The sequence below is a fragment of the Anomalospiza imberbis genome, chromosome 1 (genome assembly GCF_031753505.1).
Source record: "Anomalospiza imberbis isolate Cuckoo-Finch-1a 21T00152 chromosome 1, ASM3175350v1, whole genome shotgun sequence".
Taxonomy (NCBI): domain Eukaryota; kingdom Metazoa; phylum Chordata; class Aves; order Passeriformes; family Viduidae; genus Anomalospiza; species Anomalospiza imberbis.
Window position 1 is genome coordinate 120,087,810 of NC_089681.1, and position 71,760 is coordinate 120,159,569.

At 40.0% G+C, this 71,760-nt stretch overlaps 3 protein-coding genes across 8 annotated transcripts; 2 read left to right on the plus strand and 1 right to left on the minus strand.

Annotated features, from left to right (window-relative positions):
- Positions 1–6,365: 6,365 nt before the first annotated feature.
- On the minus strand, positions 6,366–21,923 carry CCDC126 (coiled-coil domain containing 126). Of its 2 annotated transcripts, none has more exons than XM_068208788.1 (4): positions 21,842–21,923; positions 11,246–11,383; positions 10,226–10,628; positions 6,366–7,965 (listed from the first exon to the last, which is right to left on the minus strand). In XM_068208788.1, exons 3-4 carry the CDS (start codon positions 10,461–10,463, stop codon positions 7,784–7,786), a joined length of 420 nt encoding a protein of 139 aa, XP_068064889.1. In that variant the 5' UTR covers positions 10,464–10,628; positions 11,246–11,383; positions 21,842–21,923; the 3' UTR covers positions 6,366–7,783. The 2 variants fall into 2 exon arrangements, with proteins under 2 accessions (XP_068064889.1, XP_068064881.1); XM_068208780.1 differs by lacking the exon at positions 21,842–21,923 and adding an exon at positions 21,218–21,387.
- LOC137472552 (atherin-like) lies at positions 20,839–22,071 on the plus strand. The gene is made up of 2 exons (XM_068187827.1): positions 20,839–20,857; positions 21,314–22,071. Exons 1-2 carry the CDS (start codon positions 20,839–20,841, stop codon positions 22,069–22,071), a joined length of 777 nt encoding a protein of 258 aa, XP_068043928.1.
- A 4,427-nt stretch (positions 22,072–26,498) lies between these two features.
- TRA2A (transformer 2 alpha homolog) lies at positions 26,499–50,708 on the plus strand. 5 transcript variants are annotated; one of them, XM_068208802.1, is made up of 8 exons: positions 26,499–26,762; positions 35,593–35,726; positions 37,242–37,407; positions 39,833–40,021; positions 48,106–48,221; positions 48,683–48,790; positions 49,492–49,559; positions 49,733–50,708. In XM_068208802.1, exons 1-8 carry the CDS (start codon positions 26,727–26,729, stop codon positions 49,741–49,743), a joined length of 828 nt encoding a protein of 275 aa, XP_068064903.1. In that variant the 5' UTR covers positions 26,499–26,726; the 3' UTR covers positions 49,744–50,708. The 5 variants fall into 5 exon arrangements, with proteins under 5 accessions (XP_068064903.1, XP_068064912.1, XP_068064919.1 ...); XM_068208811.1 differs by having other exon boundaries at positions 48,686–48,790; XM_068208818.1 differs by having other exon boundaries at positions 37,248–37,407.
- The last annotated feature ends 21,052 nt before the right edge of the window (positions 50,709–71,760 follow it).

A 71,760-nucleotide genomic window follows, 5' to 3' on the forward strand; every position in this document is an offset into this window, starting at 1 on the left:
GGGTCTGTTTTGAGTAGGTGGTCATGATCGCCCACAGCTGGAATTCCCTTTCCTAACTTACTGCTTAGTTCTGCTGGCTCCACTCCTTGTGGCTCTCATCCAGACAGTCCATTCATCTTAGAATTGTCTTCTCTTTTCCTTAAAACAAAAAATTAGCCAAGCATACAACGTTCACAATGCAATTGCTCAACCATAACTGTACAGCTATGGCTACTGATCAACAACTAAAAAAATTGCAAAGTTTGATCCAAATCTTGAGGGGCTCGATATCAAGGCCAGGACATACGTGGTGTACACACACTCTCTGGGAAGGCAGTCTGTGCCCCCTGGGATAGGCACTGAGCAGCAGTGCCAGGGCACAGCCACACACACCCACAAGTGCATTGCCTCACAAGGGCACCCACAGTCTTGGGTGCCACCAGCCACACAGCACAGCACCCAAGCCCTCCCAGTGCCTGCCTTGCACCCGCATTGACCTGAGCTGCTGCTGCTGTTTAGACCACCACTTTTCTGGTGGGTAGGTGAGGGGTACTTTTGGTTTGTCACCGATTCCTCTTCTTTACAAAATAAAATGTATGTTCCATTAGAAAATATGTTTTGCTCGTAATTCAAGACTACAGGAGGCCAACTTTGGGAGACATTCTTAACCAAAGATGGTTCTTAGACTGGCAACCTGCAAGTCCCGATTCTTCTCCATATGCCACAATCAATATAACCATATTGGAACAACTCCTCCAATGTGTTTTTAGTGAATCCACCACAGACTGCTATTTCTGACACTCCACTAACTGTGTAAATTGACTGCTTCCCCTTGATACAAACAGACTGGCCACAAAGTGATCAAATATGTGATGAAAAAGTATAGTACGTTTTCCTTATCTGAGCTTTAGGAAATTGGTATTTAAATTGTGCTCTGCCTGCTAGCATAAGCTATGAGCCTTCAGATTGTCAAATTGAGATCCAAGAGGAAAGGCTTTTTTCATGCCTTACAATAATACTTCCCTGGCCAAAAAAAAAAAAAAAAAAAAAAAATCAGAGAAATCTTCACATAGTTTTGAATTGGGCAAGCCACCAGCAATGCAGCAGAAGGTGGTGAAGAGGAAAGTCATAATGTCACAAGGACCATGGCAATGTTCAATGTTTTGCCAAAACATCCCCCAGAAGGAGATCCAAATAAGGTAATAGGGCATATGGTCTGGGCATTTGTCCTATGGCTATGCCACATGTATAAGAAATTTCAGCACTGCAACACAACACACACGTTCTGTCACACTGAGACCTGAACACAAACAGGTCACCTTCAAAGGCAAGAAGATGAGGGAGCAAGTCTCCACTGCAGTCAATACATCTTCAAGTAAGCTAGTGGAAGAAAATAAAATCACACCAAAAAAAACAACAGGATTGTCAGGGAAGAGGAAATTCCTCCTGTGACCAAAACTTAAAAAAGAAACAGATGGGGGGAAGTGGACCTTGAAAGCAGGACTAGAAGCTCTGCAGACAGAATTTGAACATACTGAGGAACACACTGCTCCACAGGAGCTGCACAAAACTGAAGATCTCTGAGATACATTATCTGTATGCACATTTCGCTGGTGCCAGAGATCCCAGTACTGCTAATAAAGGGGGAGGTGTGGGGGTGGGGGGAAGAACTCTGACAAGCCTGGTTCACACAGAATGAGCAGAGCCCCTGTGTCACTGGTTGATGTGTCTCATCTGTGCTTTTTAGAAACAGTCCCCTGAAACACAGCTTGGCTTCAGACAGAAGAGCCAGGTTTCTTAATAATACAGCTTTCAGTGAGGGGTACAAACATTAGCCTCTATGTCACTCATGTCAGTGTTTATGCATGAACAGCCAGTGACAACTTACTGAGAGTAGGAAATCAAGTAATTTTTTTGTGAGGCATTTGTCCTATGAACTATTTCCCATCAAAAAAATTGAGGATTCTTTTCCTGGATTTGATCACAGCAAGTGTTTCACAATACAGACAGAGTTCAGTTTATTAGCACCCAGTGCTATTAAGATCTGCTTGGATCCAAATCTGGATCAATAGACATACTTGGGAACAGATGTAAAAGGTACTTTGTGGCTGAGAAATAGAGTTCTTAGCTAATAAAGATATTTCAAACACTCTCTTTTTACTGTCATAGCATGAGTATTGGAATACATTTTGAATTTAAAAAACACATTCCTGTCTCTCATCCCTTCTAGGAGATTGTTAATAGACATCCAAAATAAAATTCATTAAAGACTGCTCAAAACAGATTTTTTTTTTTTTTTTTTTTTTTTTTTTGGTAAACTACCAAATAATTTTGAATAGCACAGAAAAAAAAATAAGGCTTTCTGCTACTGTGAAGAAGCCATGATACAAGGTAAGTAAAAGGAACAGGAATCCAGATGGCATGTTTTACCTCCTGTAGCTGTGATGTAGCATACGGATACTGCTGGCCCAAGATCTCTGAACACATCAAAGTGGGTTGAACATATGGACACATACTTACAGTACAGCTCTGTGAGACCTAAGGTGCTTCCTACACATCAAAGGCAACAGCTTATTGCTTCACAGGGTGTTGACAGTCTCTCTCAACACCCTCTGTTAACAATAAAATGTGTGACCCTTTAAATTTTTTTAAACCTTTACAAGTTTGGCAAGTGTTTAAAATTATTCTCAGTGAAACATCTATAAATTGAAGATAGCCACTTCACTAATACAAAAATAATTAATTTAGGAAAAACTTGTTTTAATATTTTAAACCTCAAGTCATCATTTTGAAGCTGTAGTCAGCCATTCTATTTCTATGGATCAGGTCAATGACTATCTGATTAGCTCTCCTGAAAACAAGAATTTAAGAGGCATAAAGCATAACAGAAACAGTTTCTGTCAAATTGTTTCCTCACTCCACGTTATCAATATCACAATATACTTAAAAGTAAAAGCAAGCGGTACTCACTTTATAAACTTCTAACCATGACCATACACTATGCTACAATAAAAAATAGTTTGTGTATTATTAAACCTAGTTTACAGTATTTGAAAATGTCAACATGTCTTTCTTCAGTTTTGCTTGTAGAAAAACAGAACCTGATTAGACACCAACTGACAAAGTAAGCTGATGAATGCCAAAGGGAATATGGAACCTAACCTCATGTGCAAGCAAGGATCAATTAATAATGAAAGATTTTTGCTGAAGGTACTGACAAACACAGTTAGGAAACTTGTAGTAATTAAGATCACTTAGAGATAACTCAGCAGCATGTGATGCCATTGGTGCTTAAAAGATGTGATTCCATCAATGTATGCAATGTGATTTTTTTTTAATTGGGCTTCATTTTAATAACTTAAAGGATATTTTCAAATGCCTATGAGCGTCATTCCTAACAAACTGAGATTAGTGAAATACCCATTCAATACCAGCCTTTTCCACATGAAAAACATAGCAAAAGTCTAATTCACTTTTTTGGCTGCTACAAAGGGAAGTCTCCCATTTTGCTCTTGCCTTTGAAGTTGGCATGCTATCAGATACACTAAATTGAACCTCAAGGTAGCAGAGTTTTTATTTTGTAAAATACAAAATGAGGAAAAAGCACAATTGTTAGGTAAAGAGGTTCATATTTGGATTTATTAATTGGCATTCTATATCACCTTTAAAAATACCACACCAATATTACATAAGAATGTTTTAGACATTCAGCTCATTCAATTAGTCAGTGTATTTTCAGAAATTAAAAGATTTTTCAAGAAAACATAATAAACTGGGATGTTACATTTTAGGCAATCATTTTTCTAAATAATGTTGATAGAGGTTCCTAAATTTACTCTGCTTCTGCATTCCCACGAACAAAGGCTGTGCCAGCAGCAAATACTCCCGGAACCTGTACCTGCACAAGAGGTGCTTGGTTGCTAAAGCAACTTGCACACATCGCAAACATGATGCAGTTTGGAAACCTCTGAATTAGCAAGTATTTTTAATTAGAATTCAGATCTATCTAGTCAGCTTCTTTAAATGATTGTGTTATTAAAAAACAAGGATTTAGCAGTCACTTGGAAAACCAGAGAACTGTGCAATATGTGATGCATAATACTGGGTGCCAAGGATACTGATGTTTCACCACACTAAGCACAAGAACCTCTATATCCTGGGCCATGATTCTGTATTTTAAAAATTATTTCATTTAAAACAGATCAGCAAACTTCTGTGATCTTAACAGTGCATAGGCAGCTTGTTAAGAGCTGTATCAGTGTGTTTGAGAGGAGTGTCTGTCCATCTGTCCCTCCATTCATCTCAAAAGTTCTTTAATGTGGAACCCCTCAGCACTTCTTCTTCATGTACAATTGTGAGAAAATATTTGGATATCTTCATTATGTTCAGATTACTATGCAGAGATTCAAAACTATTTATTTAAATGAGAAAAGCAACAGAAAGGATGAGCGAATAAAGACAACTTCCCCAAGATTTTTGCCTGCCAGGTATTTAGTTGTAGAACTCAAGGGCTGTATTGAGACCTGTGCTGTTTCTGTCTATTTAGACAGCAATCAATATATGCTCTTCTCTTTCCATTTTTCTTCATTAGAACTTTTGTTTGGAAGTGGATCTTGAACATTTTTTTGCTAACTACATTAAGCAAGCACTCATAGGCACAGAAGTACTGCCAATTACCTAGTGAAATCAGCTGATAAACACTCATGAGGCAAACTGCAGCTGGGAAAATTCAAGTCCCCAAATTTACCAAAAGATTTTAAGAACAAAACCAAAACACTCCCCTGCTGCTGTGCCTACTCTGAAGCCCCCTGGCTTCGTCTGCCCGAAGAGGCACGGTCAGCAGTGGGGGACACTCCCCTGTTTCTCTAGGAAAGTTGGGGAGCGGCTAAGACAGAGCACTGAGCTGTCTGCCTTGTATGGAGAGACAGCGTCTGAGGAGGTAATGAGGGAGTCGACTCAAGGCCAGGGAAAAGGTCTCAAGTTTAATGCAAGCTCCGAGGAGCTCCGAATGCCGTTGTCCCAACAGGCGAAAATGCTCTAGCGGCTTTCGCAATCATCTTAAATACGGGGGCAGTAACCAAGGGGAAGGGACGCCCACCACCCAGTGGGGGGATTCGGGAGAGTGGAAGGAGGAGGGATGGACAGACACACAAACCAATGGGGGAAGTTCAAGGGAGGGACACCTGGCCCTCGTCCACTCACTCGATGCCCAAGGTGGAAGATTCTGGGAGAGTGGGATGGGGAGCCGAGTGATGGACAGGGTACCAGGGAGGGGACAGGGGAGTGACTGAGCATTTTCAGGGAGACTGGCATTGAGGGAAAGGCAGAAAAGCTCGGGGTGGAACCACTGGGAGAAAATGGGGGGTGAAGGGGCAAACCATTACAGAACTGTTACAGAGATATAAAAACACAATACAAAACTCCCCCATCCCCCATATCAGCAGTTCTTTATATAAGACAACTTACATGTCCTCCTGCCTTCCAAAGAACAGGAGAAGAAAGAAAAGGAAATAATACCGCAAACCCCATCCAGCCTAAGAACCAACAAACCATAAGGAGATTCCATACACACAAAACTTGAATGAGGTCACTTAGGGAGGCTTTGCGATGTCATCTAAAATGGGAAATACACAGCTGCATCATAAAAACTGCAGCACAGCAGAAATACTACTTAAATATTGCTCATAAAGAAAAAATATGCTTGGCAACACAACCAAATGCTGTGTGATACTATCAAGTATTTTGGACCTGGGGAGGGTTGTAGGCTTTCTGTAGGCTTTCCTCACAAGCCCTTGGGTTCTTTACACAACTTCCTACCTCTTCAGGGCTGCCACACCTCTCACATGTCCTACCTAGAAGGCTGCAGGCTAGAACATGCAGATGTTTTCTTACTACTGTTGTTAATAGCAAAGTCAGCTGAGACCCTCCCATTCTTACCTTTTTTTACCTTAGTCTGCACACCTTTAGTTTTGCCACTCTGAAAAAAACTATGTGTTTATAGCACAAAGGCTTTGGTTTGTAACAACCAAATATCTAGGAAATAAACCAGACAGATGGATATAAAAATCTATCTATCTTCACATTGTCAATCTGCAGGTTCAAAAGAAGTTCTGCACAGATCTTCTTTACTCTTAGAAGTCTTTGCCATTAAAGATCTAAATCAATTATTTTATTTTCAATTCTTTCTACCCCCACCACTAACCTGAGGAAAGTTTCAGGGCATTAGAATTTCAAGAGCAGAAGAACTCAGTGACTAAGAAGGAAGGATACCAGAAAGAGTACTAAAACTCAGAGATGTACAATTTTCCAATCCAGAAACTGACAGAGAACATGTAGCAAGAATGACAAGACCATTTAATTACAAAAAATAAACAAACACAGGAGCATTTACAAGTACAATTAAAAATTTATTTTCTCTTTCGGCATTGAAGTGAGTACATGTTTACACACAATGTGACAAAAAAATCACCTGATTACTAACTAAGTACTAATTAAGATTGCAATTGTATTTTCCTTTATAACCATTGAGAATAGAAGCAGGGAAACAGAAGAAATGAAAAAAAACACATAACTTTGCCTGGTATATCACCCAGTGCCTCTGGTTTTACTCATCAACAAAACCTCACGTACATGACACTTTTGGCAAAAGTCCCTGAACATTCTGTCCCCCCCAGACATTCAGTACAGTTTAAAAAACAGGTTCAGTGGCACTTCAATATTATTTCAGTAACATTTGAGATACAGTGCACCCAACACTGCATGCAATTCACTTTGCTGTAAGGCTGACTTAGACATAAGGCAAACATTACCTTAGCTCTCAAATATTCCATGATTAGACACCCTTAGTACACATACTGCTGTTAAATGCAGAGATGCCTTGATTCCCTTCATTGCTTTTCCTTCTGATCAAGAAAGCAATTCAGGGAGATGGTATGCTATACTAAACACAAACTGCAAGGCATTAAAATATTAAAACAAACAGCAATGGATAAAAATAAACTATATTCACATATTCAAAACTTATTTCCATCACTTAAATAATTTTATCTGCAATTACAAAATACATACACTTAAATATTTTTTTAAGAAATAATAATCTAAGATATCACAGATTATGATTTGCTTTTGATAATCTAACTGCCCCATCTCTAGCATAAAGATAAACCTGGACAGTGTTACTACCTAGAATGTTTCCCTATTATAATAAATTTTCTTAAATATACAGTAAATTCTCTTTAACTATTCTGACAGATAGTGCAAATAAAGACATTCTTTGGGTCACAATTTTAAAATATTACCACCAATGCTATCCTCAATTTAATATTGTTTTAGTAAGTAAGAAAATATTTTAAATGTACACATCTTCTAACATCTGTTTAGCAACACATTTTCCTCAGTTACCTTTGCTTAATGCAGTTCACCAAAAAATGAATAAACTAAAATACTGCTCACCTATCCAAAAGATATGTTATATTCATACTTAAATAAGTATATTCAGAAACCTACCTATAAGTTTCCCATTGCTTTCCACGTATTGTTATTATCCACTGGCCTACTACATCAAATCATATCAAAATATCTTTAGAGACAACAAAGATCACTTCAGAAGCACTGCTCAAAGGCAATGAAATAATGCTTTGAGAACCTAAGCACATGTTAGGCCTACATAGATCCAAGCAAGTTGTAGAATACAATAGTTTACGCTTGTTTTGGAGTCATCTACTGCTTTGCCCTAGCTAGAGACAAAAAGCTTATCTTAAATATTATCCATCAATGATGTAGCAACACAAAGCGGGCCTGTTTGCTATCTAATGTTGCTTGCTGGCTTTACACGTTTGTTTGAAGTCACTGGCACCTGATGGTTAGTTCCATTCGTGGTGTTTGTTGCTGAGCCATTCACAACGATGTAATCAACCTTGTTTTCCAGTTTCACCAGGCGTTGTAAGATGTCATCCAGAAGAACAGCAATTGTTCTCTTAAGATCAGCTGAAGATAATGGAAAAAACAAATTACAGTCTGTTATTTACTCTGTGTGGAAAAGAACTGCCATTTCAACATATTCACATCTTAAGACCTGCTATCCTCCCTCCCTACCATACTTTTTGGAAAGGAGTGCCGAATGGTCTAGAAGTACAAAATTAAACAGCTGCTTCAATTTTCTTTAATAACATTCCTTTGTTATTTTAGGGAAGGGAGATACCACCATAACAGGGAACTGTGAAGGCAGCTAATTAAATATTACAGTATAAGAACAAAAACACTAGTTGGAAAATTAGAAGTGGCTATCCAAAGGTATTATTTCAAATTTCATCCAGACAACAGCACTGGAATACTCAGCTATGTCATCTTTTAGCCTTGGATGTAAGAGAATATATCTAAATACTTTCTAAATACTTTTCAGCATAAAAAAGTAGTTAATAGCTTTCTCCTAAATGACAGATTTAGCCCATAGAAAAGCTATTATTAAAAGGTATCACATTGTTTCTTATATAAGCTATAAAGCAAGGGTAAAAAAATCTATTTACCTATTTATTGACTGAAAAACAAGAGAAAAGATGGTAAAAAAATTCTCATGATCTGGAACACAAAACCAGTAATATCTTCCAACAAAAAACTATTTATGCTGTTGCCAATCACCATCTTCTTTCAGATTTGAAAAACATTAACAAACTTACCAGGTTTTACAAGGTGTTAAAATTCCCCTTACATATGAAGACATCTACAAACTGTCTCTACCCCCTGCCCACTAATCAATTAACTAAGCAGAAAGACTAGGGAGAAAGATCAAAGGCATCAAAGTGAAAAAATAGGAGTAGAACAGAAAAAATTAAAAATTACTAGTACATTACATTTCAAAAAAATAAGTACCTCCCTCTAAAATTAACTAGCTCTTGTTTAGTAATGTAAACTTTTAAAAAAAATTGCTAAACAATTCAAGCCAGAGTAGGGTCTGCTGTCAATTACAGAGGGTGGGTCATGTACTCTGTAGTATCATTTTGTGCTAAACAGCCTGATGGAGGAAATTGTCAAGTTTTAATTCTGATGATCAGCAGGTAGATCAAGAGATGACTTAAGTTTATATTAAACTGCAGACAAAACCACAGAAGACAAGTCTTATTCAGAAATATGCTGTGAGATGTATAGAGCAGGAGAAAACTGCAGTACGCAAGGATTTTTGCGTTTTTTTTTTAAATTACAGAAAAACTTAATTACACAGTAAAGGCAGGAAGTCCTTGATGACAAAAAAAAAAAGGTGGGAGAAAACAGGGAAGAAAAGAGAAAGCAGTCTCTTACTGTAATAAGAATTAATTTTAAGAATGCAAGGATTGAAGGTTTAAACTTTTTACTCTCCTATTCCTCTTGGGTTGTTCCTGCATATCTTGTCATCACAGACTTGCTTCCTTCTTCCTTAGCAGCAGCAAAAAGACTTCAGACACATTTTTGCTGCTTGCATTCTCATCGAAGGCCTACAAAGCGCAACCTACAACAGGCAGAGCCCTTTAAGGAAATCTTAAGGGGATCAAATTTCATTACTATACATCTTTTGAGATACTATTTTTAAAAATAAAACAATTTTAGTTACCTTTTCAATATTTCAGAAGATTGTAAATACTTGCAACCTATTTATCAAGTTAGGTACATATTCACAAGACAGGCAAATCACAGATATGATGCACCAAGTATTATAGCTCACAAGACAAGGGACGTTGTCTCTTATGGCTATTTCTAAAACAAGGAGAGATTCTGCAAAAATCGTAATTGCCTTGCAGTCTCCAGATTGCAAACTCAACTAGTATCTTGCTTTTTCATTGCTTTTTTAAGGAGAAGAAAATTCAAGAAATAAAAGCAGGAAGTTAGAAATGAGGTACTAGAAGTATCCGGAATGTTGAAGTGACTTTATATAAAACTTTGTCCCTATACCAAGCACGTGCTTATTCTTCAATAGGTGAAGATTCAGAAAAAGACAAATGTGCTGCTACTTCTGTAAGTATAAGTAACTGTATTCATGTACCTGAAGAGATCTAAAAAAAATCCTGGAAAGCAAAAATGTCATGCATGAAGCTTGATTTTGCAACTCATCTTAGTCCTCAACTTCATTGAATAAACTAAAATCAAATCAGTTAATACAGAAAAGTTTTTTTCTGCTGAAGAGCATATACTACTTTAAAAAAAAGAAAATGTATAACTTTACAGTTTTCAGAAAAAGAATATATTCAAGTAACTAGTATGGCTTTTTTCCTCTTACCATATCCTGACATAGAGGCTCCACCGCCACCATTCATCAGGTTTTTGTTTTCTTCTGCCAGTGCTTTGACATATCTTTTACTGAGATCTAATATCTGTCCACGCAACTCAGCACTGCTTTGGCGTCTTGGATACTGAAAAGTGTAGCGTAGCAACATCAAACCCCAAATGATTCCAAAGACTAGTAAAAACATACTCAGTTTCTGGGACATATTTTTTCTTGAAAATGTTAGAAACATTTCTGATGAAGGCCACAGGCACGTTCTAATTTCGAGAAAGGTAACTGAATTTGGCTTTTTCTAATTATATTACATATTAAACAAAAATAATATTTATGTGAAGTGAAAATCTTCTGGCTGGATCATCTTGAAAATATCTTCTCATGTTTTAGCTGGTCTTGATTCCTGAAATTTGTAAAGTACCACTTGGTTATTCAAAACTGCTACAGTTGTTGAGATCAAGAACAAATATCAGTTTCCAAATACGGTATTATTGCATCATCTAGCAAACAAGTTTTTTTATCTGCTTAGAGGTTCAATTATATTTCCTTCTGACTTGTTATTTACAGAGTTTCCTCTTCCTATTTTTACTGATTTTTATTTTCCAAAAATCAAAATTTCTGTGCTTCCACAAAGCATCACAAGTATTTTAAATACTGGAATTTAAACTGACATTAAACTCAAATGCATTTGAAAGAAGATGCAGTATCTACGAGAGCTGTATAACATTTCTGTACAACATTGTGATGAGTTATACACATATATCTAGACACAAGATCTTGTGAAATGATTCAAATGATTCTTATTCTTCACTTTGAAGAATAAGCACAAGTGTGAACAGACAACACATGGAAAGATGTTCCTTGGTTGGTTAGCTAGTTCAAAGCTTCCTCTCCCGACTTTGTACACCATTAAGGTTTTTTATTTGCTGTGGTGTCTTATTATTGAATAAAGAAATAAAACCAAAGTAAATTGGCACATTGCACTTCAGAATTTTATTTTAACTTTAAAAAATGTCTTACCATAGTACCTAATTCTGATCCTTCAATAGATGAAGGCTTCAGGAGGAAAGCAAATGGTAGGAAAGCTTCATCAGTTAAATAACAAATGTTCAGACAGTTGGAAGCAGTTTGAGCCACACATCTTCAGGAATGTCTGTACTGGAAAAAAAATATTTAAACAAAAAGTGAAGATATCTTCATTTACTTGTGGAGTAGTTACAGTTGAAGGCTTCAAGGTTACATGCTTTTAAATCAGAACTACATTTTCAAACCTAACTTCAAGCAATTGTTAGGGAAGAACATAGAATTACTCTCCATTTTATTATAAATGCATGCATTTGAATGCCCAGTAACTGACTTCAACATACTTTTAAAAGAAAGCTTGGTAAGAATCTCACTCAGCATCTCCTTCTTCTTGTGCTATAAAACAGTGACAACAGATGTTCTGGATTCATCATATATGTACATGCACATATATTTACATAGGCATCATTCTCTTACTAATTTTTACCCCTCAAACAGCTCTCACATTTTTAGACTCTTTCCATGTGCATACCTTGTATTTCTCATTTTTCATCCATGTCTGACGCTACTCCAATTATTCACTACTTCCTTAAAAGAGAACTTCTATTATTTAATATTGTCCAGATAAAGGATTTTACACAATAGTAACATTCTTCCTCACTATTTCCCGTTCTTCCCCACATACTACCTGCCACAAGCACTTTTTAGACTGAAATTACGCATGTAATAGAGTTCCTCACCAGAATTTCTGTAGTGGCATTTACACCTCGGTTTGTATCAGAATATTGAGACCGAGTTTCTCGTGCTGCTGAGCTCTCATCTAAACCTAACTCTGCCTCCATGGCACTTTTCATCCCCTCCACTGACCAGTTCCATCGGCCTTATGCAGACACCCCGCTGTCTGCTGCCAACACAAGTGTCACTGCCAGCAGGGTGCCGAGCTCTTCTTGTGCTTACCCTTCACTCTTCAGATAATCCTCTCAACAGGCGAGCCAGCATGCCTGATTCAAGTGGCAAATTTTTGAAGTGCTCTAAAATCAACATGCATATCTAAATTATTCTGAAAATTATTAACCCAAGGCAGGAGCAACATCAGGAGTTGGACACTAAAGTTGCCATTAAGTAACAAGCAGTTGTGTGTAAAATGCCATATGGCAGCCACTGCCAGCACATAAACTCTGACTGCTGGGCGCACTATTGCAAGTGGCAATCCCAAGTCACTGAATGAAGAACAGCTCATCATCCACCGTGGGGGATGACTGTGCACAAGGACAGACAGCCAACATGCAGTAATTTGAACTCCCACTGTAAATGCAGTGGGATATACTTTGTTCAAGGAATGTGCTTAATCCCCCTAAAACTGTTTTAAGGTACTAATTTGTCTTAAGTACATAAAATAAGCAGGAAAATAATAAAAACATACATTCCACAGCATGAATATCTGGAATTGTGTGGCTTAAGATTTCCTGAAACAGATCTTCCCCAAACATGCACTAACCAAAACCTCTTTTCCCTAGCTCTTTGCCAAATCCACAGCTCTGCACTCAGACTTTAATAAATAAACTGCACCCACATCATTATGTATCTACAAAATCTCTGAACAGTACCAAAAATTATGGAAAACATTATGAGGTCCAGGAGAACAGTATTCATGTGATGGCTCAGAAGACCACACAGTATCTCAAGAAGACACCATAAGTTTTAAACCTCATTCCAAACAGTCTCTACTTCTTCTATTAAAAAAAAAAAAAAGACTGAAAAGAACAGATAGCTCTTGAATTCACCTCTCCACAGAACTCCAGCCATATCTCATCCTGAAGCATTTAGACAATATCACTGCAGTCCGTTGGAGTAGAAATAACTCTGCCATCACACTGTAAATAAGACTACAAGCCAGGATAAGAGGTCTAGCCAAGAGGAACAGATTGAAAAAACTCCTGCCAAGCAGCAGCAGGAATTACAGACTGGGCCATCGCCATGTATATCTAATTCACAGTGCACACGCTGACTACTGAAACTAATGGAAATCAAGGATTTAACCTGCTGGGAAATTGCATAACACCCATATATTAACATGAGGTAAAGGAACTCAGAGCAAGGTTTACCAAAATGAAGGGAACTATTTGTACTTGCCACTTTTCCTACAAATTTTTAAAGGCCGTTCCCTCTTCATGAATTCCAGTGTAATTTCAAAGTTCTGGAGATTTGGTCTCTTCTTTCCCCCTGAATTAATGCACTTCTAGTGACTCATAAGACACTCCCTGCAATATCCTTGGGGTAAAAATAAAATAAAATAAATTAAAAAAAAAAAAGTAAGATTACGCCCAAATGATTTGGAAGTAGGAAAAAAAAAAAAAAAGAGTATTGGAGCAGCAGGCTCACATATTAGGAAGGAAATAGCACAGTAAGATGGATGGACTGGAATTTTCTTGTACCTCTTTTTGCCCTGAAGGGTCAGCACTTCTCTACAAGAACATTACAGTTTCAACAAAACTTGGGCTCAGAATGGACCTTTGTTTTCAGTAATTTAGAGGTAGTATCCCATAAGATAACAGCACACATGAAAGAAAGTAAGTGTACTTTGTGATCTTTATTCTCCCTCATTCTCTCAAAGTACACAATATGCTGAGTTGGAAAATCCTTCCTGAGCAGGAAAAAAAAGGAAGCTGAGAGTTCCTTCTTCACCCTGATTTATCCTGGTTAGAAATGCTGGCACTCTTCCAACCGCAGCTGAGGGACTTTTGTAGCAAAGGCAAAGCACTGCAGAGAGCAACAGGAAAAAGGATGCATCAGAGCTACAACCTTGCTGCAATTCCTACCATCTCTAATCACAGAGACTGAGACAAAAGGCAGACAGCCATGAAGATGAAGCAGTACAACCAGAACAAAATTTGAAAATCTGAGGAGGGAAAGAAAAGAAACAAAATCCCAAAACAAACCCAAATCAAACAAAACCCCTGAGTTGACTGCAGGCAAAACGACAATCCAAGAATCCATGAAGAAAATAATGTCTTCCAGATAATTGTTTCAATTAGAAGCCTAAAGTAACCAATTCAAGTGCCAGTTTCCCAAAGTACTTTAAATCAGGATAGCACTTTAAATCAGCATGCATATTTAAATCATTCTGAAAGTTACAAACCCAAGCCAGGAGCAACATTAGAATTTGGAGCTACAACCAATTCCTGAATGAGGATCTGACATTAGGTTTGCCTTTCACAGACTTATAAACAGCTTGGTTTTCTTCACTGTTGATTGTCTAAGAAAAGTACTGCCAAAACCTACCAATGTGGATACAACTTTGTCCAGTGGTACCACAACACTGACATCCATCTGGCAAAAAACCAATGAACTAAGACACTCATCCACTCCAAAAAAAACCCATGTCTCTATCCCGTATACCTGTATTACAAAATCAGTCATATATAAATTATATTATTGACTACATGAAACAAAAAGAGCAAAGATAAAAGAAAGAGCTACAGAAAATGCATTATATGTTCCATAATATAGCAAAGTTTAACTACTACTTAACTAGCATCAGACTTCAGTTTGAATACTGACCCTTCTCCATGGAAATTAGCCCATACCCACAAAACATCCTTCTTGAATTTTGTTGCAGTCTTCCTTTTTACTCATTCCCAGAAAAAACAGGAGATTATATTAACATATAACACAAAAATTAAATGGTCTATAATACAAAGAAATGCCTCCTACATGCTCTGAAACAACCTCAGGTTATCAGGAAAACAAGGCACACCTAAATCCTTAAAAGCTTATTTCACTTTACAGTACCGCCACTTCTGCCAGTCAATCGGCCCATGAAAGACAGGCACATACTCATAATCATTTTTCTAGCCTGCCCAAGAGACTCCAGCCTTCCTAAACCACTAGAAACGGTTGCAGGGCAAATTTAAACCTGTCCTGCAGAGATGATTTGTGTATCTTCTAGTTTTGAAAAATGTACAGGACAGACGATGGTAATTATTTGTAAGAGAAAAGGAAAGCAGCAGGTCCATCAGGTATTTTTGGTAGTTATTAATAAGCAGTTTGCAGACGCAAAGAACAAAGAAAACCAAAGCTTGACAGAAACCTCTTTGATTCAAAGATCAAAAATACTTTTAAGAATAAAGCCAAGAAAAACGCAATTAAAAGAATATTGTTAACTTACAGTCCAATAAAGTCACCTCTTTGGTCATATATTTTGAAAGACAGAATCTCAAATACTAAGGCAGTAGTTCATCAGCGATACTCTAGAGACCGAGTCTCCCATTAGGAAAGCAGGCCTGATAAGTGGGAATTTTACTCCATCTATTACTTACTACCACAATATTTATCTGTTCCTTACTTTCAAATTATGATCAACAACAACATGATACTGTGCATTCAAGAGCAGGTCTGGCTTTGCAACCAGATATTGACTGCATAAAAAGAAGTGATTTATCAAGACAGAGCTTAAAAAAAAGCCATATACAGTCCTTGAAGCATGCATCCAATTAAAGAGGAAGTGGAAAAAAAAAAACTTGTAATAGAACAGACAGCAGACAGAAATCAGGACAAATAAAAGCTGACATTAATAATTACTATAAAATAATTGTACAGTACAAAATTGGAATTTATTACCATCTCAGTGGGAGCACAAAAAGTTTATAAAGTTATTAACAATTAAAAATTACCATACTAAAATTACATCTGTACAAGAAATTACTTTTAAATTCATGGCAGTACAAACATCCTGCAGTACAGAGAGGGTACTGTATCAGTAAACAAAAAAATGCCTCTAAATATGCAGAGTGATACTTCATTGCAAGAGCCAACAAACATTTCAGGAAGACAAGAATCACTGGGCATTACAGAATACCAGGAAAAAAATTTCCACAGTAGCATCAAGCTCCATTCTATTATTTTCCCCTTTTTTGCATCTATTTACAGAGTGCACCCTCTGGCCCATTTACCTCTGTGACCTCCAAAGTATTTTGTTTTCTAATTTTCCAACAGAAAATTTTGAGCATCACTCAGCTGACAGGAATCAATCGTGCTGACCATTTTGAGAGCAGACAGGCTGGTTTTATGTTATTTGGAAAACCTTCAGTCATTTCTGTGAAGCAATGAAAATGGGAAGTCTAAAGAATGGCTGATAGACACCAAAACAGCACACAACATATTCATTAAACAATTAATTTTAGAAGACTGAGACAATGAAATAAGCACCTAGAAGCCCAGGAGCTCACATGCTGAGACTTTTTGGAATGCCAAAAATGATACTTGTATTCTGGTAATTTGCAGTCTTAGATGGTTGTTGGTTTGGCAGTAGGTGAAAAATCTACATGAGGTGCAGCTGGCAAATAGGTGCCCTAAGAAGTGAAGTGTTTACACATAGCCCTGATTAAAACTGGTGTGTAAGGAAGAACCACATTCCCCAACTTTTTATGAGTAAACTAGTTCTTGAGAAGATGCCAATGAGACTACTGTACTGTACTGGCACATCCATACTGGTGACTGTCCTTTGGTTTCCAGGTTCATTAATCAGGTTCACTCAGACAGCTGCACAGTGCTATAAAGAGCAGGATACTCCACTTGGAACCAACCATTAACAGCAATGCCAGTTCCCAGACAAGTGAAAACACATTTAGCTGTCTTTTGATAAAATTTACTCTCAGCACTTCAAGTATTCCTATTATTGCTGCCGTAAAATTTGGTCAACAGAAAAATATCACAGCAGAAAGGGAAAAGAGGATCTATACTGACAAAACACCAGCAGTGCCTGACATAAAACAGCCCACCAAAATGTGCTGACGAAACTCAAGGGTCTTTCCAAACTGCATTACAGATAAGAAGACAGAAGACTCCGTTTATATTAATAGCTGCTAGACTCATGTGAAAATATCAATACTATAAAACGTGCTGCTATCTTAAGAACAGGTAAGAAGGCACACTTCTGGGCAAAAAAGGCTGCCTTATCACTACAAAGGCTGCTGGCCTGTAGGTTTTAGCAGTTCTGTACCACTTTCAGAGCATGCTGCCAAAGGAGTCTGCCTTTGTGTCTTTTCCAGGACATCTATCTTTGTATCTTCTTCTACAGCATGTGTTCCTTCATTCCCTGCTTCTACATGCCCAAAGACTTGCAATTACCTTGGCACACTGAAAATAAAATATTATTTTGCCTTATTGCTAGCTGCCTTTTAGGCAACACCTTTAATGGATATTCCAAGTGAAAGAAACATGAAGTTTGAGGGAACAGCAAAACTGGGTAGCTACCAAAAATACCTACTCTTCTACAAAAAAAAAAGAAAATCTTATGTTCTCCCAACAGTTTCTGTCTCTCAACGCAGCCAAAGGATATACGGGCCAACAAAAGTCACAGCTCATCAAGCAGACACAGTGTTGCTGCTGACGAGCTGCTGGGACTACCTCAAACCTATGTTAAACCAGGAACGGTTTTACCTCCTACAGGCTTCTAAGAACAGCACCAATTTGTCTTGTAGATGAACTTCAAGTTGAGAGCACAAACATATTGCTTTCGACTTGAAAACCCACACAGCAAGCTTACAGTGGCTCTGGTATAAAATTATCTGAGAGCCCAAACACTAGACTACCTTTTGTCAGTATTTCAGAAATACTGGAAAGCTGTTTCTATTTAAATGTATGCATTCCTATTTTAATTGCTTTTGTTTTACACTTTCTACCAATAATTATTTTCATTTTGCATTGTGTCTAAGAAGTCTTCTCAAGTACCTTAGAGTATCTTTTTTTTTTCCAACACCTTCCCCCTTTATTTTTGCCTACTACTGCCAATGAATGCCTTTAAAATAAACCAATCATTTGAAAACAGAAATTCCTTGTTCCTTGCCTGTGGGCAGTCAGCCAAGATTCAAGATTTTGAGAGGGGAAATGGCTTGGCAAGGCTTGTGAAGAAAATGAAAGCAAGCAGATATCAATAGGGACAGTATATCAATTGAGACAGTTTGCTACACTTGCTGAACTTGCCCTCCTCCCACTGGGCCCATCTGCGCCCCATAATATTTCTACATCTCTGTATCAGATTCTTAAAAATAATAATAGTGAAAAAAATATTTTTTAAAAAAATCTCAGCTTAATTTTCCCTGGGACACTTTTCTCTATTTTCTCTTCATGCTTTATTTGCCACCATTTAGGTCACTGTAGGACCCTTGCTCCTTGATAAGAGTCACTTATGACAGAGCACAAGGCACTTTCTTGGCTTCTCATTTCCCAGTAACACTGCCACGATTTATTAATTGCAGGCTACAACAAGTACCCCATAGTGCTCCCTTGTGAAATTTCACAGCTGTCTTTGTATCACTCTTTCCAAAGCCCCTGAGACTCCAAAACTTCCTCCTGAGATGGTAATGTTTAGCTAATTTTGACTAGTTTTACAGAGAGCCAAGCCTACAAGATGATGCATGTACATTACTGGTAAGAGAGGGACTTTCACTGAACGTTTTAAAGAGACCTAAAAGGAAGGCAGGTGTCACTAAAGAGAATAAAGAGGGAAGGGGGGAGACAACTAACAAAGTGACAGCTGCAGCGGGGGAGAGATTGCCACTGCTCACACATGTACACACAGCGCACCACACAAACACTATTCCTGTAGAACTGCAAGAAAAAAAGCATTTGTTCCACTGGGGAGAGAGGAAGAATTTAACTTGTGTGTTTTCTTCCAACAAATCTGTACAATGCAAAATGCATATGAATTTGTCCACCAAAATTATGTTTCTATGGCAAAACTGCAATACAGATGAGGCTTTGGATTCATGCTCCTTCGCAGCAGGCTGACCCAGGTGAATAGTTCAGAAAAATAACACTGGAGGAAATATTAAAGATAAGTGATTTCTTCTACATCTTTTCTTCTACAGTCTTACTTCTAGATTGACTTGTCAGCTCTCAACGTAGCCTAGTAATGGATTATGACAAACATTAGTTAACTGTAACACCTCAGTGGTATGCACTGCAAAATACTTTAATACTAACATTAAGGAAAAGCTGCCCAGAAATTTAACTAGACTATTTATAACCTGGTAGCCTCCTATTTCTTTAGTATTACTGAAGAAACCAATTTCATTGGAATAAGTTTTACATTCCCTAGTCTATGCCTCTAGTTCAGGCCCTATTTTACATGGGCAAAGTACCCATTCAATTCTTAGCAATCCAAAATTCATCTTCTAAATTACATACGCAAACGCCAATATACCTATTTTTTGTAAAGTTTGTAAATTTTTTTAGTAAACCATATTAGAAAATATAGGAGGCTGTTATTGATAATGCTCAGTTGAGAAAACCCATAAAATGGCACAAATTATAAATCACAGGTGAAAGAGGTTGTTAAAAAACAAACAGCATACAAAGTACATTTTATCAGTAAACTTGTACCAGGAAAATCAGATTCATTTGAGTGACTGAGCCTCACAGATTTTTGACAGCTACTGGAAAATGGCTATTTTTGACACTTACTAGTTTTCAGATATGTTGACTACACAGCTGACAATTTTAGCTGACAGCATGCATTTTTATCCTACTAACAGTTTAGGCAAGATGCAAGAACTAGTCCCCTTTACTGTTCTTGGAAAAGGTACAAGTGATCATGAACTTCAGCAGCTAAATGACATCCAATCCCCAAGATCCATCACAATTTGTGATTAGCTGATACCAATGCCTCCCTCAAGGAGATAACAGCCAAAAGGAGTCTCTAAAAGCAGATACTACAAAAGCTTTAAAAAGAAAAAGCTGGGGGGGTGGGGGAAGAGGGAAGAAAGGAAGTACCTTTGTTTCCAACCCTAAAAAACTTTAGGAAAAGGACCAAAGGAATTCCAGCGTAATTGCTTAATTCCCTAGAGCTCTCCAGTACCTATTAAACACCTACAGATTTAAACACCTAAAATAACAGAAAGAGGCCAGAATAGCTTAGGCTTTATACACACGGGTGTCTGCAGTAAAAACAGGAACAAAAATAACAATAAATTTCTACATTTGGTCTAAAACTGCAATCATACTGCTTGTGACACTACCAGCAGATGCTATTCAATATCGAATATTACCTTCATATTGTCTCCTTTCTCTGATAGTCTCATGAGAGTAAAACAGCAATTCATGACATTTGTTCCAAAATTAACACTACGTTACAGTTAGGACAAATCACAAGCACACTAGGATGTACATCATGTTCACATTCTCAGGGTTCTCTTAAAATAAAAAGTTGCAATTCCTACAAAGATCACTTTTAACAGTGAAAAAAACACATCCATCTGCCCCTAGTTCACCCTCTGGGGGGGGGGGGGTAAAACAACAACAAAAAAAAAAAAACCCAAAACAGCAATGAAAAAGAACTAATTAACCCAATCGGAACTGTTCTAATGAAACTCCACATCATGTCATAGTGTAGAACAAAAATTATCTATGCTTATTTCGTGGCACACAAACTACACTGCACTCTACTTTTATCTTTTAGATGACAAGAGACATTAAAGAAAATTTACAGGATGCCAACATGTTAGGTTAGGGAACCGAAAAGAGAGTTTATTAATAATGAATAATGAACAGAGCTACCAAAATAAGGTAGAGATAATAGTACGTTATACATGTTTACCAAAATCGAAGGTAAGTGCAGTCAAAGCATCATCAGATATTACAAATAAAAGCAATTCTATTATATTGTAAGAAGGAAGCGCTGTTCTGCAACCCTTGCCGTGAAAAAATTCCATATATTACAATCTCCTGAAACTGAATGTTTCAAATCTTGCAGACTTCATTCAGTATACTTTTTCCTGTTTCTTCAATAGTACCAACGAGACCAATTTCAGTGAAATATTTACCCGTTTGTTTTGGGGCTTTTTATGCAGACTTGCTAGTGCCGGAAGATCACTTAACCTGACATTGTTAAGGATCCTGCCTTTGCCTGAATATTATTCTTTCTTTCCTTCCTGTGAGTTCCATCACATCACTCTAACCATGCTTTACCTCTTTGGAAGTTATGTCCTTACAGCAGAAGGCATCGATCTTGCAGAGTCACTGCAGTCACAGCTTAACACTGGAAGCCCACTGCTAACGGCGAAGGAAACCAGAAAACGCTCGTCTGCTCCACCGCGTCCTCCCCGCCCAAGGACACTGCATCACAGCCCTGGCGTACGGATCGCGGCCGAAGGAGCCCCGAGCCCAGCACAACTCACCTCCCCGCGCCGCGCCCCTCGGCGGGGCCCGCAGTGACGCCGCCGCAGCCGCGCGAGAGCCGCGCAGGTACCGGGACCCGCCGGGCAGGAAGCCCGGAGGAACACGAGCCCGTCCCGCAGCTCCCGAAGGAGGGGCGGACCAACGCGGGCGCTCAGGCGCGGCGCGCACCCGCGCGTGCGGGAGAGCCGCAGCCACCCTGCGCCATCCCGGTCCCGCCCGAGCGTGCAGCCACCCCCAGCCCTTCCCCCGCGAAAACACACAGGGACGGGCGGGCCCCCCACACACTCCCGCCGCCCCGGCCCAGGGCGCGGCTCTGGGGCTCGGCCTGGGCCGGGGCCGGGGCCGGGGCCGGGGCCGGGGCGCTCCCCTCGCGCCGCCCCCGCGCAGCGCCCCCCGCCGGCCGCCGCGCGCTACCTGCACCCGCCGCCTCCGCCGCCTCCTCCCGGCCCGCGCCCGCGCCCGCGCGCCGCTTCCGCCCGCGCCGCGCGCCCGAAGCCCCGCCCCCGCCGCAGCACGCGCCCCCCGCCCGCCCGGCGCCGCGACCGCCCCCCAGCGGCGGGAGGAGGCAGGCGCTGCGCCCCGCGGCCCCGCGGGCCGTGTGTCCGCAGCCGGGCGCAGGAACGCGCTGGGCGTGTTTAGTCTAGAAAAAGCTCAGAGGGGCTCTCGTCACTGCGTTCAGATATCGCGAAGGCGAGTCCCAAGAGGATGGGGCCGGTTTTTGGTGGTGCCCCGCGACAGGACGGCGAGCAAAGGCCGTGAACTAGAACACAAGTTCTGCCTCAACATGAGGAAGAAATTCTTTGCGTTGAGGGTGGTAGAGCACTAGAACAGGTTGCCCAGGGAGGTCGTGGAGTCTCCCCCTCTGCAGACATTCAAAACCCACCTGGACACGTTCCTGTGTCACCTGCTCTAGGTGACCCTGCCCATGGCAGGCGGTTGGACTAGGGAATCTCCAGAGGTCCCTTCCAATCCTAAGGATTCTCTGATTGTTCTCTGTTGAGGGGTGGTATATAGACCTCCCCCCACCACCCTCACCGTGATAATCACCTAAATAAAACTCATTGTGAGTGCAGGACTGTGCTAGAGAGTCACACCCCAGGCTCCTCCTGCAAGGTGGTGTTCAAAGGAAGCTGGTATCAGTTAAGGAAAAGTGAACATAAGGGTAAAGGAAAGAACACCTTCAACAGCTGCACAATTGATAGCATTCAGAAGTACCTGTTGGTCACCTTACCTAGATCCCTTCAACGTGTGTCTCCCTTCCAGCGTGCGTCACAGGCCACATGGCTTCTCCGTGCTTTTCAACCTGCATATTCCGCACGGGTTAGACACAGGAAAAATCAGCACTCAAATGCGATGCTGTTCTAGAAAAAAGGATATTGATACATCAGAGGGGTTAGTGGCCTAACTCAGATATAAGTATACAGACAAAAGTCTTGGCAGGTGCTATGTCAGCTGATGTATCTGAGATGTGTGTTAAAAACTATATGACAAAACAGTATCAAGCACGGTGCTTCTTTTCAGTGACATATGAAAACCAAACCTTAGAAGTATTTATATAGTCCTTATATTTCTGGATAATAATACTCTTGGTGTCATTTCAAGGGGTAGATAAAAGCCCAGGATTGCAGGTATGTTGTAGTATTCTGTATTATTCGTCAAAATAATAATAAATTTTAAAACCCCACCAGAATTAGATTGCTGCTGCCATGTTATTTCATTCCTCTCCTGCCAATCATTATCTGTAGACGGTCCTTTCGAATTTAATTTGCATAGATATTGCTCTGTCCTTTTCAAATATGTATTAAGAATTTCCTCTCCTATTATGTTTAAACTGCTAAATGGTAATGGCTAGAGAACAGCACACTAATCAATATGCTCTGAGATTACCATAGCTTCTGCCTCCTTGCTTAGCCAGTTAATCCTATAATCTGTATATGGAGATAAGAACACATGCAACTTTATACTTGCTTTACTGCCACTCCTATTTTTCCCTCTTCCTGACCCCTTACCAGTTTTTTATACCCTTTCCCTTTAGGGAATGGGCCTGATCTGGGCCTATCTTTCCCCCCAAAGTGTATTTTTTTTCCAAAATCATGAATACTCTATACTTACTACTGCATTAAAACTAATGCTATATTAAACCAGTGTCTTAATATTTCTTGAAAATCCTTTATAAGGCATGCTTGAAGAACATGTCGTGTTAGTGTATCCTTTAGGCCATCTCCAGATGTTTTCTGTGTTCAAACCATCTTCCATTTAGGAGAGACACTCCCAAAGACCCAGACCAACCATGGAGTCTTACTAATAAATAGTGAAAGCTGAAATATAATATTAAATAATAATTGTCATTATGGTCCAGGAAACTACAGGTGAAGTCATTGTAGAGTGAAGTCATTGTAGAGTACAATGAAGGCAGATAAGTTACAGGAAAAAATGGTGAAGGCAGCTTGTAGTTTTCAATTCAAAATGTAAAATTGATTAGACTTTTGAAAAATAGGTATTTGTATAAGCAACTGCCATTTTTATTTTAGGTTTAATTGCCAGAACATTTTAGGATAACAGGAATGAAAAAAATCTGCTAGAATAATGCAAATGTCTTGAATGTGTGCATCAGGTCAAGTCTAACCCTCAGGAACTGAAATCACAATGTGGACTGTAGCTAGATCTCATACATGTACATGTTAACAAAAAATTGTATTCCTGTCCTCTGTTTTCCTGGCCTTTCTTTTCCTCCCCCGCTTGGTTTTGTGGAGGTTTTTTTTAGGGTTTTTTTTTGTTTTGTTTTGTTTTGTTTTGTTTTTAGTGTAGCCATTATATATTTTCAGTGGGTCTTTCATATTCCATTTTTTTTCTGTGATCCATTGTGTGGTAGAAGACCGATTAGTATTTTCACCTCAGAATTTAAGCATGTCCTTCATGCTCATTCCTTTTTGTTCCTGTAGTTAGAATATATGCAACAGCAGAATATGCCAGAACAGTATGTGATCTTGCAGTAGAATAAGTACTTTATTAGTAAAGTTACATTTGAAAAGAGAGATGAACAAATCTATGTACCAGAGCTGAACAGAGTAGAGCTGCTATAAAAGACAGATTATGACATGGATTCAGAATTGTTTTTACATCAGCAGAGGATAAAACTCAGGCCAACCTCCTAGGAATGAAAATGTATTTGTAATTAAACAGGAACTGACTAAGGAATTGACTGAAACTTAAGTAAGTGATGTGAAAGAAACTTTTACTCCAAATTAAATATTTTGCAGACCTAGATGACAAGGAAGACTTTTCCTCAGTACTGCCTTCTTTACCATTGAAAGATCATTTACTCTTCAATCAATTATTTGCTTCTGAATCACCAAGAAAAAAGAGCAAGGGCTGGCATGTACAGTTCCAGCCTTCCATTTACAACAGAAGCACAAAACAACCAACACCATTTATGGTCCAGGTAGGAAGAAACAGAACCATTCCTGTAAAGAAGAGGGTATGTCAAGGCTCTGTTAGAACATCAAGCTGTGGTGACCATTGGCTACCAGTGTTCATGTGACGTCTCCACTGGGACAAAGCACTTGTTGGGAACCCAGTGCTTTCTTGCACCGACAGAGCAAGTTTAGCTGTTTCATCATCTTGGGAAATTTTCTGACTTAAAGCACTGCATACCTGGCCTCAAATGCCTGCAAGGTATCAGCTGCTGTAGCTATTGGTGCATACTGGAGGAGGAAGCTCCAAAACTGCATAGGATACAGGATCAGGGAAACCTTTCTGAGGTGAGCAGAAAGGATAAATCTTGTAATAAAACCATGGTTAAAATGCAATTCTCATGATTGCAAGTCCAAATCTAGGCCTTTGTATCATAGAAGCACGCAAGACTGGATCCTGTGACTTTACCTCCACGTATGTACAATAAAAGCAGCCCTCCAGCCTTGCATATTAAATATCCTCTCGCCATAACACAACACCCCTAATGACACAGACCCACAGAAATTCATATGGTTGCACAAACACATTCATATAAATGTTCTTCCTTGCAGCACGGGAGCAGAACCCCAGAGAATGTGCTGGGGGAGGTGGAAGATGAGGGGACACAGGAGCAAGGCTGCTAATTTCCATGGCGTGAAGGAGCAGTCCTCGTAGGAGAGGAGGAAGCCGTTGTGTGTGGAGCGGCAGGAGGGGCGCGGGGCTGCCCCGGGTTGTCTCAAAGCTCCTTTGAGCCGGTGTGCAAGAGGCCAGTCTGTTATTTAACAAGTCTACACACAAAGTCGAGGTATTTGATTTATTGACAGTTCCGCGCAGAGAGGGGTGCCGGGTGGGAAATCCACAAAGCCTTCACGACGGCTCCCAAAACTTTTCGCTATTTATGCATTTTAGCAACAAAGGCGCTAATGTTCATTGGTTGCACGCAACCTCGTTCACTTACTAATTAGTATTCTATTCTATCTTCTACTGGTTAATTATATTCTCTCGCTTCTCATGCTAATTGGCCCGCGTGCTCAGTCTTTCTCTTCTTTTGAGTCGGTGGTCTGTGAGTCGGTCACACGTCTCCCCCTGCCGGAATTACCTTTTACCCAGTCAGAGCTGCTTCCGCACCGTCGCCAAGTTGTCTTTAACAGTTTCTTCCTTATCTTGGGAGTTCTGTCCTATGTTCTTGTGGCCCGTGAATTCTGAGTTCTTTGTGCCCACTATCAGTGGTAACTCCCTCTTCCCAGGCTTTGTTAACCTCCCCCTAGGTCGGACATCACTGAAACATGTCCAGCCCTGAACAGTTCTACCGACAGCTGATTTTTCTTTTTAACGCCTGGACGTCACTTAGCGCTTGCTTGTCAGCTGCCTGTTTCAGGGATTAAATCTCCCTTCTGAGTCATTAGGCTGGAAAGCTCACAAATATCAGACATCAAAGAACACCCTTTCTTAGGAGCATTTGTTTACATATTCCACATTTCGCAGCAACACCCGCACACCTGGCGGGGCGGGGCGGGGCGGGGCGGGGCCGGGGCCAGCGCGCTCGCTCCCGCGGTGGCGGGAGCGCGCATGCGCGGCGGATCTCCCCGCAGCGCTCGTCGCCTCCTTTGTGAGGGGCGGGCGCGGTCCCGCCCCGAGCGCGGTGCCGGGCGCAGACGGAGCGGCCGCGGCGGCGCCATTTTGCGGCGGTGCGGGAGGCGCGGGCGGGAGGTGGCTGAGGTGGTGGTGCCGGTAATAGCGGCAGTAGCGGTAACGGTGGCGATAACAGCGGCTGTGGGTGTTGTTGCTGCTAATCGGGACTAGCGTCCCCCGTTCGCCCCAGCCCCTTGGCCAGGACTCTGCCGACATGAGCGACGTGGAGGAGAACAACTTCGAGGGGAGGGTGAGTGGCCTCCCCTGCGCGGGCCGTGTCGAGGGGGGGATCGGTCCCGGGGGCGGCGGGTGGCGACACTCGGCGTCCTCGGGCCTAGCGGAGGTGGGGACAGCGCAGGTTGGCTCTAAAATGGCTCCTTCAGGCGCCCGAGGCTTGCCTGGGCCGTGGGTGACGACCCGCTGCCCTCGTCTCTCCCTCGCACGCTCCCTTCTCTCGTCGCCCCGGCGGAGTGCGGGCGCCGGGTCCCGGTGCTGCGGCCCGGCCCCTGCCCGGCCAGCGCAGGCTGCTTCTGTGCAAACAGCGCTGCTGTAGCCCCGGGGTTCCTCCCCGCTCCTCTGGTCCCTTCCCGCGGTCCCGAGCCGCCTTGTTGTCGCCGGGCCCGGGGGTCGCTGTCCTGCCCGTTCCCGCTCCCCCGGCCGGGCCGCCGAGGCCTCCTCCCTCCCGAAGGAGGAGGGACCCCGCGTCCTTTTGTGCGAGGTGAGCGGTCTCTCCTGGCTCAGGAGCTGCCTCGGGCCGGGTCCCCTCCCGCCACTGGGGAGGTCCGGCCGTCGTTATTAAACCATTGAAAGTCATCGATCGTGCAGCTGAAGGCTTCGAACGAGCTGCCGTGGCTTTGTAACCTCGTTAGGCCTGTGTCTTCCCTCTGATGGCTGCGGGTTTTCATGTACACGTGTGACAGGTCTCTTCCATTTTCAGTGTTTTTGTGGTTTTGTTTTTGTTTTTTTTTTGTAGTGATGATCAAGGCAAGCAGGAATTAGAAGCTGCTTGAAACAGGAACGAAATGTGTGCCCCTTTATCACAATTTACTTTTTTTTTTAATTTTGCAGAGGTTTTCTTTTTGTTTGTTCTTTTAAGAGATTCTTTAGAAGAACACCTGAGCATCCTCTTGGTGACTTTCTCTGATGATCCAGTGACAGCAGCCTTGCAGTTACATATATATCTACTGTCTGGGAAAACAAGCAATAAATCTTGGAAGAACGGCGTTACCTTCCAAAAATTACTTGTGCATTACTATTGATGCCATTTTTGTGGTGATTTAAAAAAAAAAAATCCATAGGCTGCAAGTTCCTTACCTAGCTATGCAATAACTGCTGCTGCTTCCTCGAGTGAGGTAAACAAAACCTGCCCTTGTGTTGATTGCTTGGACAAAAGGTGGCTATGTAGCTAAGCAGTATTGGGGTAAATAAACCTATCTCTGACGGGGAAACAACTAAGTTTCAGAAACTTGAGCTATGAGTATGCTTGGTTGTTTTTTTCTCTTTTTTTATGACGGTAATCTCCCATTTTACAGTCAAGATTCATATCTTTAAGGATTATTTTCTTGTCTGTATTCCCAGTGTGGGTTATTGTTAGGAAAGATTATGTTAGGTTAGTTGTCAGAACATTGGTATTGGGCTCCTTGATGGGTCTGTTGTTCATGTTACAAAGCTGTTCCAGCTCTGTACTTTCAGTATTTCTGCACACCACCTCCTCCCAAATGTAGAAGTAAAATATTTTAAGAGTACATGAAGTCTGAAAAGTCCTACAGTAGCAGCTTCTGTGACTTCTGCTTATCAGTTGTTCCTTTTTCTTTGGTGATGGAAAACTTACCTATTGAAAAGAACTGCTGACTATTTTGAGTCTTCATTTGGAAAACTTCTTTTGGTTTTGCTCCCTACACTGAAAATTCTCAACCAATATGGCATAACTGAGCATAATGGCAGGTACTTGACTGATTTCTAGTTGGGGGTTTTGTGCTTCCACCGAAGAACATTTCTAAGCCTTTTTATTTCTTCTTCAGTAATACTGCTTTGTTGTGATGGTACTAAAATTCTTGAAATAAGAAATTATATTTCAGAGTAATGTTGTATTTTTCATTTCTTTTGAAAGTGCTCACAGACATAAAATTAAGCACATGGAACTGTGAGGCTGTGGTGTTTAGTCTGCTATTCCCAATTGGATGGGACTCTGTCAGGCACTGAATGTCCTGATGCTTCAGTTTGCTACATCCAGGCACTGAGCCCTGAGAGTAAAGCAGAAGTTTTTATTGGGAGAAAGAAGTGCAGAAACGAAAAGAAAGCTTATAAAGAACCTGTTTTCGTGGAATTTGGCACAAATAAGAATTCTGAGTACCCTTTCAATTCTTCCACCCCCTGTCAGTGTAAGTGCTAATTAGCGTGATGTGCTTTTAAAAACTGAATGCCGAAGGAGTAAGGGTGTTTTAAGTGTAGTTTTAGGCCTTTTATATTTCATCTGTGTAAATGCATATTGTCCTAAAAGCACTTCAGTGAACATTAAGTATCAGCAGAATTGTTTTAAATGCTAATTTTATCAACAGTAAGATACTGTATGTGCTTTGCCTCTAATTTATGATTTTAAAATCATATTAACTAATGAACAGGCCATTAATAGTTATGGAAATAACTTTCAATGAAATTGCTTCATTTGTCCTCTTTAAAACTTCAATTTCTAAAGTACTGGGTGTGAAATCATTGTAGAGCTTTTCCTTCTTGAACTCACTCCTTTACTGACCTTTTTTTTTAAAGCACATGTTAATCAAATATGCTCAGACTAATCGACATCTGCTCTGATTTTGTGTCATTTTGTTTCAACTTAAGTTCTTCATTAAGAATGTGGCTGGTTGAACAGAAGAAAGCCCCCTCCTCAAGCATGGTGATTTCATAGAAAGAAATTGACAGAGGAATTTAAAATACAGTGGATGTGCTAGAGCTAAGTTTATGGTCACTAAGAATAGAAAAAGATTTTAAATTGTGCTTCTTATCCAGTGACTTGGTTTTGGAAACATCAAAGTATTTTATCACCACTGAATGCTTTTTGTGAGCAGATTAGATAAATGAGGCTTTTTTTATCTTTTATTTCTGTCAGATGACAGGCAACTCTTCCTTTCATATTTTTGTTATTTTTTATAGGCTATTGTTTATCTGGTGTTCAGTCTGTGGTGCAACTTCAGGTGTTTCCCATAGCAATGAACAGAAGGCAGTCTGAACAAACCTGCACTTCAGTAGCTCCACTTGAAACTTCGTTTTTTCTGTGGAGCTTCTGCTAGCATTTAATTTCTGCAATCTTAACAGTTTAGTTTTCCACCAGTATTAATGTGTTGTTTGTCTAAATAGGCAAAACCTTTTATCAGAACAAGGTAAAATTCCATTTTACAACTCTGTAATGAATCTTTTCATTCTAATGATGTTAGGATCTTACAGTGGAATAAACAGTATAATCTAATAAAACACTTGAAAATATGCATTATTTTGCACGTGGCCCATCCTGTTGAAGGAAATATGCTTATTTCATAGGTACACAAGTGGCTTTTGGATTAATTTAGCTGTGAAAATGCCTTATATTTGCTTCATGAAGTTTGGATGCAAAATACCTAGATACGTATGGAATTAGCTAACTGATCAACTTTGCGATGATTTCTTTGGCAAAGAAAAACCACAACGGTGTCAGGGTCGGGCTTGCTTAGCTATTGTATTCCACCTCTCCTGCAGTGGCACTCTGCCACCTCTTTGGAGAGGAAGGAATGCTGCTTCCCACACCTTTTCAAACACAATGGACTGCTAATGCTCAGGGGTTCTGCATTCGCTTGGAGAGTGCTGTGATCACCCTGCAGTGTCTAATGACAGCGTGGGAGAGTTTTTTTGGAAGTGTGATTTTTAAATTTTTTTTTTTAATCAAGCTTAATAAATTCTGCATTGTTCTGGACCTTGTCAGCTGGGAAGACTGCTCCTTTTGAACACAAATTCTTTTTACTGTCTTCCATGTGTGGTAGAGGAATTACTACAGGACCCTCCCTGAAGAGGTGTATTTTCAAGCCTCAGTGAGAAGATGAGTTTGTAATCTCAAAAAGTTTATTGCTGAAGCCTTTTCTTTCTTTTTCTAAGTGGGATCTTTGAGAAATACATTATTTGCTTATGTTAGTAACTTTTAAACTATCCATGTCTTCTAGGTAACAACTTAGAAGATGCTTTGTACACAGAAGCTTATTATGCATGCTATTGTAATATTTATAGAAGATTAGCTAATTAAGGGATCCATTTTATTTTTATTATAGTGACAGATCACAGTATGATGCAAAAAGGATTTAATTTCTCTTTTGAGTTTCAAGGCAACTTGGTAGATTTCTGCCAAAATGCAAAAATGCAGTCTTGTCCTCATAAGTGAGATGTCACTAGCTTAACAGTTTTATCCAGCAAATGTGGGCTGCTGCTAAATTCATGTTTCTTTTTTGATTGCTTATATTTTTCTGTCTCCTTTTAATAGAGTTCAATTTTTTTTCCAGTTTGGGCGGGAGTTTTAAACAAGATTTTTGGAAATGGTATTGCTAGACCACTTGTCCTGTCCTTTTTTTTCACCCCAGGTCAAATGAATTTCACCTGAAATTTCTGTGGTTTCATGTTTGGGATTTTTTTTCCATGCTTTTCTATAGAATGCTTAGTTTAAACTTACATAATTATTTTTAATTAGCATCTCCCTTTAAATTTTGATAACATTTCAGTCATACTCTGAAATTATAAGGTGAGAGTTAGGGTAAGACATGACAAGTTCAGGACAGAAGAGTAGCGTGAAAGAACAGAGGATTGTTTGTTTGGTTGTTTTGATAAAGGGCTTGGTTGGTCAGTTGTTTGTTTTGTTTGTTGTGGTTCCCCCCCTTATTTTTTTATCATACCTTCTTTTGATGGGTAGAAAGTGGAAAAAATACTTATTCAAGACTTCTGCAATTCTCCTCTGCATAAAAGTGTTTTAAATGCTTTTAAAATAGCAATTACATTGGAAAGTTGGATTTCTTTTGAAAAATGCAAGGAATTTAAGTGGTAGATAGAACTTTTTGGTCAGTTAAACAGTTCTACTAGTATGGATGGAATATGTGGACTGACTGATGGCTGGCTCAGATGGATCAACTGAAGTTGTTGATAGTTTTTCAGTGTCTGGGTTTATATGATTGTGGAGTAATGGGTGAGGAGGAGAGTTCCTTTCCATGTCACTTTGGTTTGTTACTTCCTGGGATGAAGGAAGGTAACAAGGATTAAAAATACTCCTCAGTACTCTCTTTAAATGCTTCTAGCTGTGCATTTTATCCAGAGAATCAGTAACAGAAGCTGCAAACCTTAGATTTTGTTTGTCTACAATTTTGGCTCCAAGTTCCAATTCTTGGTGAATCACTAGTCCCATTTCCTGGAGTGTATTTGAGGAAACCACTACATCTTACTCTGAAGAAGCACACTGTTACAGTTGAGTTGGGTTTTTTGTAATGATTATTGGCCGGGGGGGAGGATGTATGGGGTTTTTTTTTGTGGGGGTGGGTTTTTTGTTGTTTTGGGGAGAGGTGTTTCCTGGGAAAAGTGTTATTGGCAGATGCAGAATTTTTTTTTGAAAGGGAAGTCTGATCTGAAGAATATTGCAAAGCTCTGTTTCATTTCCTGCAGACTTTAGTGGCAGCAAAGCTAGGTAGTTTGATATGGGGATAGTGAATTATCTGCCTACAGGTTTGTAAGGGTGGAAGTAGTGACTGGACAGCTGCATACTGAAGCCCAAGGCATTAAGATAGGTACTGTTCTGTAGGAAGCTGGTGGGATGAGGAGCTGAGTTTACACTGAGTCTCATCTGTGGCCCTTAAATGACTAAGGATCTTTAGAACAGAAAGATAAGAAAGTGCTGAGAATCCAAAGTGCAGTTTTAGTCTTTTCTCTCCTACACAATATTTAGTTTCTGTGGTAATAACAGAGCTAAGATGAGAATGCATAGGTTGCTTTAAGATTGGTACAAAATGGAGGTATTTTAGTGCTTTGGGGTAATAGAGTTGTCTGGTTTCTTATGTTAAAGGTGACATATGAGGAGTGTTGAATACTTTAGTCATATGTATTGCAGAATGGATATAAGTAGTTCATGAAGAACAATTGGGTTGGTCTATGGTGTAGACTAATATACAGCTTGCTAATTGTTTAATTATAGTGGTAAGTAGAGAAGAAAAATTCTTTAAAATCTCTCTTAGTGATTCCTTGAAGCTCTGAATCCCTTAATCCCTTCCTGTAATTTTGCTGATATAAATATTATTAGGCACTTTTTCAGCATCGTCCTTAAGTCCTTAAACTTTTGCAGGTTATTGTGATTCTCTTAGTCTCCTTTAGAAGCATTGTAGGAGTTGTAACTAGGTGAACTATGTTGCCTTAGAAGGTGAGATGTAGTTGCTTACCAATGACAGTGTGCAGCTGCTATCAGGTAATCTCTCTTCAGCTGCAGTTTACACCCACAGTTACTTGGTTGAGGAGGTTTGAAATCTCTAACAATTTACGTGGTCCCCTCTGTCACTGCAGTTTTCAAGTTGTGTATTTGTGAATACAGCCCATAAGGGTCTTAAACAGATACTTTCAAAAGGACTTAACCTATGTGAAATTATGTAATATTTGCTTTTGTCAACTTTATATAAATTTGGTGTCATAGCTGATATTATTAAAGACTCTATGGGTGGTATTGTAAGATGCTTCAGTTGAATAGCTAAGAACACTAAGCTGACTTCTATATTGTATGGGAGCAGTTTTGTGTCCATGGTATTTTTGGCACCTCCCAACACTTCTAGATTGTGCAGGATCTGGGGGTGGGATGGGGGGTTGCTTTTGTTCAAGTTTCCAGAGTTCTTGTTCAAGAATTGATCTTTCAGATGTAAAAAGTATGGACAATGCAGTATCCTTATGAAGGAGTGTCTGAGGAGGGTGAATTCTTTGTCTTTTTATTGAAGGGTGTTTTCTAAATCTGATGTAACTTTGAACGTTTTTCTTTATTACTGATCATTTTTACTAGGGAGAGAAATACAAATAGTTCTCAGAGAAACTGGCAGTTGTTGCAAGGGATAAGTTATAAAGAGAAGAATTTAAGAGGCTGTCAGACATTGAAGAGTAGAAAGACAGAGGCGAGGTGATAAAAAAATCATGTTAGTGGTTATAAGAGGCATTTTTCTTTATTGCAAACAGTGGATTTCAAATGTTAAACCACTGAATTTGGTAATATTTAAAGGCATGTACATAATTTATTTTAGTGAAGTCCTGTAGTTAGCTCAGTACATAGCCATCTTCATAAGGGATACATGGTCCGCCATTCACAGCCAAGCTTTGAACTTGGCCTTCATTGTTAAAATTTGGCAGGGCTATCATCCTAGTAGGTGACATTCTCCATGAGTCCTTTGTCCTTTTTATTGAGGTAAAGAGGAATGGTAGTGTGGCTGCAATAGTTGTTAGTAAGAAGCCACTCAGGTTCCATTTCTGGTGAATTTCATGTCTTGAATTATGAAGACAGCATCCTTTGAAAAAGAGCTCCAGCCCAAGATAGTGAAGAATTTTAACTGCAAAAGAAACTGCAAATGTGGACATAGGTAGAGTAAGAAAGAGAAAAAATTGTGGGCACGGTCAGGAGGAGAAATCATGCAAATAAACATGAAATGTAACACCTGTGGGAGGGGAACCTGGTATGCATTTTTCATTAAGTATTTTGTAAAGTTACAATTGTATATAGCATACTGTTCTGCAGGGGTTTTTATAGGTAAGCTCCCTAGAAATGCTGTACACTGTAAAATGTGAGGAAAGCCTAACCTGCTCTTTGTTTGCTTGATTTCCTAGTTTTTCTCTTGTGTGCCTTACCATGCAAGAAAAAAAACCCTCCTGTTTTTACTTCTATTGGATTGCTTTAACTATACGGTTCTATGTCTTAGTTTATATGGATTATATAAGGAAAACAGGATAACAATGAGGAAGAAAAAGTAGGATGAATAATAATTGATGTTACTTATACCTATGTTCATGTATTATGTGAGTAAGTATGTGCATAGATAGGTTTTGACTGGAAATCTTTGACCATTCTGTTGAATTGAGTGTCTTAGTAATCTGTAGGAGTAAAATTTGGGATATTTAATACTGAGAAGCACATAGTTATTATTTTAGGGGGGGGTAATCACTGATATCAACACTTCAGTATATTTGTGCTAATTAGTTTTTAGAGTATCTATGTATCTTATGAAAAAAATCTCAGAGGGGAGGAGGGTAGCTTTGCAAATACAGTAAAACACTGAGAACTCAGTAAGCTTATTGTTAGAACATAGACACTTATACAGTTTTAAAGATATTTTTTTAAAGTTGTTTTATAAAATAGTTTCTTGCACTTTACCTGCTGGCTTTTCAATTTGGTAGATAACATCTGAACTCCAGCAGAGTTTTATAATCCCCACGTGCTTAAATATACTAAATGTTCTTTTTCCATTAAGGTTAATGTTCGTGAAGAAATTGAAGAGTTTTTTCCAAGAATGTGGAAGATAAATCAAGATAAAAGAAGGCTAATGAAAAGTATTAAAGATCAGAAAATTAAAATTGAATGGGGGAAAAAATTGAACAGAAGATTGGTCAGATAGAAGCACTTGAATATTTTTTTAAGGCTATAATGAATTGTTTGAATTGGGGAAGAATACACGAAGTATGAAAAATGAAAAACTCAATGAAGAATGAAGAAAAGTAGAAAGCAAGAGTGAAGTAGAATTAAAAGAATCTGGAAGAATGAATGGGTCCTAGGTTAAGTAAATGTATGGTTTATGTTCCAGTGTCTGTATGATCAAGTTGTAGATGAATTTGCATGATTACTTAGTTAATAGAGAATTGGTGATCTGGTTCAAGCAGGGACCTATTTGAGGCAAGCATACAATATTAACAGTGGGTTAGCAAAATGAAATTTGTTTTGGAGGGTATTGCCTAACCATTTGTTTTTCAGGAGCAATCAATATACTAGAATTACTGTACTTTAAATGTTAGGAGTTAGGCATTTACACAACCAATACCATTTTTAATACTGTCTTTTTTGTTAGGAGTCTCGCTCCCAGTCAAAGTCTCCAGCTGGGAGTCCTGCTCGTGTAAAATCAGAGAGCAGGTCAGGATCTCGCAGTCCATCGAGGGCTTCCAAACATTCTGAATCGCACTCTAGGTCAAGATCAAAATCAAGGTATGTTCAGAAAGTTAATCATATCCGCTCAGTGTTACTGCAGTTATTTTGGTAGGTTGATGAAGTTTCTTTTCCCCATTGTAAAAAATACAAACTTTTTGGGATGTATTAACAGGGATATGTTAATTTGCCAGTTTGTGCTCATATAGGTGGACAAAGTTGGGAAATGATTTCATGGGTATGAATAGAGAAAATACTATAGAAGTAGTAATGTAGAAATCACAACTGAAGATTCTCTCTTCCAGAAGAGAGAGAATAGATTGCATTTCCACTTTGTGAAGCTCCTGCTTCCTTCTCCTGAAATTGTTCATGAGGGAATTCTTGTGCGGACCTCTCCTTTAGAGGGGAAAAAAAAAGTCAAGTGAGACCTGGTGCAAAGGCATGAGGGTTAGATAAAAAGAGTAAGCTGTCTAACAGTTGGAAATATTGGAAAACAGTGTTTGTGAATATTCTTGACATTCTTTCATTGGAGGCTTAAAAATATAATAAGAAACTATGTCTTAAATTTGGTGTGGTCTTCATTTATGAGGGTTTTAAGATTTAAATTCATTTTTCAATTCTGTACGTGTCTTCTCTGTCCTTCTCTACCCCAAGTATGGATGCGTGAAGGTAAAGCTTTATAGGTTTCAGTTCTGATGGAGCTTGATCAGAAGAGAAATGTCTTGGGCTTTTTTCTCTAAATATGCCATAAAAATTAGCTGGTTTATACTACCTGTCTTCTCTATTCCCTTTTAGCAACATATTGATGAAAATGGGGAGAGCTACTGAATCTTTAACAACCACAAGAGAAACCAGAAAACACCATTTGTAGCACTAGAAGAGAAAGAGGAATAGTCTTAGGTTGTTTCTCCTACCCAGTTCTTGGGAGAGATTAGTAATACATCTTCTCTATACGCTTTATACCAGAGCAACTGAAAGAGTTGCTGTGCTCTGAATTGCCAAAGTTCAACTAATGTTAGTTTCTCTTCTCACCATGTTTAGCCATGTGATTACCTACCTGTTTTAATTAGCTTATTATCAGCAGGACATTTGCGAATAAGTGTTTGAGTAGAGCAGGTGTTTGGGGATTGCTTTTTTTTAGTCTGGAGTAATTTTCATGCCTAGAAAACTTTGCTTGTAGATATTGCAGCACTGTAGTCCTGCCAGATATTTCAATTTTTCAGTCAAAACAGTACTTTACAGTGTGGCATATCTAGTTTCTGCCACTGTGTAGTTGTTACTTTGATAAGCAGCCAAGCTGATGTAAGTTTAAGCTCTGAAATTCCTGAAAACTATTATGAATATAATCCTCAGTGCATGCCAGAAGTACTCTCAAAGAGTTAAAAATGGTGCTTCCAAGCAGGTTATTAGAGGTTCATGCAATCTTTAGATGTGCAAGGTAGAAAAAGCTTAATGGGTTTGATATTGTAGACACCATCTAAAAAAAGATTTTTCTCTAGAAAATGTACTGTTTACAGTTCAATAAATTATAGCCATATGTATATGACCTGACTGAAGGCTTTCTCTTTGTCGAAGATCCAGGTCCAGAAGACATTCGCACAGACGTTACACTCGTTCCAGATCCCATTCTCATTCCCATAGGAGACGTTCTCGAAGCAGATCATACACACCAGAATACCGCCGTCGCAGGAGCCGTAGTCATTCTCCAATGTCCAACAGAAGAAGGCACACTGGCAGCAGAGTATGTCATGTTCAAAAAGGCTGACTATCGACAAAACAGTTGCTGCTTGTATCAGTGTAGTCGAGGTTACCTGCAGGCTGAGTTTGACCTGCTGTTTTGTCACTGGAGGATACAGGAATTGGGTGGGAGTTGGGAGCAATCTCTGTCTTTACAGCTGAGCACTTCTTGGACCTGCAACTAACTGGCAGGGCAGTTGTAGAATTTAATTGAAAAACATTCTTTTGCAGGTATGGTGACATGAACAACAGTCAGCTCTAGAAGTTGAGCTGTTCTGGTTTTTTTTTGTGGGGGTTTTTTTGGGTTTAAAAAAGTATATGTAACCTTTATAAAAATGAGACCACATCTCTGTGTGTGCTGACAACCTGAAAGTATTGATAAGATTGACAGAGGGATCCATAGAAGGAAATTTCCAAGTGTTTATTTGCTTATAGAGCATATGTTGAAGGTTGCTTGTGATTTTATACTTCTGATTATTTAATTTGGTTTACCTTGAAATAAAGCCCTGTATTATTAGGTAGCATGTAAATCTTCATGGTAGACTAGAAAAATTTACAGTTGTGAAAAGAAGGTGCAGTAAGTCTTTCAAAATGTAGATGAGAAGTGTCTCTGTATAAGCAGGAGGAAGTATAGCTACACCAACCAAAATCTAAAATACTCATCTTGTCATTCTGAGATTTCTCCCAGTGCCCTTCTTTGTAATGACAGAATGGTTGGGGTTGAAAATTGGAGAGCAATTTTGCCAGTTCTTTTCTTGTAGAGAGAGCTTGCGTACTGGGTTGATGGGAGGCAGTACAAAAACCTAATACAGAAGCTGCCGTTAGTCCTCCGCAATCAGTTTAGGCCTTCCAGTGGTGATGTAGTTGTCACTTGGCACTTAGGGTCTGCAGACTGATCTCAGTGCTTCTCTTGCCTCAGAAAAATTAATAGGGTTTAAGTGTAAGAGCAATGTTAAGAAAGGGCAGCAGGTATGGATGTGTGGAGGAATTTACCCAAACAATTATTTAAAAGACAGATTTCATTATACTTACAGGATTTCAGTAATAAAATTAGTGTAGCTGCCAGTGCCATTGAACTATCATATTGAAATACGGAGTAAAAAAATACATATCTTGATGTGTATAATTAAAACTTTTGAATTACGAACTGCCGGGTCTTGTGCTCTTCAGCTATAGTGAGGAATTGCAGAATATTCCTCTCTTAAAACAGAAGTTTGAACTTTGACAAATGGAAAGAAAGGAACTTCAAATATATGAATAGGGCAGGATTCTTATTTTCACAATGGGTTCCTGAACAAATGTGCTGAAAAAAATATGACAGAAGAGCTAAACCTTTTCAGTCTTTGAATCAGGGTGAAAAGTAGGCTCTGAGGCATAAATTACTTTGCGTAGATAACTTACCTGAAACTGAAATACAGATTTCAGCTGTGTCAACTTCCATTTGTTATTTTGGCAGAAGCATTAAATCTCTGTGCTTGTTGCTGGTGTTAGAAATTGCTGCATCTAGTGTTAGGGGTGCCAGACACCTAACTGAAAAACATGTTGATTTTGATCAAAATAATTCTTACAGAGGATTTAGCATTAGATACTAATTCTCTGGCATGTAGATAAATTTTGAACCTAAAAGAGAACTTGTACCTTTTACTATTAAATATTTGACTTTGTCTAGTTGAAGTGAAATTTATTAAGTATCCCACATCATGATAAAGAGTGAAGAGTTTTGTGCTAAAGAAATATGCATGCTCTTGGATTACAGTTTCACAGAACTGGCCTTCAACACTTGTTGCTCTCTAGATGAAAGAATCAGGTGCCTTTCATCCAGTTTACAAGTGGAAAGATTAACTTACAAATGTAAATATTGACTTTCAGTATATTGGATAGGAAATGCTGAGGTGGAGGAAGTTTCAGTAGAAGCTAGATTATAGTTCAGTTGTCTGTGCTTAGGAGCTCAAGTGCTCACAATGTAGTGTGGGCAGCTGGAGGCAGTGTGCACTCTGTAGTGCCTATGTTGACCATGCACAAGGGCTGAAGGTGGGAGTTCAGGCTGGCAGACCTGTTGCCAGCACAGATTTGTGTGTGGTGTCTGCCCCTTGTTGGTAATTTCAGTATGAAATACTAATGAAATGGGTTCCTCTTGTTCTGTAACTTTTCTGTAGATCAGAATGCTAAACTTTATCAACTGAATTTTTTACAAACATGAGGAGCTTGTCTTGGTCTTCTTTCTAAAATTAAAACTGTTGAAAGTAGTTGCTTTTTGAAACGATCTTACAATTAGAATGATAACTGTTAAAGTGTTAAGCTGTGTATTACCTGTTTCGTTTTCTTCAGATGAAATTTTTTATAATTGATAATTTTTATATGAGAATATTCAATTTTTAATATTGTTTTTTTAATGAAAATTAATTGGAGTTGAACATTTGTGTTATCAGGCTAATCCAGATCCTAATACCTGTCTTGGAGTGTTTGGTCTCAGTTTGTACACTACTGAGAGAGATTTACGTGAAGTCTTCTCCCGTTACGGACCTTTGACTGGTGTCAATGTGGTTTATGATCAACGGACTGGACGATCAAGAGGATTTGCTTTTGTTTATTTTGAAAGAATTGATGACTCTAAAGAGGTAAATGCATGCTTTGCTACTTTTTCAGGTGTGCTCTTTATGCATTATCTTCATTAACTGTCTGTAAAAAAAAAAGGACACAAGTTTTTGAGTGTGTATTCAGTAGCAGATTCTCACACTGAGATTACTTTAAAATGCTTTGTTCAAGAACTTCTGAAATGAAGAATTTAAGTACAGTGTTCAGATGCATGGGCAGATTTTGAGCATAAGCTGTCTGTATTAAATCACCAATAAGTGCTGGACTTTGATTTTAGTCTGTTACTTCAAAATGCAAATAAATCCTTAAGGCTTCTATGTCTAAGGTATCTTTGAAACATTTTGGAAGTTAATGTTTTACATTGTTCTCTGAATGAAAATTCTGGAGATTCGCTGTGCATTTTTTCCTTTTAGGCATGTCATTGTACATTTGAAAAACAGTGGGGTTTGTCTTGATTTGTGCCTTGGTCAATTGCTTTCCTGGTTGTTTAACAGATTGCTATTAATAGCTAGACTGAGTTGTTAGTATAATTGATCTGTAAGGAAAGGATCAAAGAATATGAATAGCAGTCTATGTTATGATTCACCACAATATACAATAAGCAGTAGTTTTTTTACCCCTGTAATGATACCATGAACTTTACCATATTTACTGAAATTTGTAGATAAAGTTGCTATTAAAAGTAAAGACACTCTCTAAAAACGCCTTTAAGCCTGCATTGTATGCATCTCTTTCTTTGGGACAGAGTCATGGACTTCATCTTGTTTATGGATTAATAGGTTTGGCCACATGTGCTATTTGATTCTGTGTGTATTTGCTAAGTTTATTTATAAGGAGATATCAAATACGACTCCTCTCTTAATAGATCATTTAGCATTGAAGACAGGGAGTATGATAGCTCTGGAACCTATCAGGAGCTGAAAAATAAGAACTCTGATGCTACTTGATGATACTGAAATGAAAAAAAACTTGTATTTGGATTACTTGATTGAACTATACGTTGTTCTTGTGTTTGACTTTGGTATGGTCCAACTGAGAAACAGTTTATGGGAAGAGTATTCTAGTAGATGTAAATATGTGTGGTTGTTGCAGGTTATAGAGGTAAGTAAAAGGACACAAAACTTCATTCTTGTCCCTTCTGTATTTTCCTGCGCTCTCAATTGGAGAGGTTGGTAGAGAGGTTAATGGGGTGGATAGCTGTATATCCATTTGTCTTTAATGTCCTGCTCTGTTCTAACTTCTAGCCTTGTATTTCTTTGCATACTGAATTTGTTGGGATTTTGAAAAAGTGGCTGTTTTGTAAAATATTTCACATTGAAATATTTGCACAGTATTCCCTGGCACATTCATATACCAGTCTTATCTGTTTTACAGTTCACATGTCTTTAGAGGTAGATTTTTTTTCCTGGTTGCCACGGGCAATGGTCATGCGTGATACCATGCATTTCTTAAAATGTTCCGTGTAAATAGCATGAAGTAATTTGTTTAGGATAAAGCTGTTTTGGCAGATGCTATGAAGCTGGAATGCAAAGGAAAACAAAAAGGGATGTTGCTTCCATTCAGAAATACAGAAGTAAAGATGAGGGCCTTAAGCAGGAACTGAAATAATTTGGAATGTAATTAAACCCATTTTTCTTTTTTCCAACGGGTTGGTGCCTGAAGAGGTGGAAAGGATGCAAACTTTCCCACCCAACACCTGGAATTTAAATAACTGAAATACTTTGGCAAGAAAGACAGAAGCAAAACTTATTTGACTTATTTCATGAGCCTTGAGGACAGATTTGAAGATGGCAATAAGTGGCAGCTGGTGAAGAAAAAGGGGAGATATATAAATGTAGGTATATACAGACATATAGATAGATAGCTGGAGGTGTGAAATTTTGTGATAGGCCCTGTATGAGAACCCTGAAGGAAATGTAGTAATTCTGTGTTTGGAAGATAGTCTGAAAAGTTGAGTATGCATAAAAGCAATGACACTTGAATTACTTCCGTGCTGAGTAACTAACTCCTCTTAAAAATAACAATAATTTTTAAAACTCCAACCAACCAAAACCAGTAACCAGAATCCCATACCTTCAGCATCCTAAACCTCTAAATAAAGAGATGATATGTTGAACTAAATTCCAGCCATTTTAAAGCTAGATTGATTAAATGAGAGTAGAACTCTAGAGTAAAATGAGGATTCTTCATAAGCTCCACTATTAGCTTTCAGGAAGGCTAGCACAGGGGGAAGCTTCTCAGCAGGCATACTCTGAAATACAGGTAATACTAAAATTTTACATCAAATTAATTGTGAATAGTTGTGTTTAAACTTTCCTAACGTAAAGTTTGATCAGTGTCAGTTGTGCTTGGATTCTCGTGCAGCTAAAATCCCTCAGGATCTTTGTCATCTCTGTTACCACTTTTACAAACTGGATCAGTTATTGAACTAGTTGAAATGTTGCTGTGAGTCATGATTCTGAAACCAAGTTGTGCAGTGTCCATATGATGGTAAAGACATTTTGAGTTGTCAACTAGATCAATGTATTGGAACTCCAAAGACAATGTAAAATTGCATTTCTTAAAGGCGATACTTCTCAGTGTCCTAAAAATACAGAAGGGGCAGTTGTAAAGTTTATTTTTACTTAAACTGTTTTACAGTTTCAGAATTTCAGATTACGACACCATAGCAGTGTGGTTGTTAGCTGTTCATGAGCATCTTGATTGTAAAGAGGAACAGAAGCTTAGCTTTTGATAACTGCTACACAGAGAAGCTGCCAAAGCATCAGAGTAGCTTCAGACATTCCACTGTAGTAGGACTGAGAAAGAAGTTTTCAAAGCACGTGTCCAGTCCAGATTTCTTGTAGAATATGTTCTGTTCTGTTTGAAACTCTGCCAAGGTTAAGATGAAACTTCATGATCAGACAGAAGGTTCCTTTTTCATCGGATGTCTTTTATTGCAGTGGTATAGTGTTTGCAAAATAACGCTCGACTGGATTCTTAGGTTTTGATCCATTTTGAAGATGCTCGTGAACACTGTCTTTAGTTCAAAGTGTGATAGCAGACAGTAAGTGTCAAGGACTGATGGATGTCTGGGAAACAACTGATGAATGTCTAATGATTGTATGGAAACCTGAGGATTTGCTGTGCCGATGTTGTTGTCTGTCACCTTGTGAAAAGCCTGTTTCAAAAGCTTCTGTCATTATGTACCTGTTTTTAGAATGGGTATAGTGGGTTTCATTTATTGTAAAGTTGTTCTATTTCAAGAAGTTGTTGGTTTTTTTAAAAATACTTGGTATTGCTTTTTTGCCTTGGATGGTACAGTGTCTTGTCTTGGCCACCCATTTCCAAGTCCTCACAATGTGCAAGTCCTTTGCATGTGCAACATGCAAAGAGCAATATCTGTAAACATCTGTTCAAGACTTGTTTCTCACACTCTCTTACATCGTTTGCAGTATTGGCAACATTGGCATGCAGCCAGCGTTGTAATATTGTTTTGCAATGTTTTCACTAAATTATAGAGGATATTCATCTGCCCATCACATAAGGATTTTCCTCCTGTGTTTAAGAGGATTACAAACTTCTGTGTACCATGATGAGAAAAAAAATCAGGTTGATGGGGGAGGAATTGATTATCTTACTTAACAGTAAGTTGAGAAAATCATGAGTGAAAAGTGCTGGCTGTTCTAGGGATGTGGTTCTTACTACAGTTACCAAGGATGTCATATGCTACTAAACCAGATTTTCAGTAGCTCAGACTGTGAAGTGTTAGTTGTTTAAACTGAGGCTACTGTGAATGTACTGTCTGTAGGAGGAACTCATCTAAGAAGCATCAGCTCCAGCAGCTGTTGGCAATATGGAATTTTCTAATGCTAGTTAGATGTTCTTCAAAAAGTTTTGAGTGTTTTTCTAGAACCATTTTCTGAAGTGCTGTTCATTAACAATCAACACAAACCAGTAACATTATTCAGTTGCCAAAGACCAGAATAATAATGGAGTTTATCAGTTCCACTTGAAAAACATAATCTGTGGTGCAAGCAGACTAGCTTAGAACCCACGTTATTGACCAAAACTCCCGTGGCTTGTTGAAGAAATGGATTAAGTATTGTTCATGGTATCAAAAACAGCCCTTGATATACCAGAAAAGAGCACTAGAAGGTCTCAGATGTTTGGAATTACAAGTTACAGACTTCTGGAGACTCTGAAATACCATGAAATTACTAATACTTGCAGTAACATCCAGTTCTTCATTCTGGTTCTCTAAAATACTGTAGTTCTTGACTCTGAAGCTCTGAAGTATGCTTTAAAGATAATACATTGAATCTGTCAATGCTGAAGCTCATAATTGTATATGTTTAAAAGTTACCATTGAAATCTCAAACTAGAGAATGTAAATTGAATGTTGTTCAAAAGTGAAATGGACACTTGAATTGAACTTGGCAGACTGCAGCAAGTGTAAAAAGATTAGTTTCTTAATTTCTTTATTAATTCCATCAGATTTTTTTTTCAGATTTTTCTTTCAGTTGTTCTCAGTAAATCCAGAACTGAATGAGTAATTGATTACTGGAGAGGGGAATCTAATCTATTGTGTCTTTCATCCCTTGCTGTACCTGTGATGGAGTGGAGATGATGTTTTTATCAGTGTCATTAAATGCAGTAGAGAAGAACTTCCAGTAAAAAACAAAGAAACTCCCGAAGCTACAGTGAGGGGGAAAAAAAGGCAGTACCTTATGTAGTTATTTTTAAATCATGAGAACACATTTTCAAAATAAGTTACAGTATAAACTGCTTGTGTTTGACTATTTAAGCATATTCAGTCTGTATGTTGCTAACTTTGTAGTGATTGAAAGCTCTTGAAATAGTTATCCAGACTTTAATTTTTTTAGTGGGTTCTTGATAAACTAATACCAACCACCCATGTAAATTTGTGCATTTAATTAAAAGTTGTGTTTCCAAACTTGTTTTACTCTATCTACCTAATTGGTCATACATGTAGAAAACATTACATACTGCATTAAATATCAAATGACATTGAAATATTTCTTAAATTTAATGCTTTCTGACTTTCTTGAGCCACTGGAGATGATACTGTGGTTCAGGAACTGCTCATTTTATCAAGCTAACACCTTATAGATAATCATTTTTCTTATAATGGATAGTCTGCTGAAGGTTTAAAACTCTAAAACTTTAAAAATGTGATCCAAGATTGATCCTATGCCATTCCCACTCCTAGTTCTGTTTTCTGACTACAAATATGTAGGTGTATATTCTAGCCTACAAAAACCAAGTTTTCTGTAGAATTTGCTACCAGAATTAATATTACATGTTTATGGGAATGCTGTGTTATTGCTTACTGTCTTCTTGCAAAAGCCATGCAAGTCTTTTAATGACATTCAGGTATTTGGAAAATAATCCAGGTTGTAAAAATCGATTGTTGACTGTTAAAGACTCCTAAGAGGGCATTGTGTGTCTTAAATCCCAGTATTATTTGATTTTTTTCTTTTTAAAGTTTCATTTCATCATCTTAAATGGTATTTGAGAATGTCTTCAGCATTGTTAGGGAGAACATGCAATTTTTTCTCTTTGACACTCAAATATTCTTAACATGGCGATCATGCACACCCAAAATCAGCAAGAAAAGGAAACTGAAGTTTGTTTTGAATATGACATGCAATGTTTGAATATGACATGCAATAAGACTGTAATCCAGAATTTTCTTGTAAACTACTTTAACTTTCAATAAAGCATGGAAATGCCAGCGATTAGGATCACTTATATATTTTTGTATCCTTCACACAAAATAAATACTTTTGTATCAGTTACATGAACACAAGTTTTCAGATAGAGCTTTTTGTCATCTTGCAGCAGTCCTTACCTAATAATGTCAGCTTAAATATTTTACTTCAATACCTGAGCTGTGCATGTTAAGAGTAGTGCAGAGAATCTGGGAACCTCTTTAGAAGGAATTTCCAGTTGCTAATTACTGAATGTGAGTGATCCATACTATTAATTGTAGGTTTTGGCTTTCTTGCATTTGGGGAAGGTGTCAGAACTATTAAGAGGCTTTATTGGTTTTGTCTGTCTATTAAAGATTTTCTTTATTTTAAATTTTTTTTGTTGACAATTATTGCTGTTAAAAGAAAGTGCTTTAATATTTGGTAGGACATTAGAAATTATGACCAGGATGTCAGGAGTTCTGTGCAGTCTGGTAACAATGACCTTTGTCCACTGAAGTGTAACACATTTCTGGATATTTCTGAAACAAACAGGCAACTCTCAAAATTTATTCTTCATTTCTCTTGCTGGTATATTGGTCTTCTCTGTACTGCTCCCTCTGTCAAAGAACTCTTCCTCTGGAAGGAAGAGGTGTTTGTTGGCTTAACCAAATAAGACAAACCTGCCAGATGTTCTGGATTTGAGGTGGCTTCTTGTTAGCTAAGCTTATTATTCTGCAAGTTGTTGACTGGACTTGAAAATGCCATGCCGCAGAAAATTTCTTACAATTTCACTTGCTGCATTTCCAGAAAGATGTGTTTCATCATTGAAGATAATTTTTCAGCCAGATATTTCCAGCCTTCATTGTTAGGCTTGTGCACACATAGTTTCCTAGGATGCATGCACAAATTTATTTTCATTTACATCATCCTTGTGGGGGAAAAAAAGATGTTAAGGCTAGAAGACTAAAGCTGAGGAACGTGATTTAGTCACAAAATACACCTGATCGTATGTTGAAAGACTTGGAATGCTCTTTGCTGTGCCATGCAGTTGGCTAAATGAACACAAATCACTAGGTGGCGATATAGTATGGACACAAACAGCATTACTAAAATACAAACTCACTCTCAATAAATACGTTGTGATCATCAGTCACCTCCAGTTTGGACACAACAGTTAAATCATATGGATATCAGATTTCTGTATCTTCTTCACAATTTGTATGTAAGTTTAGTAAGGCTCTTGTTAAAATTAAGACTTTTGAATAAATGTTTCATTATTAAAAAGAAGAAAAAAAATTCTTTTCTTAGAGGCACCTTCATGTTTTGAGACTGTGTTGTGTTTTGCAGTAAAAAACAGCAAAGTGGTTATGTTCTTTAAGTCAAGATTGTATCAGTGTCTCTTCTCCACACATGAAAAATTAAAATAATGTGTGTTGGACTAAGTGCTGTGCTTAGTGTTGAGAAGTAAGTGATGTATGTTGGTATTTCAGGGATCCTGTAGCAGATAACAAAAGCTATTAAAATTCAAAAGCAAAATTTAAAAAAATCCTTTCAAGACAATCATTAGCTGTTAAAATTAACCGTTGTGGATTTGTTGAGGTTTGGGTTTTTAGGTTACTTTTGCATGAATATAAGTCTCAAAAGTACACTGTGCTCCATTGAAAAACTTGCTTTGATGGTTTGAGTTTGTGAAAGGCCATTGTATTGATTCTCAGAGTGGAGAAGCTGGGGCTGGAACACCCAGCGAGTGTGTGCAGGGGCTGCAGGCAGTTCTGAAGGCTCGGGTGTCTGAGCACAGACCCTTGTGTGTATCACTTAAGCGAGCTGCTATTGTGAGAGGGAGTGGGGAGGAAGGTTGTAATTAGGTATCCATGTAGGCTGAACCCGCCATTTTACTAAGCTCTGCTGAAGTAGGTCCTTGTAAGGGAGATGGCAGGAGGCTGGGAGAGCATGAAATGGCAGCCGACGAGCAGTAATCCGGCCATATGCACCCTACAGGAAGCCACTGTTTTGCACAGCTTTTGAATCCGCCCGTCCCTCTGGCTCAGAGATGGTGGTAGGAAAGATGCAGTTTTCAGAAAAAAGCTGGTTTGACTTTTAGTTTACCTTTCAGATGGGTAGAAGATAAAGTCTAGGGAGAGTGGCCGTGGTAGTGGTTAGCCTGTGCTCCCTTAAGAAGGGATTGAGAGTTGCATTCGTTCAGCGCCCCAGTGCAGTCCTGTAACGCCACCGACAGACAGGCATGGGGACAAGAGATGAGCCAGTCGCCACAGTGGGGCACTAGTAACCAGTCTAAAGGAGACAAGTTCCGGGCTTGTTTTTCTGGTGGAAAATAATGTGTTTGTACATAGCCTTCCGTAGTTACCAGTAGGTTGCAGATTTCACATCCCTGTTCCTTGTCTCTCCTGCAGGCGATGGAGCATGCAAATGGAATGGAGCTGGATGGCAGGAGGATTCGAGTGGATTATTCAATCACCAAAAGAGCACATACACCCACCCCAGGCATCTACATGGGCAGGCCAACACAGTAAGTTCAGTGGATATAAACTGAATGCTGGATTCTGGTTGAAGAAATTACTACTATGAAGAACGCTGTACTGTTCACGTACACTCTTAAAACCTACTGTAGTTGATTATATCTTTATTGATAAAAATACTGAATAACCTGTTAATAAAAAATAATATCCAGCATGATGAATTAATGTATCCTTAGCCAGCTGAAATACTGAGATGCCCATTTGACTTTGATTTTGATGGGAATTAGCATCAAATCCCTCATTTTTCTATGAATTTTTGGAGGTGTTTTTATTTAAATACTTTGTTTGCATAGTTTTGTGATACAGTCTTAAGTGTCTGATTTACTACAAGACCACTTTTAAAAAGAAAGATTTAAAATAATTTATATTTATTGATCTAATAATTTAACTCAAGATGAAGAGTAGATATATAAAGGGGGTTTTGTTTTTGTTTCTTCTCTTCCCCTAATAGCAGTGGAGGAGGTGGTGGCGGTGGAGCGGGTCGTCGCCGGGACTCATATTATGATAGGGGGTATGACAGAGGATATGACAGATATGAAGAATATGACTACAGATACAGGTACCTTATCTTTATTTCATTTCTGTAACAGTGGATTTGTTGGAAAGTTAGATGACAAAACATACTATTCAGTTTGTAGCAATATTCTGCATACATGCCTGTTATGTGTTAGAGCCTCATTCCCTTAGGTTTTATGGGATTGAAGTAGTCAGAATCTTCAGTGTTTACGTAATTTGGTCTTTCTGTTGGGCAAGGGGTTAATTTTGCTATGTGAAGGAGGTGTAGAGCATGTATCCCAGGAATCAAGTGGACAGATAAAAAGGGAACTCATTTTTCTATGCTGTATATAGAACCAGGGACAGCTGATACACACTGCTGTTTAAAAAGGGATTATTTGTAGATGGGATTTTTAATGCTTGACATTTCATAACCATCTTGCTGTTTTGAAAGTTATCTGGTTTCAGAGAATGCTGTTCAACAAGAATTGTAGGCATCTGGAAAAGCACTTCATGTGTTCGTAAGGCTAGTGAGAGTTTATTAAATTCTTTGTCTGGGAATATCTTAGAGTTTAAACACATCAAATAGAGAAATATAAAAGCATTTGTTAAATAACCATAAGCCACAGCCAAATAAAGCAGAAATCATTCATGCAGGCCAAGTCTTTCAGTGCTAAGGAAGTGGTTCTGTTCTGTAGAAGTGATTTGAATAAGGCTTCTTTCATAATGGATGTTGTTTGGTTTCTTTTTTAATTTCCTTTAAAGGAGACGATCACCATCGCCTTATTATAGTCGATACCGATCGCGATCAAGATCCCGTTCCTATAGTCCAAGTAAGTAAATACAAGTGAATAAACAGAATCTGGCTGACATAAACATTGCTATATGAATTGATCAGTAGGAATTCTGAATGTGAAAGCAAAAAAAGCTGGGCCCGTTGAGATAATGTGTACAGTTAGTTTATGATTGTGTAATTAGTAATTGTGTCATCTTTTGTTTTTTCCAGGGCGCTACTGAAGATCAGAAGAGTTACAGTTGAGGACTTGATTTTTAAACACAAAGTTCAGATCTTTAGCATCCCTACTGCTTTCCCTTCCATCTTCCCTTTCTTGTCCTCCTTCCAGCTCTTTCACAAGTTTTTGGTTCATTTAGAATATACATATTTTCAGTTGAAGTATTCCTATTTTCCATCCCTTCTTATTGTAATACTCTTAAATATTGTAATTGTTGTAGTTTTTGTGTAGTAAGACATCTTGAGAAAAATATAGAGAACCCGAAAGTGCTGATACATTTTGGAAGTCATTCCTATTTTATTTCTAAAACAGTTGGACTCCTGACTAATCAGAAGAGAGCATTGATATTTTTAAAGCTTGCATGTCATATGTAGTATACACACTCGGATACTTTAACATAAACCTGCATTTCCAAGTAACTTGTTAATCTTTCTGTTAAAATGTTTACCTCTTACTTTGATAAACAAGTAATGACTTTGAGTCTTTTCTGTAATGATAAATTTGCTTAGATAGTCCTGAACCAGAGGATTTAAATTTTTTTTTTGTCAAGTAGTTGCTTTGAAAGTAGACTATTTGAGCTAGATCAGAGTTTGGTATTTGACTGACTGGGAGAATAGATCCTTGTACACTCAAAATTAAGGCTGTGTGTTTTATAGAAAAAAGTTTCTGGGTTGCTACACAGTGGATAACAGTTGAACTTAAAATTGTTAAATTCTTGGGGTCTTTGTGGTATTTCATTGAATATTTACCCTTATTTGGTGCAGGAGAAAAAATATTTATTGAACATAGCAATTAGTTATATAATTTGCTGTTCATGAAAGAAAAACTAGCCAACTTTTTGGTATTGAAATCATGATGGAGCAAGTTTTGTTTCCAGTCCTTTTTGAACTTTTGGAAGTATGGATGGAAAAACCTACAGCTATATGTAAACCTTTTTTCCCCCTCAATAAAAGTTAAGTCCACTGATAATGTGGTTTCTTGTCTTTCATTCTGCATCTTGTGTCACTTTGCAATGTAGGTTAAACAATACTTGATACTGGGATGTGGATAATAAAGTCAGCTTTTACCTGCCTTTTCAGGAGCCTTGTCTTCCCTGAGAATCAGTATGTGGATATATGGGATGGCTAAGCAGGGTGGGTAGTCCAGCTTTCTCTTGTGCCGTCCTTGTCACTTGCTGGAGTTGTGGTGAAATGGTTGAGTAAGAGAAACACTGTTGACTTTGTTTAGTTTTCTGGCAAGTGGCTGTTTGAATGTTGATGTTGCCACAAAGCCCTTGCAGCACGTTTTCATCCTGATTGTCAGGGAAGGCCAGCAAAGGAGTTTGTCATGATTTTAAGAGGGTAAGTGTACGAAATGTAATTGCATTAGCTGTTTCTGAGTGTTGGTGCCAGCAACTATTAACAGGTAGTTAAAAGAAACACCAGCACACATCTTAAAAGTTTGATAGAATATGCCAGGAGAAATTGGTGACAAAACAAGTTCTAATTAGTTATTGCTCAATACCTTTGAATCCATGATGTCTTACCCATAAATTGCAATTGAAAAGTCATAGTAAGTTGAAAGCAGAGTAGCTGAAACACTGAAGCCAAATCTTTCAACTCTGATGAATTTACCAATATTTATTGGTGATCCAGACAAATTAGGAAACGTTAAGAAAATTGTTCTCTCTAAACCAAAGTCCCAATATCTCAAGATAAAGAACTATTGGTATATTTAATTTTGGTTTTGTTCTTTCAAAACATGGTTAGCCAGTGTGGCACCCAGGCACAAGAAGGACTGTAAGGAGGATCCAGGGAGCTACAGGCCTATTGGCCTGACCTTGGTGCCCAGGATGGTTATGGAGCAGCTCTCTTGAGTCTCATCACACATACAGGAAAACCAAGGAATCAGGCCCTACCAGCATGGATTAAGGAAAGGCAAGTCCTGACTGAACTGATCTCATCCCATGACCCACTTAGTGGGAGAGGGAAAGGCAGTGGATCTTGTCTACCTGGACTGCAGCAATGCCTGTGATAGATACTGTATCCCAATGCATTCTCCTGGAAAAGCTGGAAGTCCTGTGGTTTGGACTGGTGCACTCTTCACTGAATAAAAAGCCAGTCTGGATGTCTGGCCCCAGAGGGTGGAGGGGAATGGTGCCACATCCAGCTGTTGGCCGGTCTCAAGAGGTTCCCCAGAGCTCAGCACTGGGGCCAGTCCTTTCCATGTCTTTATTAGTGATTAGATGAGGGGATTGAGTGTACCCTCAACAACCTCACAGATGATGGCAAAATGGGTGGGAGTGTTGATCTGCAGGAGGGTAGGAAGGTTCTGCAGGGGATCTGGACTGTCTGGATCGATGGGCTGAGGTTCAGTAAGGTAAAGTGTCAAGTCCTGCACTTGGGTCACAGCAACCCCAGATAGTGCTACAGGCTGGAGGCAGAGTGGCTGGAAAGCTGCTTGGCAGAAATGGACCTGAGGATGCTGGTCCACAAGTGAACATGAGCCAGGAGTGAGCCCAGGTGGCCAAGAAGGCCAATGGCAGCCTGGCTTGGATCAAGGATAGTGTGGCCGGCAAGATCAGTGATTATTCTGCTGTACTCAGCACTGGAGAGTCAGCCTTGAATCTTGTGTCCAGTTTTGGGCTCATGAGTTCAAGAAAAACATTGAGGCGCTGAAGTGTGTCCAGAGAAGGGCAACAGAGCGGGGGAAGGGTCTGGAGCACAAGTCCTGTGTGGGATGTCAGAGGGAACTGAGGGGGTTTGGCCTGGGGAAAAGGAGGCTCAGAGGTGACTGCATTGCTCTACAAGTGCCTGAATGAGGCTGTAGAGAACTGGGGGTTAGTCTCCTCTTCCAGACAATAAGTGATACAACAAGAGGACCATGGCCTCAAGCTGTGCCTCAGGAGATTCAGGTCAGACATTCTGATCTCTTGACAGAAAGGGCTAAACATTGGAGTGGATTCCCTGCCCAGAGAGGTGGTGGAGTCACCATCTCTGAAGGTGTTGTGTTCCACTGTGGCACTTAGTGCCAAGGTGGTGATTGGTCAAAGGTTGGACTTGATGCCAGAGGTCTTTTCCAGCCTGGATCATTCTGTGTGGATTGTGGAAAGCAGTGTGCAGAAACAGCCAGATGCAAAAGCATGGGGAGTAGCTGCAGTGCAGATTGAGGGAGGCATTCAGGCTCAGGGAATTAGGATAACAGGAAGTGAGAGAGAGAGATGGCTACTTACTGCAGTTTATGCTATTTGTGGCCTGTAATTGTCCAGGCTTGAGAAGTTGTATTTGCCAGCTAGGGAGCAGTTCAGCAAATATGTTGTCTGGAAGCTGAAGGAGTGTTGCAATTCTTAGCTTGGGGATTGTTGCTTCCAACAGATCTGTTGACCTAAACATCCTACTTAGCACAAGTCCATATAAAGTTGTCAGTGGTAGCAGCATTGTATTACATGGTTCATTTTGTGCTTCATGATCAGTGATGTAAGGCAGTCCGCTTGAAGAACAGGTGAAAGTGGTAATTCTTACTGTCCTGGACATACTTTTAGATGTCTGAAATGTATGAATAATTGCTGGACTTAATTGGCCATCTCTAAAACTGGCAGTCCTGAAAAGGAGAGTGTAATTTGCAGCTGTTTCCTCATTTGTGGGTGGGGTTTTTTTGGTGGGTTGGTTTGTTGGTTGGTTGGGTTTTTTTAACTGAGATCACTTGGGCAGAAATCTCTGGGTTAGCAGGGGTTTATTTTAACTTTTGTGGCTTGTATTCTCCCCAGGAATGGGAGTCTCATTTCTGCTTTGTTGTGAATGGATTTAGGAGCACTGTTTCTTTAAGCTCCAGGTTCTGTATATGAAATTAATTAGCCAAAGTAATTTTTACACTGTTTCTGCAAACACAGCTACTGAAACATACATACTTTTCTCTAGATATTTTTGTACTTCTAGTCCTAGGTGAATTATTAGTGTAGTCAGAACTCTGAACAAATACTATACTTTTCCAACAGAGTGACAAGTCAGCTTAAGTAAAAAAACTTGATATTACTCTGTGCAAAGTATACAAGAAGCTGAAGTTCAGAATGAGCTGCAGGGAATATTTAAATACTGACTTTAGACAAACCTGATGTTTATCTAGGTTTATGTATAGCCTCAATTCTAGGCGTAGCCTAGAGAATGCAAGATAACACTTGCTCTTAAATATGCCATGTTCCCAAATGCTTCCAAGAAGTGGCCACAAGAAGTTCACAACAGCTGCTACCCAGGCTAGTCTGAGACTGTGTATGTAATGGAAAATTTGCACCTGATGACAACACTTAAGAGACATACTGGTTTATATGTGGAGACAGAATACCTTCCAAGAGGGGGTGTGCGTATAAAGACAATGTACATGAGAGGAAGTTTATTAAGACCGTTGTTTAGTCATTTGTCCTGTGTAACTATACTTCAAATCTGTAATGACATTAAGACTTGGTATTGCAGTACTCAGCAGAGCATTTGACTGTGGTGCTGCATGATGTGGAAATGGTGAGGCCCAGGCCACTAGAGCATGCTTTTTGGGAAAGCACCTTCTGCTGCATGGCTTCACAAAGTAACAACAGGTCAGGCAGACTTAACACCACTGCCACCCTTTGCTCTCAGTCCACTTGGCTGCTGCAGTCCTCTAGAGCTAATGTGAGTAACCATAGAAGAAAAACAATCTGGGATAAACATTTTCTATTGCTTTCTACAAAAGCAATTTGGTTTTTTGGCTGGGCAAATGATGTGAATGAATTTCCTTCATTCTCACAGTCACTGCCCTCACCTTTTAAACAGCAGCATGAAGGAGAACACAAAATGCACTTGAGCCACCTCACCTGCAGTGCCTGTAGACCATTTCTTGCTTGCTGACATTTTACTTCTGCATAAAATCTCTCAGGTAGCACTGCACCTGTACTTAGACAGGCAGGGACTGTTAGGTTCAGCAGAGGCATATTTTTTCTATATTTCATACACTTGTATTTGTGCATACAACACTTTGATCAAGTAAAGGTAGAAAACAGTTTGCCTTAAGTAGGCCGATATGTCCAGAGAGCACAAAAAATATCATCATCACACTTTCTCAGTTTGAGGTATCTTGTTATTAAACTGGAACAAATAAACCCTAATACTTTTCCTTCTATTGCTTTAGATAGAGAAGTTGAAATGTTCATTAAAACTGGCAGATACACTAATGGCCTTGGAAGGGCTACGAGCCACTTCAGTAGATCTGTTGCTGAATTTCCTGAGGAAGTGGGAGACCACCTTATACAGAATGATTTTTTAACCTTTGTGGTAGCAACTGAGGCTACATTTTTGGTATCTAATGGTAGATCTCTTTCACATTCAAATAGCGACTAAATTGTTTTGGCAAAACATGAAAGAAGATCTTTGTCAACAAAGGTCTGCAAACCTTTCTTTATGTGTAAATGCTATGGTGCAAATAATTGTCCCACTGTGCAAAAGGCTAGTGGTGCTTCCTGTGTAAGATTATTTTTTAAGCTTAAAACATAGTTGTTTCTCTGTACCCCCCCCTTTTTCTCTTTTTTTCCTTTGTTTTTGGTGGGGCCTTCCAACTGTGAATGTATCTGATACATTAGGGATCAAGAATGGAGAGTTGTGGTTACCAAGAGCCAATATCGGTGTAACAGTTCCACCAGTTCTGATCTGTGATTCCATCCTCATTCTTCTTCCAGCACTGCATTAGGACAAGGATGCACTCTCTGCACAGCATCTCAAGTTCAGTAATTTAGAATCTGCCAAAACTTCCAGGCTCAATTTTCTCATGCTGAACCAGCCCCATAATACTTGGATTATAGCAGCAGTGGTAAGCAGCACAGGCACAAGGTAATCTCCTACCATGCTTCTTTGACTTTCACGATTTATCCCAAAGGAAAGTACAGGCAGAGAACTCCTCAAGTAGCTTTCAGCTGTATCACAGGGGCTTGTATAGACCTTTATATTTGCTTTAAAATAAATAAAATCTATAAACTGAGGTAGAACAATGGGTCAGTTCTGTGTGGAGTGCAGTCTTGCAACTCTCTAGATGGAGGAACCAAGGACTGCCTGGACCCCTTTTTCTCACTGTTCCATTTTTGCTCCTGTTCTCAGCCAGCCTTTTGCCAGTTTGGTTTGTGGATCCAAGGTTATGAGGAAGATGTGTATTTGCAATACTACCTCAATAATTGTAAGATGGCCCTCTTTGTCTCATGGTAGAAATCCTGTAAAACTCATGGAGATAAAGATAACCTGATGGATGGATGGATAAAGGTAGCTGATGGGTAGGGTATCATATCCTGTATGATATTGGGATTTAATAATTTGCAGTGAATCTACTGTCTTTTACAAGTTCTGTGGAAGCAGATGCCTAACTCCCACAGCAGTGCAGGAGAGAGGAACCATGGAGCATTGATTGCTAAATCACTGTTGATGATCCATGATTCCACTATACTAACAACACACATCATTACAAACATTGTCTAGTATCTAATCTCACAATAAACACACAGACTGCCTTCACCAGGCAACATTCAACCGGTTGATGACTCTCACGTGCACTGCTGGGAAATTTCGGTGTGATCTGAACTGTGGTAGGATGGCAACAGAATGGAGGACTTTGCCAGCCAGCAGCTGTCTCCTCCTTCTCACCTTTCACAGTCTAACATGCTTTCCCAGCATTCCTACTTCTTGTCTCTTCCTTTATCTAGATGTCAGCTTTCCCCTTTCTCCAGACCACTGGATTCAGTGCAGGATTGGGCAGAGAGGAGTATCATCTAGGGAACAGAAAGGTGATCTATTTCACACTGAAAAATCCCAGATGTCAAATCCCGTAGTTATTTTAGAGCTGAATTCTGTCTGGTTGATGATCCTCATTTCCAGGCAGAGCTGCTAATTTGGATTTCTATGTTGTATCTTTAACAGTTTTGTGTGGTAAATGCTCAGGAACTGGTTTCTTAAAAAAAAATTAAAACTTCAAAAATTCTCCAAAACGATTATCCTCGCCTTCACAAGAAAAACCACCCCAAGCCCCAAAGATTTTAACATTGTATCAAATACAGCTTCAGTCTGACAATTTATAGTTCTAGGAGGCATGAATATTTTTCTTCCTTCAGAGCAAATAATTAACTTTAGAAGAAGGTTAATTACAAGTAGTCAAGTTTCCCATTAGATAAATACGGACTTCACCAGCTGCAGCCCCTAGCCAGGTGCTGCGGGGTTGCTGCTTAGCACCTCTTGCTCTCACTGGCTCTCTTCTCCCCCCACTGCAAGGTATGGAGCATAGGAAAGTGTGCTGAATGCTCTGTTCTTGGTAGAGAGGGGGGAAAAAAAGCAGAGATAACGGGTCCTAACCTGCATTTCACATTCCAAAGCCTTTCTTCTTTGTCTATCAGCGGACATCTGAACAGGGAAGATGCCAGCCTCATCCCACTGGACCATGTCCAAAGGAACATCTAGCATCCCTGCTGCCTCTTTAGAGCCCATAAAGCAGAGTTATTTGCCAAGCTGAAGACCAGATTCTTGCTTGTGCCCAAATGTCTTTCATATGTTTACAACAAATATAAGTAATATTTAAAGTGACTGATGCCAAATCTTCTGCTTGAGCCGTGACAGTAGCACAAATAATCACGGCTGTTGCTGTGCAGCCAGGGTGGCCCTGAATATCCCTCCAAAGCAGCTGGCTCTGCCAAGGGTGCATGTGATACCATCACATCCACTGCTGGCACTTGAGAGAAAAGGTGGCAAGAGCAAAACTTCACAAAAAAACCCCAAAAATACCTGGTGCTGGGCTCACGCGCAGAGTAGAATGTAAAGAGCGGGGCGGGGGGGGGGGGGTTATTGTTTTAAAAGTTAAAGATTCTATCGAAGTCTAGATTTCCAGACTGTTTTATATATATTGTGTTTAATTTCTGTCTACTGGAGGCTAGAAGGGAACCCATGCATCAACTCACCTGCGAATTTCATAGAAGGGAGTTAAGAACAATATATCTTCAAAATATAAAAAGACAAAAATCTTATGGAAGTTAACAGCTGGACTAAATATTGACATAACTGAAAATATTCCCTGGAATGGAAAATTCATACTGGGATTGAGTCACGTGATGTAGTGGGAATGTAGGAGAACTGGATGGGTACATGGGTAACCTTGGAGAGAAGATTTGCTCTCAGTTTTCCATGTATGAAGTTAATAAATGCTCTTCTTCCAATGTTTTTTTATTTTGTCTGTTCCAGCTTTGGAAGATGGTGGGCGAATTGCAAGAGGATCTGTGCAAGATGATTAAACAACGTGATATAATCGAAAAATAAGTTTATAAAAAGTCTAAGCTACTACTGACAGATGCAGAACACGTAGGAGTGGCCTCACGCACAGGGATAGCCTTAAGGGCTGTCTGGTCCCAAGCAGATGTCACAGGAGATGAGTTTTCAGGGGATCCAGTTCTGGAACTAAAAAATAAAAGAGGATTCTTTCTTGTGTAGATTCAGATGATGTAAGAACAGAGAACTTTCTTCAGTTTGAGGAAGGGGTTGAGCCCCATGTTTCAGTCCATGTTTATCCCACCCTACACGTGATGTCCCCAGCCCAGTACTGGTGGGGAGGTCCCTCCTTGCTGAGCACTCACGCATTGCCTGCAAGCTGCACATTGCAGAGCAGTTAGAAACACAGGCTCAAACACCAAGACAGAATCCATGTTTTAATATTCCCTTAAACTTCTGCAGTTCAGCACATCTTTGATTGTAGCACAGAGTTAATTTAGGTCTTCAAAACCAGAGAAACCTGAGATCTTAACCACAGAAATGAGAGTCACTCAGGACAGTGGTTATCCCTGATTTAATCAAAAAGCAGTTGTACAGCCCAGTTCAGAGGCTGCCCATACAGCCTAAACCTCCCACCAGTAGGACCCAGGTGGATTTTTGCTCACTCTCCCCTACCAACAATCCCCCAACTCCTCACTGTCAAACAGGGCTCCCTGTGCTACAGCTGTTCCCCACCTTGAAATCTGGGGACTGCTGTGGGCAAAACCTGGAGGCTCCTCTACCCACTCACAGCCCTAGGAAAGACAAAACATTCTCTCATTTCTCTGCTGCCAAAATATCCTCCCATTTCACTGCTGCCAAAATTGGGGGTTGAAGCTTGAAGACCTCCTGCAGCTGAGCACTAACCGATGCCAACCAGGAGCACCTTGGGGATTCCCCATCCTTTGCCCCTGCCAGTCCCAGGTGAAGAGGGAGAGAAATGTGCTGGGTCAGAGACTCAGCAACTCCATCACCTGCTCTAGGGCAGCTTCCAAATCCACCAACCGCACTGTGCTGCAAGCCCAGCTGCTCCAGTGGCTGTCTGAGCAGGTAGGATTGGAAGTAACTGGTATTGTGTTTGCGCTGTGGGAAGCAGAAGTATTCAGAAAGTTTGAATTGTGGCCCTCCTGTTGTTTGAATCCTTTGGGAAGAAGGTGCTACTTGTGCTCCACATTTTAATTTCTTTTTAAATGGCCAGAGGAGCCCAGAAATTAATGAATAAAAAAGTTAATTTTGTCTTCATGAGGGTCCCTGGTGCTCGTCTCTGACAGGGGAGTACAGAGAAAGAGAATCTGTGTCTGCTTCTGCCCCCTTCCATCTGTGCTTAACCCCTACCTTGCCATGCCTCCAACCTTGTCTTTTCAGTTTGAGAGAGATATTTTGTGTTGCCCCAGTGAGGAAGAGTTAGTGGAGCCTTCATCCAAGTCCCAGCCATGCTGCAGCACAGCAGTGGCTCCAGGCAAGCCTGCACAGTGGTCAGCCAGAACGGGGGCTTGGATGCCACACCTGGGCCCTTCCCCTCTGTGCTGTGTCCAGGTGAAACACTGGGTGATAGTTTGGCACCAAGGGACAGCTGGCTCTCTGTGCCTATGTGCATCTCAGCTGTCTCCAAAAGCAGAAAAGCAGTGTTCACTCAAACCCTGGTGTGCTTACACAGCCAGGTTAAATACTGCTCTGAGAGCACACATGAAATTCTGAGGGGAGAGAAAAGAAGAGTGAAATCAAGAGGCTGATACCTGGCTAGAATCTATCAAAACCTTAAACTGAGAAGACTTTGAATGAAATCATTTTACCCAAGTTCCCAAACTGCAAAAAGAAACAACTTCTCTGGGGAATAGTGGATTTCTGGCTACTCACAGAGAGGAAATCTCCATTACCTGTTGGAACTGCACAACCAGGGATGCAAAAGCAGCATCTGCCTGCTCCTTGTCTTTTTCTTTGTGACTGTTGCAATTCTTCTTTGACGAAGAATATCATTAATCAGTTTAATTAACTAATAGAAGCAGGTAGCTGGGAAATTGCTAGACCTATAAAGGGTATGCCTGTTTTTTAAATGAACTCCCCATAGTGGGCTGATTACTTGCTTATTTCTTCCTTTAGCATCTTCAAAATTTTTTTTCACAAGTGAACATTTTACAGTTCTCAGTTTTTCTGATGCTTGTTGTGGCCACTAGTGTCTGACTTTCTGGCTATTGCAAGATGCGTAGGAAATGAGAAAGTGGGCAAGAGATCTTTAATGCATAAGAGGGGAAAGTAAGAAGATATAATAAGAATTAAGTAGATAATAGGGCTGGAGTATCCACAGTAGGAGGAAGTGTGGAGGAACCAGTCAAATGAAAACTTTTCTAAAATTTGCAGCAAAATGAACAAACCAAAACTTATCTAAAAGCAAAACCTTTGTTTTCTAAGCATGGACCTATCCCTCTGCAAGGGATCCTGAGTCCAAACTCAATGGAGGAATGAGTAGAAAAGCTGATGGTTTTGCACTAACCTGCCTCAGAACATCGGGGTTCCCATGCAGAAATGTATCTTTGAGGAGATGGAGAGCTTTAACATCAGCTTTGGAGCTTAGCAGGGGAAGAAAGCCACTGTCAGAGAAAGGTATTTTTTAATGAGATAGGCACCACAGAGATCTGAAGGAGGCAGATCTACAGACAATGCCACAGAGAAGACTCCTGCAGTAAGGCTGGAGATGAGAGATAGGTTATTGACAGAGATAGATGAACTCTCATGTCCTGTCCTTGGTGGTATAAGTCACTCAAAAATTTTTCTTATTGTGCCACTTTGGCACAAGGAGAAAAATAGTGCCTCCTTTCCCCTGTTGTGCAGTCAGAAACCCACTCACAATCCATAGCAACTCCTCCTTCCTGGCAGGAGACAGCAAAAGTGAATGGGGAGCAACTCCTTGTGTCACCAGGGGCAAGACCTCAGCTTTTGCTTCTCTGAATAGGACCAAAATCTGCTCCAGCCTGGATCCAATCTCTCTGATCTTTTAAAACACATCTTCATCTTTTTTTCTTGACCAGAACTTCTGGTAATAGCTGTTTTTTAAGGACATTTTAATGGCAAGTCCCTTTGTCTTGGAATAGGTGCAGATTCTTCAATTCCTGTGGCAACTATTAGTCTGCTGAAACAGAGGTGATGTAATGAGAAAGCAGGAGGAAGAGCAGGATGGGAAAGAGGAGGATGGGAGCAGGAATTTATCCACTCCACAACTTGTTTCCTGGAGAAAACTGCAGCTTCTTCTGACTCGCTAGAGCAATAGACTGGGAACAATGGCAAAACAGTCTGTAATGTTTATTTATGTTCTTATTTTTAAACAAAACTAGTGAGATTTAGCCATCCTCAACAGTTTTTATTTATATAAAGTGTAGTAACCTTCTAAATGACAATGCTTGGTTCCAAGTCCACATTGCCCGGACTAATCACTTGTAGAGACTCATCTGCCTTTCCCTCCTCTGCCCTGAAAAAGCACTGAATACCATTTTTGAACAGCAAGCTTCCAAGGTGTCACAGGTGTTACCCTCTAAAGTAAGCAACCCAAATGACCAAATATCCCCTTTGAGACAGTGTCACTCTGTCTCTCCATGCAGAAGATCTGTGTTGCCCTGAGGATGGGCTGGGCTGCATTAGCAGAGAATAAGCAGAGCAGGTCTGAAGGCTTCCCACCTCTGCACTGTCTCCTGAGTTGAGACAGTTTTGCCTCAGCTTCTGCACCCAGTTCAGCCACTGGATATGTGAAGTTAAGCAAAACCTCCAACACTCCAAGCATTTGAGGTAACTCTTTTGGATAGCCATGTATTTTTACATTAATAAAACCATTCCCTATGTTAATTTTTTGGCAGAAGGCTAAAACAGAAATAAAAATAGAAATAAAATACCAAAGTACATCAGGAATGCTCTAGCTGTTGAGTGCTGTGAAGGTACCCTTGCATCCTACACAAGTTTGGAAACACTTTCTGCTTGAAGGTGATTTGAGTACAGGATCCGTGCACTGTAGTCCATGCACTCTTAGAGGAACAGTGGTTCCAGAGGTGTAAGTGGGATGTCTGATGAGCACCAAGTTATTAAGGTGTTTGATGGGCAGGAAAGCTATGCTTATCAAAGGGACACTATAAAAACCTCTACAGCTTCTATAAGAGCTTGCTCTCTTTTGGGGATTGGTTTGGATGAATTTTTCTGCAACACCTGATTTCTTAGTCCTTCCCTACTTGTCCTGCAAAGCACACAGAGGAGAGAGCATAGGGAAAACATCCCTGGAAGTGCAGCAGAAAGCTCATGGTTCCTGTCCTGATGGTCTTCCTGTTTGCCTGGGACAGACCTACAGTCACAACCCCCCTGCACCTGTGGTGTGTGTCACGGTGATCCCTGTCACACCCAGGAGGAGCATCTGGCTTCCACCCCCTGCTGTCCCAGCTTGCCCAGCCTCACGGTGCCAAGGTAGGAGCTGCGTCCCCCATCAGCACAAGCCTGTGAGCCAGCCCAGTGTGTCATCCTGAGGCTACAGGTGATAAATTATGGCTGTCTCTGGCAAAGTCTGTGTCCCAAAGATGAAATTAATTCCTTCTACAACTTCTCAAGGAAAAAGTAAATTGCAGCTGCTGCCTCTGTTGCAGCCCACTGCATAGGGAAGCATAGCAAATCCAAGGAAGGGGGTTGCTATTGTCTCTGGTTGAACCAAGAGCAGCTGTCGATGTATCCAGTTCTGGGCTTCAGCACCCATTTACCCCATCAGGACTGGTGAAATGGATATGGGGAGGTAACCAGGGTCTAAGAGCAGCATCTCTGCTCATCTCTTGCTGAGTCTGGCTAGCAGCAGAGAGGATTTCCACTTGAATACCTACCCGGATAGCTAAAATCATCCTCTGTGGCATGTGGAAATATAAACCTTCCTTTTCCCGCCTGCTAAAGCCACCTGCTCTTGTCCCCTCCTGCTTTCTACTTTTAGCTCATTAGTTCCACCGTGACTACACTCTGCTGTCTCACTGCCTTTTACTGAAGGCACGTCACAGGCAACTGAATGTATCTAGGCAGCTGTTTGACCCGCTTGCTGCTGAAAATCAGCACAGACCAGTGTTGAGTCCCTAATTAATAACAGCCCTAGGGAAAAAGCAGCCCCAAAAATTCTGACAGCTCCAAACACTGCCAAGGTCTTTTTGTCACACTCTCCTTTCTGAAAGTTGGATTTGTTGATCCTTGTGGGTCTCTTCCAACTCAGGATATTCTATGATTCTTTGATTCTATGATTTCTAACTTGTTTGGAGTAAGAAAGATGAGCCTCCATGGCTATAGTGATAATTTTACGAGTTAGCTTCTTAAATATCAGCATGACAACGGCTCATGGAAAATTGCTGCCAGTTTACTTTCTTGATGGTGATATCCATGCAAAAACTTCCCATAATCTTCTACTAATCAGGAGGAATGTGAGTAGAACTCTGAGGAGGTACCCAAGAATTTCCAAAATTTCACCAGGTGCATTGGATCAGGCTTAATCAGGAAAAGCTCCACTTCGATTCTCTTCCTATGCTGGGAAAGTGGTCTTCTCCTCTAACAAGACAAAGTGTTACTTAAATCAGCATCACCTTTATAACCAAAGTACAGTTCCTCCTTGGCAAAGATGGAAGAAGAAAACTGTCATGTGTAAGAGAGAGATAGGAAGAATTTGCCAGTCATTTGGGTGTGTGGCAAAAGCTAAATGGCATTTGTGAGCTTCAGCAACAGGAATAATGAATGAACCAGAAGTGAAGAGAGAAAGGAGGTATAAGGAAGGAATTTCCTGTTGCTTTGCTAAACCACACTGGAATGTGGGCAAGGAGAGGGGAAAACAAGGTACAAGGCTGAGGACAGAAGTGCAAACTGGAAAATTCAGAAACTGCTCAGGAAGTTATGAAGGGAAGGGAAGGGAAGGGAAGGGAAGGGAAGGGAAGGGAAGGGAAGGGAAGGGAAGGGAAGGGAAGGGAAGGGAAGGGAAGGGAAGGGAAGGGAAGGGAAGGGAAGGGAAGGGCTGCATCTCTCTGCAACACTGTCAGCTCCTCACTTCCAGCTGCAGTGAAGGTTCTTATTACAGAAAGTTGATTTGTGATGAATCCATTTGTATGGTATATTGCTGAGTACAAACTATTAACATTTGAATCAATAACCATGGAACTTGTAAAATTACATAAACAGCAGGGAGATTTGCAGGGAGGAGAAGGTGATGTTTACAGTCCTAAAAGTCATTACTAAAGAAGCAAAACCTCAGTTTCAGAGTGAGTGACAGGAAGAGTTTTATTTTTCTTCTTGCAGCTGATACACTGTTTTTCTTCTGGAGTCAGACACCGCTTTAGTCACTTAGTGAACAATATGGATTTTTGACTACTGCTCTCCTCCTTTTTTGCTTTCCTTTATGCTGGCATGAATTTGCTTTTCCTGTCAGACATCGGTTACTGCAAACCCACAAAGATCTCATTTGCTTTTAACTTCCTCCTCTCAGCTCAGGGTCTGCACTGCTTGTTCTCCAGCATAGTGCCAATTTCTTGGCAGAAACTGCCTCTGCTGTGGCCAGTGTCTGCCTGAGCTTCAGAGCATGCTGACCCCAGCATTTCCACCAGCAGCAGCTTCCCGAGTCCACAGCTGCTCCACCCATACATCTGGTGAGATGTTTCCACCACCAAAGTCCTACTCATGAGAGATCACTCATCAAAATAGAGTTGTAAGATATCGGAACACTGTTTTTCAAGAATAATCCCATGAAGGAATTAATCAAGCATATTATATTGAAACAGTCTTTCACTGCCCCTTGGGGCTGCTTCTTCTCTGCCCCCTCCAAAACCCAGTTTGAACTCACAGGGATTCCCTAAAGCAGCAGCAAAGCTCCAGCAAAGCCTGACACTCACCATATCTGTTCTCAGAGGCAAGTGGGAACCCTGCAGATGGGGAAACCTACATGAGGAGTACATAATCCTATGGTTCATTGTCTAAATGGACTTCCAGAGGGATAGAGGCACCAAATACTGTTCAATAAGGAGAAGAGGGGAGGAAGGCAGGTAGAGAGACAAGGAGACAGAGAATAACAGCCGGGGAAAGAAAACTGGGTGGAAGATTAATGTCAAGAGTTGTAAAGGGAAGGAAGGGGTAGAAAAGAAAAACAGACAAATCAGAAAAGGCATGGCTACAAGTCGGGCAAAGAAGAGTAGAGACTGAGCAGGAAAATAAGCAGCACCAGAGGTTTGTCACGCTTTTCCTGTGTAAATACACGTCAAACTTCACGACTAGCTGCCTCTGTTGAACAGCAAGGATCCTGTTGCCCTGAAAATGAGAATGTGAAGGCACCAGGAAGGATAGGACTGTATTTCATTAAAACAAGAGATTCTGAACAGGTCTGCAGGGACTGAGCCAGAACCCTGGTAGGGCTGAATCCAGCCTGTTTGTGGGATACAGCTCCCACAGGGTGACTTGCTCTCTGGCTTAGAGCTTGCTACCCTTTTCCCTTTGGCTTTTGCTGGCAGAAAAGGAAACATTCTGAAAATCATTGCCTAGGACATCAGTCTTTCTGAGATCAGATTTACCTATAGCACTTGGGAAGAATGGTGTTTTATCTATGCAGGGATGTGAAATCCACTTTCTTGGGAACCACGCATGTATACACTTTTCTTCTTCTGTCTCCACTATCTCCAACACCACAAAGAAAATGTGAGGAGCCAGCATCCCTGCTAGGGGCATATGTCTGAATAGGCACAAGCTTAATAATGTCCCAATTTAAATATGTATAGAGCCAAGTGTGAATTGTTAATGTAAAAGCCCGCACATGCTCAAACATTTTGGGGTGGTTTGGCCTTTCCTTGGCAGTGAGGTTGGGGCACCTTTCGCGAGGTCAGCGCAAAGGAAAATATTGGTGTCTTCCCTTCTCCCACTGCTTGGAAACCAGGATCTCTGTTGTCTTTATCCCTGGTCTTTTATGGCTACTGCAAAGGAGCATCTTCCAGAAGGCACCGCGTGCTTGTCCTCCAGTGGCTGCTGCCCTCCCGGCCCTTTTCCAGCCGGGGGCCCCCCGCCGCAATCTGCCGGCACTCCGCGACCCCGGCGCGGGCAGGGGCTGGGGGCGGGGGCGGACGGGGCTGGGGAGGGATTTCTGCGGGGTGTGAAGGGACACGGGGCGGGCGAGGGGGGCTGGGAGAGCAGCGGCAGGCAGCGGGGAAGGAGAGGCGGCGGGGGCCGCGCCGGCGCCGCCCGGGGGGCTCCCGGTGCCGGCGCTCTCGCCGCTGCCCCTCGAGCGGAGGCAGCCCCGGGCCGCCCGCAGCCGCACCGCCCCGGTTTGAAGCGGGGGCTCCCGGTTTGGTGCGGGCGCGCCCCGCGCTCCCCGGCCGAGCGGGGGCCGGGGCTTCCCCGGCTCCGCCTCGCATCCACGCCCGCGGGCCGAACCTCACGCGTCCTTGCAGTGCGTGAACCCCACCCAAAGAAAGCATCCGACGGAAGCGGCTGTCGGAGGGAAGGGAGCCGGGAGGTGAGCCCGACACCCCGCAGCCATCAGGCCGCCTTTGCGCCCACATCCCCGCTCTCCGCTGCTGCCCACCCACCGCTCCCGCATTCCCGAGGAGTCCAGAGCGGCGTCAAAGCCCCGGCACCGGCTGGCTCAGCCCTGCCCCTTCCGTGCCTCAGCCCTGGCTCAGCCCAGGCTCTCCAGCCCAAGCCCCTTCCCCAGGCAGATGCCCTCCCTGCTCGACTCCCAGACGAGCCCGTCCTCCGCACCTTGACAGGCTCCTTATTTCATCCTTAGGCAGCAACTGCTGCAAAGGGAAAGAAGAGAGGGGAGAGCACCTTCTATTAATTTTTTGAGCCTCCCCACTCGTGTTTTGGGTACATCACAGTGTCCTTGCTGGCTGTGCTCCACTGGACGTAGGTGAACTCGATGCACCCCAGAGTTTTCTATTCAAGCACTCAGCTGTAAGGGGACAGTGTCCATGTAACCCCAAGTTCTTCTATGTCCTTACATTATCCCTTTGTTTGGCCATGTGTTTGCAGAACCTATTATATGATCCTGTAAATGCCATTAAATCTGTTGGGTTTCAGCAAGTAGTGCATGTTTCTACCTAGCATCCAATCAGGGAATTCCTAAGTAAACCAGGAATAGAAAAAAAATTTACATTTTGAAATTAAAATGGCGTATCTGGAGGCACCTAGTACCCACCACACCAGTGTGAATTTGGCTCCTTTTGTAGGGCATGGATGTCCTGTTTGAAGAAATACTACACGATGAGTGGAAAAATGATAATTTCCCCCATTCCCAAAGGACAGTTCTCCGTGCCCACATGCAAGTGTTTTAGGATGTGTCAAAGAAAAGGCAGCATTTCATCTGTGATGCTAATGAGCTCCACCGGCCACTATTGCTCTGCTTTTCCTTTAGGACTTGATGGCTGCAGTGGGGGGCTGCCCTACCACTTCCCTCCAGAATATTTCTCACCACATTACCCTGTGAAGTATTTTCCTTGAGAATTGTTGAACTTCTTCAGAGAAGAATTTTGCTGGAAAGGAACTCCTTATTTTAGGATAACTCCTTACTGTTAGGAGACAGCATTGGCCACAGCTGAAATGAGTTTAAAAAATTCTGTTAAAATAGTCTATGTCGGTGTTGTTTTCTGTTTAGCTCAGTTACACCTAGATCAGAGTTTAAAATAGCAACTAACCGTGGTGCAGGTCCTCATTCCAAGACAAGGAAAGGTTTTCATCTGTTACTTGGTTAGTCATTGATAGGGATTTCTGATGCAGTCAGGAGTATACTGTTTTGCCATATCTAAAGCTTATTCCAAATTTATTTCAGGGATCAGGTAAAAAGAGTTATGGAAAACAATAGATACCTTGGAAAGACCAAGTGTTGTGTTCAGTATTTAACTGCAAGGAAGTCTTCACCTCTCACACCAGAACAACCAAACACCGTTTTAATTTTAATATGTTGTTGGTATTTCTTGGGTTTTTTAAAAAGGTTATTTCTTAATCTAGGATATACTTCAGGACTTTAAGACTGTTTGTATCCCTAAAGTGTATAATAAGAAAATAATTTAAAATAATAAATATATAATCAATTAAGTTGGTTTGGGCATCACAAAATCTTAAAAAAACCCCCAACTTATCAGAAAATACATTTGTTAAAAAAAATCAGTAAATTAACACTTTAGCAAGAACATTAATACAGAAGAAAAATTATACACTTCTGAAGTGTAAAGCAGATACAAAACAAAATTGTAGGAATATTAGCTTAGAAATTCAGCAGTTTTGAAAAAAAAATCTGGATTTTGTGTATGTTTTTAAAATATGAATATGAGTTTTTCAAGCATGATGTTTACAACCAGAAATAGTCATTTGATAACCAGATCTCAAAGGTGTTCAGAGCTTTCTGCTGCTTGACCTACAACTTCAGAACTGCAAAGCATGTCCTGGCTTGTTTTCACCAGGCTCCACAGAAGCTTTAGGATGAGACTATGCCTGCACAGATATGTCTCATGCTATAGGTTTGCAACAAGATGTCCAACGTGAAAGGAAAAAAACCAAACCAACAAAAAAACACCTAACATTTTGTACAAGACAAAAACTAAATCAATTGCAAATTTATCTGCAGCAGATGGAAACAGTGGCTGTCTGTACAATACGGTTCTTGTAGGGATTTCAGGTATAAAAATCTCATATCTTTTTCACTCATTTTTTTCAATCATAATTTATAGATAAAACAAAATATTCCCTCAAGCTACAGTTTGTTAAGGTTTTTGGGGTTTTTTCCTTCTTTTTGCTCAAAAGAGTTTCTAAGCTGTCTGGATATATATATGGGGTAAACTTTATTTTTCTATGGGAAAAGAAAGGGTTGTTCCATCTTTTCTAATTATTAAGACAAGTGAACTTTGAAACTTGACATTTTGCTGCTTCTCATTGGAATACACCCATGAACTACTTTGAAGTTTGTTTTGAACCTCTGAAAGTTATTTACAGGACACGGGGAAAACCATAAATTAGGTTGACAGCTTTTGCATCCAGAAAGCTGATCTGGTTTGTTCTCTTTCTTCAAAAGCCCGCAACTGAAAATCCCCTTTGCAGTTCAGGAGTGTAACCTTTAGCCAGGCCAGGGAGAGATTTCCTAAGGAACTGAGGGGGCACCTGTTGGCCTTTGACTTGGTGGAGCCAGGAAACACTCTTGTCTTGTTATTTCCACTGCTCAACTCCCCCTGCCCACACTTTTTCTCTAAGTAAATAACCTCAATTTGCTAAAAACATGTGCTTCCAAAACTAGCAGTTCCTGGGTGAGTTTTAGACTCTTAAAGCTTAAGGCAGTATTAAAAGGGTGCAATTAAAATGAAAAAGTTATATTCAATCGAATAATTAGATTATGTGACTGATATGAAAATCCCCATTTATTATTATCTTTTTTACAAACAGTGATTTAATTATTTTGATTATTTTTATTTCTACTCCAAGAGAGAAAGCTCAATTTTTATGAACTTGTCAAAGCTGTAGGAAATTTGACTAAAATTGTGTAAATTTTAGGGTTTACTTAAGCACCTTGAACACTGAATTCAATTAAGTTACTTTGTATCTATGTTTTATTGACAATAAAACAGAAATTTGGAGCTTTTTGTTTTGAAATAAATTAAGATCATATTTTGACTAGAACCATATTTCAGTTCAAAATTAGCATTTCAGCATTGAATATTAACATTAGAAATCCACACATGGCTAAAACAAAGGGGCACAGATGCTTTTGAATTTTCCTGCAGCCATCATTCAATGTAAGAAAGTAGATAGAAGCATGCAATTGACATTTTTTTTTTGTCCCAAAGAACGAAAAGAAACACATTTTGTAATTTCTTTGGTAATGCAGTTTGACTATATTTTTTACATTGTTAACTTAAGGCAAATAAAGCAGGTATTAGCCTTGCCTCTAGCTGTTGCCTGTGAGAATGTTTCACTGTTTACATACAGGCTGGGGCTTTATCACAGGTCTGATGCAAGAAAGCTGAATTTTTTCTCTGGCCTCTGTGACCCCATTACGGTACTTTGTTGGTGTGCATTCTGTGAGCTCAGCCCCACTCCTACAGCATGACTATACGTTCAAACAATGGACTCAAAACAGGCTTGCAAAAAACAGCCTCAAACTAGCCTTGCAGGCTTGGGTTTACCTAAATAAATCACTTTTTTCGTGTTTTCTTACTTGATTTTCTAACTTTGGTTTGAGTAATATTTTAAGAGCATTTAAAAGCTCAGAAACTGTTTACTGTTGCAAAATTTTAAAGAAACTGAAAACATTTCTAGAAGAAAACTTGAATCTGAAATTTGTAGAAACAACAACTTAGTCTAAGATATGTTTGTGTGCCTCCAGTTGTATCAAGGATTGCTCAATTGAGATGTAAATTGAGCTTTAAAACAGGAATTAATTAGCATGAAACTAATGCTATATGTATGCACTTTAATTTTATCAGACTAAGGCTTCTATTTTTTTCACAGCTTTTGCCTTATGGGGTTGCAGGGCATTTTTGTTTTACAGGTCTCTCTTCTACTACTTAAATACTTATTTTTGTAGAACTTTTAGTTACTTCACCTTGCTCTGGGAAATAACTAGACTCTACACAAAATGTTTTAGAAATAATACAGTCACGTTTCATTGACCATTTAACTGTCAGAAAACCATAACTTGGGGGGAAAATATGGAGTTTTCCTTACATAAAAAAATTGTGCCAGCCATTTTATAGTGGCAATACCTACCCCAAAAGATCTTTTGCAATCAAAGTTCCCTAGCATTTAATACCAAAACCATGTACAAGATATTAAGGTAATCCATTGCAAAGGAAATAGTTATATGGTATAGCTTTCATGAGAAACACAAAAGACTGTACCTAATTTATTTTAGACCAGATACACAATAACTGAAATGACCTAACGAAATCATTCATATCTAAGCACTAATGTCTGCAGGAGGGGCCAACAATCCCACAAGCTCAGCCTTCAGTTTCACAGGTAGTTTTAAATTGCCATATAATCCATAATTCACAGACTCAACTATTCAGTCTTCTTAAGAAACAGACGGGAAACAAAAACTTGACTATAATTACCATTAGGATGGTTTCTGATCTTGAGAAAAATAATACATAGCAAATGACAGAACAGATATTGTAGTGGGAAAACACACTTTAAATACAAACATTCAGGACCACATTCTTCAAAGGATATACATATTAATGGCTAATTTAAACAGCTCTTTTCATGAATGTTACATTGAAATTGGAATGCTTATTCCTGATGAAATTTGTAAAAGACCAAACGATTGCCTGAACTGGATCCAGCAACAGAACAAATGTATTTTAAGTTTTAAAAACAAATTAAAACAAAACAAAAAAGTAAAGTATGAAACTTCAGCAGCTACCATATTAAATTTTGCCTAAATATAACAAAGTAACTAATTTGTATCCAAATTAAGATATTTTAAAATATTAAAACCAAATTGTTGTAGGGTGTCTTCAAAGGCCAACATTACACTAGCGATTCTTAGAGAAAGGGAGGGGATATATCCTTATTAAAAAATAATGGCTACTTGGACGGAAATCTGGGCATCCAAACCTAACCAATACCAGGTATTAAAAAGCAAATTTAACACTCCTTCTCTATAATTTTAAGATATGGAAGGTCTTGGGGCTGAGTTCACAACAGACCTACGATAATGTTCACTGAAAACACCGTTATCATACCAGTAAGGCAAAACAGATTCTGGAGAGGAGGGTCTCATTGTTCTC

What these genes read in the sequence shown, in the direction of transcription:
- CCDC126 (XM_068208788.1), bottom strand. Translation starts at nt 10,463, where the DNA reads ATGTTTCTAACATTTTCAAGAAAAAATATGTCCCAGAAACTGAGTATG. An exon ending in AGCCTCTATGTCAGGATATG is followed by an intron (nt 7,966 to 10,225) that starts GTAAGAGGAAAA and finishes CATTATCTTCAG; the next exon opens with CTGATCTTAAGAGAACAATT.
- TRA2A (XM_068208802.1), top strand. Translation starts at nt 26,727, where the DNA reads ATGAGCGACGTGGAGGAGAACAACTTCGAGGGGAGG. An exon ending in TACATGGGCAGGCCAACACA is followed by an intron (nt 48,222 to 48,682) that starts GTAAGTTCAGTG and finishes TTCCCCTAATAG; the next exon opens with CAGTGGAGGAGGTGGTGGCG. An exon ending in GAATATGACTACAGATACAG is followed by an intron (nt 48,791 to 49,491) that starts GTACCTTATCTT and finishes TTTCCTTTAAAG; the next exon opens with GAGACGATCACCATCGCCTT.